Source organism: Macrotis lagotis, chromosome 2, assembly GCF_037893015.1.
Source record: "Macrotis lagotis isolate mMagLag1 chromosome 2, bilby.v1.9.chrom.fasta, whole genome shotgun sequence".
NCBI classification, from domain to species: Eukaryota; Metazoa; Chordata; class Mammalia; order Peramelemorphia; family Peramelidae; genus Macrotis; species Macrotis lagotis.
The window spans coordinates 99,995,920-100,068,008 of NC_133659.1; the positions used below are offsets into that span (position 1 = coordinate 99,995,920).

A 72,089-nucleotide genomic window follows, 5' to 3' on the forward strand; every position below is an offset into this window, starting at 1 on the left:
AATAGGTTTAGATGCCAAGGAAAATCTGAATTTTAATTGTTGTTGTTCAGTTGTTTTCAGCCTTTCCAACTCTTCATGACCTTATTTAAGATTTTCTTGGCAAAGATATTGGACTGATTTGCCATTTCCTTCTTCAGCTTATTTTACAGAGGAGGAAACTGAGGCAAACTGGGTTAAATGATTTGCTCTGGGTCACACAGCTGGATTTGAACTTATGAAGATGAATCTTCCTGATTCCAAACTTATTGCTCTATAACTTTGTCAATTAACTGCCTTGAAATTCTATTAGGATTCTCATAAGACCTCTTATAAACAAAATTATTCAGAGAAACAGAAATAATCATTTACATACTATAATTTTGTACAATGCCTTTAGTCCATAATAGTTAAAAAGAAGATAGATTTATAATTTCATATTTCTTTTATGTCATGAAAATTGAACAAACTTATGTAAACAGTCACTCTCATACATCTCCTAAGGAAACAAATTTCTCAAACAAAAGTCTGATTACAGATTAATTATACTTAGAGAAATCATAAATATGCTAATGGAGAAGGAGGATTTACATGTTACCAAGGAATCAGGGGCAGTTGAGATTCTCCTCTGATTTCTTACCTAAGGGATGTTCTAGACTTTAAGTAAATTTCTCATCCTCAGGTGAGGTTAATATTAACAGGAAACAGGCTCTTAGCTAACCAAAATTTGCAAAAGGAGTAACCATGAGTCCTGAATAATAAAAGTAAATAAAAATGTCCACAACAGAAACAAAACAGACCCTATCTGTATAATAATAATTCTCAATTTAATAGCTATTTTCTCAAAACAACTGAGACTGGATAGAGTAAATCCTCATTTAAAAGTAAGGAAACTAAGACTCAGAGGTAAGAAGTCACTTACTATTTGCATCCATTAGGAGTCTGTATTCAATTTAATATTGTATTTCTAAAAATATAAATACCTTCTTTCATTTTTCTTTGCTTATATCTTTGTTTTACCCATGTTGTGACCACCTGTTGCCCTCTCTGTCTTTACTCTGTGTATCTTCCTTATTCCTTGGTACAAACTCCCCAGAGACATAGGTTCCTAAACTTCTATCTCACTTGAATAGATTATCATCAAGATTATGATGATGATGATGATGAAGATGATGAATATGTTAGCTTTTATATAAGGTTTTAAGGTTTGCAAAGCACTTCACATATATTAACTAAACAGAGTTGCCACTTGAAATTGAGAACAGTAATCAGAAGACACATTAAGAGGATCCTCTTAACTTCTTTATTTCCTAGTGTCTTAGGAGCTAGGTATTGGTGGGCATGAAAGGAACCTGGGGAGCCTGCCTGTAATTCTCTTCTACTTCCTTTAGGGCTCCCACCAAGCCCAGACATTAGAATCTTCCTGCCATCTTCTCAGAGACCTCTGCATGGACAGAGACTGGAACTCATTGCTTCTTTCCCCCTTGACCAAATATCCTAGGGAAAAGGAATCCTACGTTAGATATTCAGACCCATTGTATTGTTTTACAAGGATCTCAAGAATCAATCAATAAACATTTATTAAGCAACTACCCTATGCCAGACTTTATGCTAAATACTTGGGATACAGTAGGAGACAGAAGAGAGTCCCTGCCCTCAATGAGCTTACACTCTAATGGGAATATAGGAAAAATTCTGCTACATGTACCTTTTTTTTGGTGTTCAATATGGGTTGAATTACTTTCTAATAGTTTCTATTATAGTTTCTATCAGGCAGCTAGATTACGAATGGATAGAACACTGAGTCTAGAATCAGGAAAATCTGAGTTCAAATTCAAACACAGACACTTTATTACTTATTCAACTCTGGCGAGTCACTTCACCTCTATTTACCTCAGTTTCCTCAACTGTGAAATGGGGATCAGTAGCACAACCTCTGAAACTTGTTATTGAGTATCAAATTAGATAATATTTGTGAAATACCATAGTGTCTGGTACTTAGTAGGAACTAAATAAATACTTGATATCTTTTCTTCCCTTAATATAATTATTTTTATCACTTTCTCCTCTAGTTGCCTTGTTACACAATTCTTCATGAGTCAGTGACAGAGTTCAGAGATCCTGACTGCTGGATCAGCTTTAGTGATGATTATAGTTCTGACACCTCAAGTATCCCTTTAAACCAGCCTCTTAGAGGAAAAGCCTAGACATTTGGCTCCATTAAATTCTTTACCCAAGTCTGTCAGCTCCTGTTTTCACTCTCTCAATTCAAATCAACAGATGTTGATTTTTAGATTAAACTTTATTTATTATTTTCACAAGGATCTATGTTCTTTTCCTTCCACTTCCACTGTGAAACCAAGTAAAATAAAATCCTTGCTAAACACTCGAATATTCAAGCAAAACAAATTTCTGCATTGGCCATATAGTTTTTGTTTATTTGTTATTATCTTTAAAAATAACTTTTTACATTTTAAATATTTTTTAAAAAGTCTTAATCTTCTCTCTGAATTAATCAACTTTCTATCAGGAGATGGACAGCATGATAAGTTCTCAGGAATTGTGACTGTCAACAAACATTCATTAAGAGCCCATAGTAAGACATAAGGCTAAGTGATGGGAAATACAAAGACAAACAATTTAAAGTTTCTTCCCTCAGAAATAACTGATTCAAAATTTTCCTTTTATTTATTTTTAAATGCAGGCATGTATATACATGCACACATATATAATTGTTCCCCTCCTCCACCATCAGTATTTAAGTTTCTTTTGAGTAATGATTATTATATTCATTGTATTTTTATCTATCCTTAGCACTCAGAGCCTGCCACACAGTAGGCTCTTAATAAATGTTTGTTGAATGTGACATACATGTTTTCCCCTTTACTAGAATGTAAACTTTCTGAGGGCAGGGACCAGTTCATTTTTGTCACTGTACCCCCAGATTCTAGTACAGTGATGTACAGACACTCAGTTGCTTTTCAATTTGTTCTGGAGTTTGAGGGAAAATAGCACCTGAATACAATGTAATACATGATGGTCAGGAAGGACAAGGAGCTCTAGGAAGATTTGAGGAGGGAAGAATATTTAAAAACTTCTGGAAATCAATGAAGGCTTCAAAAAAGTAGTCGAATCTGAGCTGAACTTTGAAGGAAAAGCATTCTTACATATGTATGAGTGAGGAAGGACTGTATTCCAGGAATATGTAGAAGTGAGGAACAATCTTGGAGTATGGAGAATAAATAGCTGCCCAATATGACTGGAACATAGAGTTTGTGAAGGAAGATAATATAAAACTGGTTGGAACCAAGTTGGAACCAAGGGAAAACTTATGTATGTTAAATCACAGAGCAAAAGGGACTCATTGAGGGATTTAGAGTAAAGGACTAATGATCATAAATGACAAAATAGAATTTTGATGCTATATACTTTGAGATGATTGGAAATTAGGTAGAATGAAAGATCTGGTCAACTATAGGGGAGTGCTTTGGGTGTTTTAGATCCCTCTCCTGAAGTCTGCTGGGGCAGGGGGTGGGAATGCTAGACTAACATTTTTTCCCTATGAACCTCGATGGGATTTACCCATAGCATTTATGTTTAGGACATCAAGAAGATCAAGGTTCTGAAGCAGAGCACAGTGGACATGAGGGACATGGTTTGACAATAGGGCTGATTATTAGAGCCTAGGGATTGAGAGATAGTATCTTCAATGAATCCTCAATATTTGGTAACTGGCCTCAGTCTTGCATGAACCAGGCCTTCTACTTCTCATGAGGGATAATGATGATTAATGATGATGATGGTGGTGGTGGTGGTGGTGGTATATTTCTATATATTTTTGAGTTTTTACTGCACAACTTTTACTGTACAACTTTGAGGTATCATTATGCTCCTTTAATAGATCAGGAAAATGAGATATAGAGGGGTTAAATAAGTTCATGGCCTCACAGCTAGTGAGGATTAACCCACATCTCCTAACACTCAGTCTAGGAAGGCCCTAGGGACTGAGTCTCAGCACAGGAATTCTTAGAACAAAACATGTGGGATGATAGTTGGTTTGATATCCTCAGGGGATGGGGGTGGGTTTAGCAACATGGCTTAAATGCTAACTGTGTTCTCTCTTTTGCTCATAATAGAATGAGCAAACTCCCTCAAAGACTTTTGGTCCAATACCCTTAGATGTTGTCCCTCCCTCTTTCTCAGGGGCTAATACCCTGAAAAGGCCAGGAACAGAGAGACCCCTTGGAAAGCTAAGAAAGAGAGAGTCTTTGTCTCCAATCCTTCCCTTAGGGCTGACTTATCATAGCAGTGTGACCCCTTCATCTCCTCCTGGATGACCAGACACAGAGCACATGGTGCTTCGCACTGGCCAGCTGACCCCTTAAGTCTGCTTGCCTGGGACCTTTTTAGGTTTATAGCATTGATTCCAGACTCAAGTTTCCCTCTGGTGCTGAGAGCCAACTTTACAAGTGTGAAATTATCTCCTTAGTTTTACAAGGTCTCTTTCTACCTCTTAAACCTCTGTGGGATCCAGGTTGCTGTCAATTTGTTCTACTACAGATGGGGTGAGAAAGACAAGAGCCTGGTGCTCCCTGCTGGGTTGGACCCAGAGAATCTGAGCCATCTGATTAATACAGTCTCACAAGATGAAGGTCTGGAAAAACATATCTGTAGACAGACTTGCTGCTCAAGCAACCATCAAGAAGAGTGATGTGATGCAGGAAGGGAAAAGGTTATTTTTCAGAAGCAAAGCCTGTGAATCTTAGGAACAAAGTAAAAAAAAACCCATCAATAAAAGTCACTGAAGCTACTATCAAAAGACAGTTCTTGTATAAGCTTAAGGAGGAAGAATGGAGAACCATGAATTAGTCTTGTCAGAAAAAAGAAGTCACATCTTGTAATAAAAGGAAAAAACCCATGGTCTGGGGAAGGTGACCTTTCCAGAGAAGATCTCATTGCCATGAGATCTGGCCACTAGGAAGTGAGTGTGGTCAAAATTAGAGTATTCTTAACCTTTTTTGTGTCATGGACCCCTTGGGAAGTTGGGTGAAACATCTGGATACCTTCTCATAATAAGGTTTTTAAATGTATAAAATGAAATATATAAAATCACATAAGGTTATGAGGGAAACCAATAATATTAATTTTAAAATTTGACTTAATTTTTTCAATGAACAAAAACCCACTTTCTCTCCCTCTCTTCCCCACTGAAAAAGAAAGAAAAATAAAACCTGTGCTGTTCTGTAGTTGTTCAAGTTGCTTCAAGTCATGTACATGTGACTCTATTTGGAAAGCAAAACAAAAGAACTTCTAGCTTTGACCATGTCCAATACAATTTATGTCTTAATCTGTATTCTGAGTTCATCATCTCACTATTAGCTGGTGAATAACACTAGAGAATAATTAAACTGAACTACAATGATCAAATTATATTAAAAAAAACCAACTTCATGAACCACAGGTGTTTTCGAGCCTCAATGATCCATTACCCCATAGTATATATTGTATTATATACAGAGAAGGTTTCCCCTCTTTCTGAGACCCATGTCCTTGAATTTTGGGGAATTATAATAGCTCAGAGTTGGAAGGGACATCAGAATTCATCTGGTTGGATCAGTTAGTCTGGATCATTTTTGAGGTTCTTCCAAATCAAATTCTATAAAAAGGAACTCCATCCTCCTCAATGTCCCTAACAAGGGACTGTCCAACGTCCATTTGAAGATGCAAGGAATAGCATCAAATACATGCATTTGTTTAGGTAAAAGAGAACCAGCAAGGTGTTAGTAAATGTTTAGTAAATAGACCTCCTTCCCCCCAAAAAATGAACATTTGAGACAACTTTAAACTTAACTTACTTTATTGATATTTTCTCCTTCACCTTTTTTTAGACTTTTTTTTCCCAAGGAAATGGGGTTAAAGTGGCTTGCCCAAGGCCACACAGCTAGGTAATTATTAAGTGTGTGAGGTCGGATTTGAACCCAGGTACTCCTGACTCCAAGGCCGGTGCTCTATTCACTGTGCCACCTAGCCGCCCCTTCTCCTTCACTTTTTAAAGTTAAGACAATCAATAAAACAAATCCACAAACTAAGTCCTAATTTGTAATGTTTGCCTGTTTCTGAAGTGTAAAATTGAATCACTGTGTAAAGTGTAAAACCGGCTCACTGGTGCAAACTGAGACCAAAAGGAGGAGGGAGGGAGCTCACCTTCTCTAGATGGAGACCAGACTACTTCTAGACAGCTCTGATTGTGAGATTTTCCTCCCTAATCCTAAATCTACCTTGCTACAAGTACTGACATATAGATAAGAGATAATAGTTCTGTCCTTTCCAACCAAGCTGAACAAGTCTCGTCTCTTATCCACAACCCATTGCTGCTAGTTCTGCCATTGTGGGTCAAGCTTAACAAGTCCCATCTCTTATTCATATGTCAGTCCATGAACTATCTGAGGCCACTAACATGTCCCTCTGAGTCTTCCATAGCTAAGTAATGGCCCTAGTTTGGTACTGTCTTTAATCTTCAAACCATTTTATTTACTCTTCCCTGAATGGGCTCCAATTCATCAATGTTGCTCCTGAAGTGTGGTAACCAAACTGAACACAATAACCTGGGTGTGACATAACTAAAGCATGCATGGCTGAGCAGGACTATAAAGTTGCTAGTTTGAGATTCCATTCCTGTGTTATTGTAGCCTGATCACCATTGTGTGAGGCAATGGTTCTCAAATCATTTGATATCGGTACTTCTTCCTCTTAGAAATGATTGAGCACTTCTCAGAGACCTTTTATTTTATGTGAGTTATATCCAACTTTATTAATATTTACCATATTAGGGACTAAAACTGATAATTTAAAATATAAATTTATTAATCCTTTTACAAAATAAATCTATTAGAAAACATAAATCACATATTTAAAATGAAGAATAACTTTATTTTCCAAAGCAAAACAATTTAGTGAGAAGAACAAAGCACCTATACTTTTTTTGTTTCTATTGATCCTTATAATTTTATGGTTGGCAGGACAGTCATTTTTATGCCCATTTACTAAAGAAACTGAGGCCCAGAAAAATAAAGTGCTAGTAAGCAGCAGATCTGATACTAGAATTCAGTTTTTGGCTTCTTTGTCTAGGCCTGTTTTTTTTTTTTGTTGTTTTTTTTTTTAGATTTTTGCAAGGCAAATGGGGTTAAGTGGCTTGGCCAAGGCCACACAGCTAGGTAATTATTAAGTGTCTGAGGCTGGATTTGAACTCAGGTACTCCTGCTTCCACGGCCAGTGCTCTATCCATTGTGCCACCTAGCTGCCCCTAGGCCTGTTTTTGAGATAGCAGTCTCATATAACTGAATCAACAACAGAACCCAGATGCCTTGATTAAAGCATCTACTACACAAGAAATACTTAATGACCAAATCTTCAGCAGAAACTCCTAGAGAATTAATTCAATAGTTCTGTTTATTGACTTTCTCCAAGTCAAATGGAAACACATACATTCTTTAGTATGTGGAGGAGAAATGGCAGGGTTGCTAAGGATCCCTTTGTGGAGGGAATTCTTTCCCTCTTGGGAAGCTCATCATAATGGTTATATTCCCAAAGGTATCCTGGGATCTTTCTGAGGGTATAAACTTTGGAATTTTCTTTCTCTTGCTTTCCTAAATCAGCTGAATTCTAACCTCATTTGCTGGTCCAGATCACTGTCCAAATGTTCCTACCAAATTGTTGTCACCAATTTCTTGCCTGAAAATCATATACTGGTGCTTTTCTTGGCATGGCTGGAGCACCATGATACCTTGTTGATAGAAAGGAACCCAAATCCAAGAAAAGCCAAGGACTCCCTTGGGTTCCAGGTTATCACTAGAAGACCCATTTCTTATTAAATAAAGTCATGGCAGGATAATTGTTCTGGAAAAGGCAATGAGAAGGATGTTTTTGCACATCATTCCCCTAATTATAGTAAATATAATGTTCAAGTCATGCCATCATGTAAATGATGACAGGGCCTTTTTTGATTATGAAGGACAACTACTAACTAACACAAAAAATAGTAAGCCCAACTTTAGAAGACTATTCTCAAGAATTCTCATTATTCTCAAGAATCTTCAGTGGCTCCCTAAAGCCTTTAAAACTGAACACAGATGCCTTTCACTCTTATCTTTCTAAGCTGATGAAACATTACTCTCTACTCCCCTCAGACACTCATCCCTTTAACCTATTTAATTGACATTTCCATCTATCATCTACATGCCTTTGCCAGGATTTCTGCCTTGCCTAGAGTATTCCTTCTTTTTCAGCTCTGTCACTTCCCTTTAAGGCTCAACTCAAGAATGGCCTCCTTCAAAAATCATTTCTCTATTCCTTTGGGTGTTACTATTCTTTTGTTAAGTATACCTCAGAGATATTGCAGGTTCAGTACTAGACTATCACAATAAAGAAAGTCACATGAATTTTTTGTTTTCCAGTATATATAAAATGTTTACACTATACTGTAATTTATTTAGTGCATAATAATATTTTTTAAATAAAATTTTATTTTTAACTTTGAATTCTTAAAGAGCAAAAAAGAACATTTCTATACCAAAACAGAACATTAAAAGAGGAATCTGTAAGAGCTGTGAATCTACATTTCATGCAACTTGCTTTGTTTTTTTAGAAAGATTTTATTTATTTTGAGTTTTACAATCCCCCCTCCATTCTTTCTCCCCGCCCCCTGAAAGCATTCTGTTAGTCTTTACATTGTTTCCATGGCATACATTGATCTCAGTTGAATGTGATGAGAGAGAAATCATATCCTTAAGGAAGAAAAATAAAGTATGAGATAGCAAAATTACAAGATAACAGATTTTTTTTTCTAATTTGAAGGTAATTGTCTTTGGTCTTTGTTCAAACGCCACAATTCTTTCTCTGGATACAGATGGTATTGTCCATCGCAGACAGCCCCAAATTGTCCCTGATTGTTGCACTGATGGAATGAGCAAGTCCATAAAGGTTGATCATCACCACCATGTTGCTGTTAGGGTGTACAAAGTTTTTCTGATTCTGCTCATCTCGCTTAGCATCAGTTCGTGCAAATCCTTCCAGGCTTCCTTGAATTCCCATCCCTCCTGGGTTCTAATAGAATAATAGTATTCCTTCACAGACATATACCACAGTTTGTTAAGCCATTCCCCAATTGAAGGACATTCACTTAATTTCCAATTCTTTGCCACCACAAACAGGGCTGCTATGGATATTTTTGTACAAGTGATGTTTTTACCCTTTTTCATAATCTTTTCGGGGTATAGACCCAGTAGTGGTATTGCTGGATCAAAAGGTATGGACATTTTGCCTTTTGGGCATAATTCCCAATTTCTCTCCAGAAAGGTTGGATGAGTTCACAATTCCACCAACAATCTATTAGTGTCCCAGATTTCTCACAACCCTTCCAACATTGATCATTGTCCTTTCTGGTCATATTGGCCAGTTTGAGAGGTGTGAGGTGGTATTTCAGAGATGCTTCAATTTGCATTTCTCTAATAAGTAATGATTTGGAGCAATTTTTCATATGACTATGGATTGCTTTGATTGTAATAATATTTTCAAAAAATATACAAATCTTAATTGAAAAATGCTTTATTCCTAAAAAAAATACTTACCATTATGTGAACTTTAAGCAAGTTGTATCTTGTGATTGGTGCATGATCTTGCTTCATTGTTGATGATTGCTGACCCAGTGGTGTTTGCTGAAGTTTAGGCAACTTGACAATTTCTTGAGATAAGACACTGAAGTTTGTCCCAACAATTGACTCTTCTTTTCACCTGAACAATTAGAGGTCATTGTAGGGTTGGTTATTAATTGACCAAATTTTAATATTACTGTTTCTCAGGGATTGGGGGTGAAAAGAGAGAGAAAGAAGGGGGAATGGTCCATTGGTGGAACGATTAGAACATATACAACATTTATAAATTAAATTTGTGATCTTAAATGGATGTGGTTCATGGTGCCCCAAAATAATTACAGTAGTAACATCAAAGATCACTATAACAGATATAATAATAATAATGAAAAAGATTTAAGTATTGCAAGAATGACCAAAATGTGACCCAAAGACATGATGTCAGGAAATGCTGTTGGAAAATGGCATCAATAGACTTGCTCACTGCAGGGTTGCCACAAATATTCAATTTGTAAAAAATGTATTATCTTTGAAGTGTAATAAAATGAGGTGTGCCATTATAGATCTACATATTTACTTTATTGAAAACATCTTTGGCTCTCTCAGTGAATTTTAAGCCTATTGAGAGAAGAATAGTTGAATCTGACTAGCAGGGTGCCTAGCATTTGGTGAAAACTTAATAAAACTTGTTGATTGATTGCTTGATTTAAGATCCATTCCAATTTTAAATCTATGATGCTATGACTTGGGAAGTTGCTTGTCTTGAGATCTCTATATTAGATGATCTCTTAAATTCTATAATTCTTATTATAGTTGTTTAAGTTTTGGGAAGCCTTGCAGAGGCAGGTAGGTAGCACAGTGGCTAGAGTGCTGGAAAGAAAGATCTGAGTTCAAATCTTGCTGTGTGACCCAGGGGAAGTTAGTTTAACTTCATCCAAACTCAGTTTCCCTGTATATAAAATGAAAAAAAATAGTCCTATTCCATAGTAACTAAATGAGACAATATTTATAAAGTATTTTACAAACCTTAATATTCTATGTAATGTTAGATATTGTTATTGTTATTATTATTATTGTTATTATTATTTGATCTCTGTCTTCTGGAAATTTCCAATACAGGATGGACTTACTTCATTTCTCTTATACCTCAGTTTGTCTCTTCTACTCTTCCAGAGGGGAAAAAATATACAGAAGCTCAATCATTCTACTCCCAATTTCTACCTCCTACTCATGCCTTCTTTTCAAACTATGGCACATATTTCAAATGCCATACTCTGACTCTGAGCTTGCTTGAAGTGAATATTTATCCATCATTCAAATAGCTTCCTCCTCCTCCAAGAAGTCTCCTTAGACTGAAACTCACTCAAATGGCCATGGGATGCCTCTCCCTCCCATTCTCCCTACACATTACCTCACCACTTTACTATAAAATCATACCTTTATTGATTATGTATTGACTATATTTCTTTCTATATATCTGACCATGAAATTGATTCACCTTTTGAATCTATTTCTGTTTGGTTTCTCCATGTTTATCCACTTGAGTTTATCCACGTGTTTGGGAGTCTCTAGAGAAGGAATTCCTAACCTTTTTTACGTCATGGATCCTTTTGACAGTCTGTTGAAATTTAAGGACCATTTCTCAGAATGTCTTTAAATGCCTAAAATAATTCAAAAATGTCTACAAAAGAAATCAATTATATTGAGATACATTTATTAAACCCCTCATCTAGAGGGTTGTGACTGAATCTCTTGGTACAATTCCCACCCCTTCCAACCCAGTGCCAGCCAAGAGAAGAATCAAGGCTTCCAGGAAGCAGACAATATGCCATTGCACCACCCAAAGGATAACTAGGATGAACATTGAACTAATTCACATTTCATAAATAAAATATTTTAATCAAAGTCTGAAACGACTAGGAGAAAATAGGAGAATGATTCAGTAGAGTGTTGTACGTATGTGATGTGTGTGATGTGTGTGGTGTATATTTGGTGGTGGTAGTGGCATATGTGTATGTTGTGTGTGTATGTGTATGTGTTGTGTGCGTACACATGTGTGTATGTGTGAGTGTGTGTGTATGTGTGTATGGGGGGGACGGGCATAGTCAGCCTTTCCCCTGCCTGGGAGAAGGGGAGGGGTGGGGAAGAAGATGAAGGGCAGAGCAGGAGTAAGTGAGAGGGGTGGAGGAGGGGGGGGAATTCTGTGACCTACATCTCCTACCCCTCTCTGTTAGTCAGCAGTCTAGCCCTGAGCCTCCTGCAAGAAACAGCAGCTGGGGTTAAGGAAGAGAGCACTAACAGCAGGCAGGCAGGAAGCCTGTTGAGCAGTCAGTCAATCACGGGCACAGGTAAGCTGGGCATACCTTGTCTCTTGATTCTTTAACCAAATACTTAGGCTAAAGACAGGAGAGCTGTAAGAAGTAGCTCTTTTCCCCCTTGTTGCCCCTACATCCCCAATTTTCCACTCTGAAAAAGGCACTGCTACTCTGGGATAAGTTGCTAGTGTTGCGTCCCCACCATCCTATCAAAACCAGTAGCGAACGCCCTTGCTAGTCAGCTTTTTGATACGGCACATTTTTGTCCACTTTGGTAATTTTGAGATTCTTGAAGAAACATTTCCAGTGAGAGACCTTCAGTGCAATATATGCAACTTCGGAGTGACCAGAGTAGCTCACTCCAAGCTTGTTTCTTTTTGGTGATATGCATACCCTCTTGGGGAGAGGGTAAAAACTATCTTCAAAAAGAAATTTTGAGGGAAGGAGACCAATGGCAAAGTAGGTATTTGTACACAGAAGATGTCTCCTTGTCTGACCTAAGAGTCGACTCAGAAATTTAAAAATTCCATATAGAAAAATAGGGAAATAGGCAATCTTCCTACTCTGGATTGTTATTTTCGTCCACTAGTACCTGGTTGAAAGGAATGGTATATCTTCTGTGGATCAGTCAGAAACCCTCAAGAGACTCTTGCCTATAACAGGAAACCATAGAGTCTCCCTTCCACAACTTATGGGTCCACTAGGCTTTAAAAATTTCCTTCACTTTCCCCAGGCAAGTGATTTCAAGGAAGGGGAAGAAGCCTTGACTCACTGTCAAGATTTAATTACTTGTATAGCTGATCTGAGGGGAGAAGTATCTGTTTGATTCTTCTTCCCTGTCTCTCATCAGTGTCAGTCATAGCCCTAGCTGGAATGGAAGGACAAGTGAGACTTCAGGATGGAGTGGAGATGGGGTTGGAATGACCTCAGAGGTGCTTGTGTGCACCCCAAACATGAGTGCTCTCCTGTACTGAATCCTGGAGGAAAACTGAGCAGATTCTGTATACTTTATCCAATTAGGAAGAGTCTGGATGGGATAGAATCAGAAGATATGTGTGGGACCAGGTAAAATTATCCTTCAGGAATGGGGTGGATTGAGTCTTTCCCCTAAATTTGGGACCAAGCATTTGAGGAGAAAATTCAATTATTTCTCTTCCTTACTCATATCTTTTTTTCTGGTCTCAGTTGCCCCGTTTACCAGAAGAATTAAGTGAATATTTTACTCTGAAGCTCTCAAAATATCTTCTTCATCATTTCCCCTGATTCATAGCCCTAGCTATACTCCTTGGGAATGTAAATCCAGAATAAACAGGAGCATGATCTAGTTCCTAAAGGAGGTGAAAACAGAAACAGTGGATCTAGGATAGTATATTCACCCTCTTCCCTTCTCCTCTCCCCCCATTTCCATTTAAGGAGATCCTTGTATTAATAGTTGTAAGGGGGGGAGATGGAAGAGAATTTGATCTTTTTATATATTATATTGTACATCACTATGTTCAGTTTAGTTTAGGAATTTAGTAATTCTCTTTTGATGGTGATGATGATGCTAATGGCATCATGCTTCTTTCACTTGTAGTTCTCAGGCACCTATCAAAATTGTTTCTTTCACCAGGATGGTTAGAATGGGAATGGTTTGCTGCAGGGGTAATATCAGAGTGAGAGCCAGCAGGATTAGTTCTCCCCCACCCATTCTACCCTAGCCCAGAACCAAATGGACTTTTCCTTAATTGGTTGCTGTCCTTTTCACTATCCCACCATTCACTCCCCCCTCCCACTCTATTCCTAGTGGTGATGGGCAGTGAGCCAGAACAACTGGCACATTTTGGAATTCCAGGGATGGCAGTGGGACAACGACCATTTTGTGGGAGATGGCCGACCTTGCTTGGGGTGCTGTTGGGGAAGACAAAAGGGAAAAATGCACAGGGATAGGAAAAGTGAGTTGGGGGAGATAGCAAATTCCTCTGGTGGAGGAATTAGCTCTGACACAGGAAATTTTGAATTTTGATCTGATGTTAGACTCTTGGGTTGCAAATGGAGTCTCAAAACAATCTGTCAGGTGCTCCAACTGGGATTCATTGACATTAGGTCAATCACAATGGAAATTTGGTTTATGTGAGGGTTCTTATTCTAAATCCCCTAAAGCAATGCTCATCCTGTATTTCCCCAAAAAGGAAAATTTCAAAGGAAGTTAGTGAATCTCATTCCAAAATCATTCCTTTTGAAGATTCAGTTTAGGAGATTCATTTGGGTTTCAGAAAGTGGAATTATCTGTTATTTTACTCTTCCGATGGATGTGACCACCCCTGGCAAGTGAGACAAGAGGCAGGAGGATGGTGATGGTAGGAAATGCTCTTATTCACACCTGACACTATAATTCACAGATCACAGGTTGGGAGTAGATGGATTTATGGGGGTCAAACTGTCCCTGAGCCAAAAGTCAGTTCAAATCTGCCAAGAATCAGAGACTCCCACAGGGTAGTGGATTTGGAAGATTCCAGGCTGGGGTGGGGAGAAGATTTGCATTCTATCCGAGGGGAGTCTCATAGTGGGGGAGGAATCAAGAGGTCCATGAAAAAAATCACTTTCCCAGTCAAGAGAGGACTTGACTGTGAAACAGCTGGAGAAATTCTGAATGTCTAGAGTTTGTATTCTCCCACTTTTTTAGGTTTTTGCAAGGCAATGCCCAAGGTCACAAAACTAGGTAATTATTAGTGTCTGAGGCTGGATTTGAACTCAGGTCCTCCTGACTCCAGGGCCGGTGCTCTATCCACTGCACTACCTAGCCAGCTCATATTCTCCCATTTCTAATAAGCACTCCATTCAGAGAAAGTCAGGTCCCCCTCTAAAAGGCCAGACCACTGAGCTAAGGCAGCAGTGGGGTTCAGTAAACTCATTTTTAAAAAAATATTTTAGGGGCAGTTAGGTGGTGCAGTGGATAGGGCACCAGCCCTGGGCTCAAGAGTACATGAGTTCAAATGTGGCCTCAGACACTTAATAATTACCTAGCAGTGTGGCCTTAGACAAGCCACTTAACTCCATTTGCCTTGCAAAAACCTAAAAAATTTTTTAATAATTATGTTTCAGTATGATTGTTTCCATTGTAATACCATGTATTTAATTTTATGCATTAGAAAACGTTTTTCCAAGAAGGCATCCATGAACTTCACCAGACCCAAAGGGGTCCATGACGTAAAACTCTGAGAACCTCTTCTCATAGTCTACTTGCCTCCACCCCTCCCAAATAAAGATTGATGTTTCACAGCAAACCTTCTGGGATCCTATGTAAATGTTAGAGACATGGAACTTTAGAACTTCGGAACTGGAAAGGAATTCAGAGATACCTAGAACCAACACTGTATCTGAAGCATGAATTTTCTTTACAGTATCTCAGACAAACAATAGTCTATCCTTGTTTTACACAGGTGATGCCCCTTAGAAGATAAACTAGGCAGAGCAGTGGAAGAAGTAGCACCATGGCAGGTAAGAGAAAACTCTTCACTACTTTATCTCTTTCCATAGTGGAGGAAGAGAAGGGAAGAACGCCTGGACTGGTGGTAGGAAGAAACATTCTGAGAACACATGCCAAGAAGAGAACAGAATTCATGAGTCTAGGTTAGCAGTTGAAACCAAGGTGGAGCCTGAGAGATATAAGTAGAAATTAGCAATTCTAAAAAGTTGCCACGTGTTTCACATTTGGGATGAGGAGATCTCTCCTCAAATCAATCCTATAGAATGAATCCCTTTTTTAAAGGTTGGGCAGAGGGGATTGGTCATGATTTCATCCTCTTTGAGAGGGACTCTCCAATCTTGCAAAGAGGAAGCTCATCTTTAATTCATAGTCTTAGAGCTGATAGGATCCTTATCTGTCAACCATGAACCTAATTCTTTCAGACTTCAAAGTTGACCCTCTTTCCACTATGCTGATCTGCTTCTTGAGATGGATACTACAGGTGTCAGGGCTAGGGCCTGGATCTGAGATGACATTAGTGCAAGGAATTCTCGGATGAGTAAACCCCGACTTCCAATGCAGATGGACATCTTTTCTGTGATTTATAGTCTTAGAGAATTTTCTAGAGTCCCAAGTAAATGACTTCCCCAGGGTCACACAACCAATAGCTGTCAAAGGTTGAACTTGGACCCAGGTCCAGGAAAGTTCTTTATCTACAGCCATCCCCAGCAGAATATAAGCTTTTTGAGGGGGAAGTTAGTAGTTCTAGACCACCACTCCAGCCTTATTTCACACCAATCACCTTCAGATATTCTGTATTTCAGGCCAATCAGACTTCGTTATTCCCCCAGCTCATCTAGCTTTCTCATACATCTGTATCTTTGCACATATTGCCTCCAGTGCCCAGAATGAACTTCATTGATATTCATGCAGTACTTTGTAGGGGATCACCTGATTCATGAAAACTTATTCATAATCTCTCCTTGCTCAAATCTTTCCAGATGCTCTGAGTTCTCCTCTGTACTTAACATTTTGGTTATTTATATAGAAATAATATTGTATATAATGCATTAAAATAGAAAATGTAGAATATTATATATTCATGCTTTATCATCAAATAATAATCTAAATATTATATCTATTATACTAAATTGCATTATGTAATAATATATCATTTATATTATAGTATATCACATATTGTATATCCCATCCTGTTATATATATGGTCATCTCATATACATTTTGTATATTATATAATATTAAGAGCATATTATTTTATCATAAAATATATATTAGGAGTATATTATTTTATCATAAAAATGTATATTGTATTATAAGAGAATTATATAATATATAATAACATGCATTATAATATTATATGTTATAAAATGTACAATAATGTGCAATGAATTATAATATACATTATATGTAGTAGTAATAATGTTATTCTAATATATGCAGTCCAATATCTAATATAAACATATATTATGATTACATGCCTTTCTTGCTTCACTACCACTAGATGATAAGGTCCTTCAAATCAAAGACTTAGTTGTTTTTTCACCTTATATACTTAGCATCTAACCCATTGAGTTGCCTGTGCCCAGAGCTCAGAATCTGAAGGTAGCAAAGATTAAATGTTTGCTGAAATGAATGAGAAAGTGTCAGCAGATCCTCAACAGGAAAATCTCTTTAATAGCACATGAAGGACATGTTTTGAGTGGCAGTGTTGTGAATTCACAGTAGCAATTCACATTCACATAACTGGTTCCTTACTACACTATTGTGAAGGTAGGCAGTTCCAGTATCATTATCCCCATTTCACAGATGAGAAAATTGAGTTTAAGCAAAGTCAATGATCACTCAGCTAGTAAGTGATTGAGTTGCGATTCAAACCCAAGTTTTTGCTGTGGTAAGTCCACTGCCATCACGTGGCCTCTTCACAAATAGCATTATGATAATGGTCTGCATCTAACCCTCACATTTCTTTACTAGCAATTGTCTGGTGATCCCAAAATACTCTTTTGTAAGCTGCCTCTTAAGCTCATTCCTTAGTTACACTGAGTAGGCAGAAGAAAGGGGCTTCTCTCCCAAGGGACAATGAATCATAGTGAATATACGGTAATAAGAGAGAGAGAGATTGGTAGGAGGACAGGAATTCAGTTCTCTCTGGTCCAGACTATTTCAGAGAGTCTTAAGGAGATTGACTTAGAGATCAGTAAGTCATTTTTTTCAGTCGTGTCCAACTTTTCATGATTCCATTTAGGTTTTCTTGGCAAAGATTCTGAAGTGGTTCTCCAGTTCATTGTATAGATGAGGAATTGAAGCCAAAAAGATTAAGTGATTTGCCTAGGCTACACAGCTAGTAAGCATCTGAGGAAGGATTTGAACTCATGAAGATGAGTATTCCTGATTCCATACCCAGTGCTCAATCTACTGCATCACCTAGCTGCCCAACTTTAGAGATAATAGAGGAATAGGGGTGACTAGGTGGTGCAGTGGATAAAGCGCCGGCCCAGGAGTCAGGAGTACCTGTGTTCAAATCTGGTCTCAGACACTTAATAATTACCTAGCTGTGTGGCCTTGGGCAAGCCACTTAACCCCATTTGCCTTGCAAAAACCAAAAAAAAAAAAGATAATAGAGGAATAAAGTTCAATTTTTCTCAGGGCCTTTCTGAAGTGCTCCTTTCCCATGTCAGTTCTTTTTCCTGTGTGACTCTGGGCAAATCACTTGATCTTTCCAATTTTTTGTAAAAAAGAGGGCATTGGGGGCAACTAGGTGGCCCAGTGGATAGAGCACCACCCTGGAGTCAGGAATACCCCAGTTCAAATCCAGCCTCAGACACTTAATAATGACCTAGCTGTGTGGCCTCGAGCAAGTCACTTAACCCCATTGCCTTGCAAAAAAAAAGAGGGCATTGGATCAAATGATTCCTAAATTCCTTTCCAACTCTAAATCTATGATCCCATAAAATGATCTTAATGTGAGTATTGAACACTGTCATGTAGAGAAACCCAAACAATCCAGGACAGGGAAGAAGATGGAGTGAATTTATTTTCCTTTCCTCCTTCCCCAGGGAAACCTCTCAAGAAGACCTCCATTCCTGGGGTGACCATTAAACAGTTGGTGGATGAAATCCCAGAAGGATGCAGCACTCCTGATTTTGAGCGGAAGCCCATTACAATGGCTCTGCCAGAAGGTGAGACTCTCCAAAGGATGTCAGAGACCTGAGGTCATTCCCCAATCTCACCTCAACCTCTTAATCTACATTCTGGGGGCAGGGAGATAATAAAGTACTTGGTCTTGTATCCTGGCTTCTTGACTCCCTTCCCCAGGATCTAGAGTGTCTTTTAACTTGTCAGCACAACTGGTTAGTTCTATGCTTGGATACTGAGTTCCAGGAAGGGAGGGACTGAAAGCAAAGACTGGACTCCAGGCATTTTTTAGACATAAAAAATAGAATCAAACTGTTATTTCAGAAGACATTTTGGGTGGATACAATTGGAGTAATGTTAAAGAAAAGAATAAGCTGACAAAATGAAGATGGTTAGTGTATCTGGTTCCTTCATTATTGCAATGGGGTTAGTGTTAGAGAGCCATGTAAATAACTCCTTACACAGACACACACACACACACACACACACACACACACACACACACACACAAACGCCCCTCTCTTATCTCATCATTACACTGGAAAAAAAGAGAAGAAGATAATCTTTCTGCAAGAGAAACACAGATAAAGAGCTGAATTATGGGAGTATCTTTAAATCTTAATTATGGGATATCTTTAAAACAGTAGTATTGCTTACAAGTAGACTACACCTCTTGGCCTGCAGAGGCTGAATAGACAGAGCAGGCGAGAACAAGGTGCAGAGACTAAGGCAGAAGTTTACTTTCCATCAAGAGGGAAATATTTTGGAAGCAAGGAGGGGAACTAGACACTTGTGCTGCTCTCCCCTCCCCCCCAATGGGGGAACCCACTTCAGGGTGGGCAAAGCTCATTATTTTAACCTATGACTGTACAGTGATTTGTAGCCAGCAACAATGAGACAAGACTGACTTATTAGTAGGGCTTCATGATTGGATTGTAGGTATCTACCTGAGCTTAGAGAACACCTGGTTCTGGTCAAAGCAATACAACAGTTCTGTGAAACAATTCTGGGATTTTGCTGTGGTTGAGATCATCCAGAAAGTGAGGGCAAAGGATGCTATTATGTCAAACCCAGGGTATAAGTTGCTTGCTGGGCCTTAGCTCTGGAAAACAGGGTGCCTCTTAATAATATCTTGACATGCTATCTCTCCTTTCTTTCCCCCTTCTCTCTATACTTCTTTTTTCTCCACTCCCCTCCTTTCTCTCTCTCCTTTTTTTATCCATCCTTTTTCACCTCCTGTCCCTCTCCTCTATCTTTTCATTTATCTTCTTTTCTCCTTATTTTTCTCCTCTTCTGTCTTACTGCTCTGTCCCTTCCCTGTCTTCCTTTCTTCTCTCTCTTTCCTCTCTGTCTTCCCTTTCTCTCATTTCACTGTCTCCCTCCTTCCCTCCCCCTTTCTATCTTTCATCTCTCTATCTTATTTCTTCTTTTCCTCTTTTTAATTCCTAATTCTCCTTTTTTCATTCCCCTTTTCCCCTCATATTTCCCCTCCCTCTTTTCTCCCTTTTTCTCATCTTCTCTCTTTCTTGTTTCCCACTCCACCCCCTACTCCTCCTTCATCCATCTATCTTCCCTGAATCCTTATAAGTTTCTCTTCAAATCTCTCTCTTCCTAGGGAAAAATGCCATCTTCAGGGCTATGGTCTCTGGGGAACCCAGACCTGAGGTGCAATGGTATCGTACCAAGGGTGATCTCAGTGATCCCAACAAGTACAAAATCTCCCAAACAGGAGGTAAAGAACATGTGCTCCAGGTAAGGAGACTGCAGTGTCTCTTTCCCCCATCCAGTCTGTTTCCTCACAGCTCTCCTCATTCTACCCCCATCCCTCATATACACGCTCATCAAAGAACTCCTATCCTCAAGAAAAGCAAAAAAATTGTGGTAGAGAATGAGTCCTTTTTACCCCTTACTCAGGTTCCCCCAATATAAGAATAGGAGCCAAGTAGGCCACACTCCAGGGAAGGGACAGATTTTTCCCCTCGATTTTTTATTGACTCTCCAAGCTTCATTGGTTAAGAATGGAATGTCCACATTATAAGTAGCAAATACCCAAATTTCCCCAACAGGCTTTCCCAATCTAAGCTGACTCTGGGAAAAACATATATACCACATACAAATCATTTGCCACCTTTCTACTAAGCTGTCTTAGGCACCCACCTGAGTTAGCAGCTGGGGGCTTTTGGAAGAGAAATGTAGATGGTAGAATTTTGACTAAAGATGAAGGGATAGATTGCATGACCTTTAAAAATCCTGGATAGTTCTACCAGTCCTGTCTCTCACCTTTTCTCTTATAGATCAACAAGTTGACAGGAGATGACACAGATACATATCGGTGCTTGGCTGTGAATGAATATGGAGAAGCTATGTGCTCTGCAAGTCTCACAGTCATTGAAGGTGAGCTAGCTGTGACTAGACCCTGGCCAAAGAAAGTTTAGAATCTAGAGGTTCTCATTCAATCAAAATTCTCTGGTGATACCCTCCCCTTTTCAATAAGAATGGAAAGGAATATGGAAAGGAATAGGTTCTTTTTTTTTTTTTTTTTTTTTTTTTTTTTTTTTTTTTTTTAGTTTTTGCAAGGCAATGGGGTTAAGTGGCTTGCCCAAGGCCACACAGCTAGGTAATTATTAAGTGTCTGAGTCTGGATTTGAACTCAGGTACTCCTGACTCCAAGGCAAGTGTTTGATCCACTGTGCCACCTAGCCGCCCCGAATAGGTTCTTTTTAACTGAAGTCAAAATTGGAGTATCTATTCTGTATCTTCTCTCTTCACGTTATATACAAAGCACCAAATGGATGGGCAGAATAGAATGACCATCATCATAAAGTCACTTACCCTAGAATTTTCATTGATAAAACAAAGACCAAAATGAAAGAATCCTAGATTTCATGTCAGAGGACCTAGGCCCAATACCAACTTCACCTTTATTTTTGTGTGACCATTGGAAATTTTTTTTCCTTTTTTTAGGACTCCATTTCCTTAACTTTAAAATGAGGGCATCAATCCAGGTGACCCCTACAATTGCTTCCAACTCTGTGTATTAGATTTCATGATCTAGTATAAATGTCACAGAACTAAGATGTGAAAATTTAATTGAGGGGATAAGGACTTCTACTGCTATTATCCTACATCCCCCAAAATCATAGTTATTGACTTATATGCATTCATTTTGCAAATAATTTTCATGACACTTTGAAATACATAAATTTGAATGATGATCATGAGGTATCTAGAAAGAGCACTAGATCTGGGTGAGAAAACTTGGGTTTTAGACACTATCTGCTATTCATCTTGGACAACTCATTTCCCTTCTCTAGGCATCAGTTTCCTAATATGTATAGTGATAGGGTTCATCAAGGTCCCTTTTCTAAGGTCTCTTCCATTTCCAATATACTATGATTCCTTGGTATCAAAATATATTAATAACTTCTCTTCCCTACCTGTCCCTTCTCACAAATCTATTTTTCCTCTCTTAAATGCAAATATGTTCTGAAAAACAATAAGACTGAACTATACCTAGACATACCTAGGTAATTGAGTATCACTGTTGATAATTTCTCTAGTTCTTATGAAAAATAATAAAATATAGGGAAGGGAGGAATTAAGTTAGTTTCAGCATCATGGTATTAAGTTGATGCCTAAGAAAGACAATTAATGCCTTTTAACTTGTCTCTTCTAAAAATCTGGATACTTCTGCTCTCTTTGGATGGAACAGTTGGCTTCCGGAAGAATCGGAAGAGACCCAATGAGCCTCAGGAGGGTAGGTTGCTTTGTAGAAAAATTTTCCTGGGATTCTGTGATCTTGCTCCCCCCCCCCCCTTTTACGTACCATTATGTACCACTTTGAAACCTGGATCCCAAAAGCCTCTGCTTTCCTTTCCTCCTACCCCCAATCCTCCAGCTCTGCATAACCCTATACTAGATCAGATTGTATGGATCACCCCACCCCTTTATAATAGTTTCATCCCTTATTCTTCTCCAGATCACAGGAAGGAGATTATGGACTTTCGGAAGATCCTGAGGAAGCGGTGAGTTTGTGCCTCTCCAGGACTGGTGAGTGTTATTAGCTCACATCAGGGCACTGAACTGGAGATTTTTCTCTAATGATTTTCCTAGGGTGCAAATCAAATTGACAATTGATCCAAGAGGGAAAGTTGGGTCCCTTCCTCTTTTCCTCCTCATTTAAGTACTGAACAAACCAATACTCAGTATATCATAAAAGAATTTGGGGTAGGAAAAAATCTGGAGCAGTTTCTCACTCTGCAGATGAGAAATCTGAGACCTAGAATAGAAAAGTGAATTGTCTAAAGTCACACCTGTAGTCTTGGTGGCAGACTTGAGATTCAAACTCCAAATTCAAGGTTTCCCTTCACTCTCCAAATACCTACATACACATACAAACCTTCCTATCCACCCCTTTGCTACTATAGATCCGAAGAACTCCATAGAGGCAACTAGTGGTAGAGTGGATAGAGACACTGGCCTGGAGTCAGGAAGACCTGAGTCTAAATCCTGCCTCAGACCCTTACTCACTGTGTGATCCTAGGCAAGTCACTCTGCCTTAGTTTCCTCAACTGAGGGAATAAAAAAATGGGAATAATAAATGGGAATAATGCATTATCCACCTTGCAGGTTTGTTGAAAGGATCAAGTGAGATAATAGTTGTAAAAAGCATTTAGCTTAGAGTCTATGTAAATGCTTTCTCTTCCAAGTATCATTGTTTTTCCCTTCTCCCCACTGTCAACAGATTTTTCAGGGTTTCTTTTAGAAGTTAATTGAACAATAATAATTCAAAGGGTTACCAGGAGACAAAGTTCATTAGAGGGAATCTGAGTGGTTTTGAACTGAGCAACCCTACTCTGTTTCTGTCTACTCCCTTATTGTAGTCTCTCTTTCAACTTCTGGTTAGATTGAGAATATCCTTCCCAACATTCCCCCCATTCTCAGTGAACTTCCTTCGTATCCCCTAGAGTCTTAGCCCCATTTAAAAAATCCCAATAAACCTAAGCCAGTCATGCCTAGTTAAGTCTTGATATAGTGGAAAAATCTTCACTGACTGTCTCATTAATTTAAATGACAAATCTACCCTTCCATATTGGGGGTTGAGAGCTGTCTGTAGTAGAACAGGGAAAGGGAAAATTATTGTATCAAGATTATCACATTTTCCCATATCCAAATCCAATTCTCATATTCCCCCTTGGCAAAAATATGTAAAATACATATCATATACTGTATTATATATAATGACTATATTTATACATATCTCTGTCTATCTATATACATACATACTTTTGTGATAAGAATTTCTTCCAGAATATAACAACAATGGAGCAAGTAGTTTCTGGATTCTCTGCCTGGGCTACATGACTGGTCCAATCTAAGAAAGTGTTTGACTTTGCCTATATCTCTCATTAGGGCACCTCCCCCTCAGCCACAGAAGAAGATGGACCCTGAGCAAGTATGGCAACTGCTGGTGAATTCTGACCGGAAAGACTATGAGCGAATCTGCATGAAATATGGGATTGTAGACTTCAGGGGGATGCTTAGGAAGATTCAGCAGATGAAAAAGGAGCAAGAGAGCAAGATGTCACAGGTACCAGTTCCCTTACCTGCCAATTTAGACCCTCTAGAAAAAGCAACTGCTTACCAGAGTTGAGAGTGTCCAGGTGCACTTCTGCCTGTGACACCATCTCTGAAGCGTTCCTTGTGCAAGTCACCAAATGGATGGGCAGAATAGAATGACCATCATCATAAAGTCACTTACCCTAGAATTTTCATTGATAAAAGTGCAAGTCACTTAACAGTAGCAACAATAACTACAACAATAATAAGCACTCACATTTATACAGTGTTTTTAAGATTTGCACAGAATAAGACACAGCTGAAATGACTGAACATCAAAAGCCCTTCCATGTTCTATTATGGAGTAGGAATTTTCAAAATGATAGAAACCAACTTGTTTCCATTCTTATAAGAAATAATGATCTTAAATTCCAGTAGATATTTAAGTGGAAATTTTAGAAAATTTCTTTTGCAGTTGGTAATAACTTTTGGAATAGGGCAGTTAAGGTCCTTGTCTACCTAAGGTCTGCTTGAGATGAGCAAGCAAAATTCTGTTTTCTTGAAAGTTAGTAGCAAGACCATATTAACTAAAACTCTAGCATGGGACCCTCAGAAATCATATTTCTCTACCCTATGATCAGGAATATTTGTGCCCAACTTGTGTTAGAGCATTCTGAGCTCACATTGGTCTGATCAGCCATGGCATGACACTCTTTTATTTATCTTAAACATAGTGATGCTATTTTGGTCTTTTTTGATAATGAAGGACAAGAACCAACTAACTGATGTAATAGAGAGCATATTGAATTTGAAATCAGGTCTGTTGTTGTTGTTCAGTCATTTCAATTGTGTCTGAGTCTTTGTGATCCCATTCAGGGTCACAAAGATCCTGGAATGGTTTGTCATTTCCTTCTCCAACTCATTTAACATATGAGGAAACTGAGGCTAATAGGGTAAAGTGATTTGTTCAGGAACACACAACTATTAAGTGTCTGAGGCCAGATATGAACTTAGTTTTCTCTGATTCCAGGCCTGGGACTTTATGCACTATTCTTTGAATGAGTGTGGTCTCAGACACAGAGACCTGGGAAAGACCTTAATTTAGAAAGGCCAAGGTCACCCACTGTATTCTGAACCATCATAATTTGCTCCTGAACTTTGATGACTCTGGAGGAGAGATAGAATGCTGTCTTTATGAAGCTCTGCTCTATTCATATCCAATACATTTACAAGTAAAGACATCACCCTCATGTTGTTATTGGTTCTCTCCCAGAAGGAAGGATAAACAACAACAATCCATTTTGCCATCTAACTCAGAGGACTTGAGTTCAAATGGTGCCATTTAGCAAATCATTTAACCTGTGTGGGATTTAGTTTCCTTATCTGTGAAATGAAGGAATTGAAAAGTAGATGATCTCTAAGACCCCTTCCAGATCCAGATCTTTTTACCCAGTATCAATCCCAGGCAAACCATTAGTAGCGAAGGACATTCCAAAAGGTTACCAGTCATATAAGAATTTTTTCCAATTTCTACTTAATCATCCATTGAAGTTTAAGGTCATTTCTACTTGTGGAAATGGAAAGTAGCTGGTTTTTATCATCCTGAAAATAATGCTTTATGGACTTAAAGATAGTTATCAACCATCCATTTTTAGTCCTTGGATTTCTCATTGAGTAGAGCCTTCCACAAAACACCTTATCATGGTTTTAAATGTGTATTAGGTACACAGTTCGTATAGAATTGGATGGATGAATGGAAGGGTGAATGAATCAATGAGTGGTTGAATCAATAATGACATAAATTTTGATCACAATGGATCACCTACTCTAAAATTTTCTCAGGATTCAAATCAAATTAATCATCACTGATTTTTGAGGGAAAGTTGAACCCCATTCTATTTTCCTCCTTTGAACCATTTAAGCACTGAAAAGGTCAAAATTCAGTGTATCATAGGATCATAGAATTTTTAACAGGAAACAATCATAGTGATTTCTCATTTTACAGATAAGGAAACTGAATCCTAGAATAGAGAAGTGACCTGTCCAAAGTATCCCAGGTATTTCCAGAGGCAGAGTTGGGATTCAAACTGCAAATCCAGGGATCTTTCCTATCACTCTCCAAATTTCTGCACCTCAAATCTCCCTATCTAGTCTCATTTCTCCTTTGTTACCATAGTTTCAAAGAACTCCATAGAAGCATTCCATTTCTGAATTTCATTTCTGATTTGCTTGATGTCATACTTTGAAATCTTTAGCCAAGTCCTTTGATTATCTTCCATTTTCCCAGGAGTGAAATGGAAAGATTGAGTTCTCTGCCTTGTGTTTTGGGTGTTTAGCTAGCCAGGGCTAGCTATAAGGACTATTCTCCAGTTCACTGGAGAAAGGTCACAAGGAATTCTCCTGGAGTGGTGTGATTTCTATCCTTCACAGTATGTCAGTACCATTTCCAACCTGAGACACGTCAGGATCACCAAGGATGGACTTGCAACATTTGCCCTGGAACTTGATCTCAAGGATTTGGAAAGCAAAATTTATTTGTACAAGGTGAGGTTGGCCAAGGTAAGAGTGGTCTGAGTCATGGATCCTTCAGCCCCGTACTGAAGCATTACCTGATCAAACATTTCAAAGAGGATCTTCTTTACCTTTCACTAAATGGGAAATCGACAGATAATCAGCATTCACTGAAAAGCAGGGGCTACTTAGCTGATATTTATTTCTATAGTGAGATAAACAGGAGGCAGTTGATAGGAGTACCAATGAGATTTCCACCAGGTAGCCTATGGAAATAATTAACCTTCATTGACTGAATTGGCAAGATTTAGCTAAAATGAGTGTAATATATCACTGAAATATTTTGTGGAGTCTCAGGTCCTCTGGATACTTTACATATATCCTAGGTTGAATGAGAAGGTTCCTACAGTTGTTCTATTGTGATTGTTTTGGCTCTCATACTTTGTAGAAACTATTTAGACACTAATTCTGCTTTTGACCTGAACTGGTGATTCCAGAAGTAAATACTATTTTGTATATCATTTGCATAGCATTCATTCTTGTTAAAAGGTACAGAAACCCCTTTCCATCCTACTCTGCTCCATTTTCCCTGGACATCTACTCCCCATCCACCCCCCCCACCAGCCCCCACAACAAATAACATGGAACCTCTGTTCCTTTTTCTCTATTTTGCTCCAAGTCTGAATTTACCAGTATCATGTTTCTTGGGCAAAGGCCAACTTTTGGCAAGCAGTAGACACTGACTGGGGATTATAAGACTGATTGGGAGTTGGGAAAGAGGAGTTGAAGATCTTAACATTGAGTCATTCTCTGCTCTCCCTCTCTGCAAAGGATGGTGAGATGATTCCCTATGGCTTTGGAAATGAGACCAAGCACTGCTTGAGGCGTTTGGGAAGACACTATCATTTCTACATTCAAGACTTGCGACCAGAGGATGCTGGCATCTACCAAATCAAGGTGGAGGACGTGGAGGTTTTTTCCACTGAATTGGAGGCAGATGGTAAGATGTGGACCATATTATTCTTCAATTCAATGAGCACTTATTAAGTGACTTCTGTCTATCTGGCCCTATGGATTAGGACAATAAATATCTTCCAAAATACCTGCTCTTAGAGAATTATATGGGGAAAAGATGTATTACACATGAAACAGTTAAATTTTACCCACGAAACAGTTAAATTACACTCTAAAATCCTAAATGATGAGTTTCTCCACTCAGAGCTGAGTGGAAGCTTTCCTGTTATTCAGAAATATTCCTAGGTTCATAGACAATACAGGGTATATCCAATACCCTCATTTTTCAGGTGAAGAAACTGAGAACTAAGGTTATACCCTGGAAGTGGAAGGGCCAGCACTAGGACATAGGCAGTCTATTCCCAGTCTAATTCTTTTTTTGGGGGAGGGGTTAAGTGGCTTGCCCAAGGCCACACAGCTAGGTAATTATTAAGTGTCTGAGACTGGATTTGAACTCAGGTACTCCTGACTCCAAGGCCAGTGCTCTATCCACTGCACCACCTAGCCACCCCCCCCAGTCTAATTCTTTCCTACCAAACTCCTCCTCTCCAACCATTTGTCTGTTTGAAGAGTGCAAAAATTCTTTAAGTCAGCAAAGGCACTAGGTCCCCCCTGCTCAGTTGGTAAAAGAACTTAGTTTCTTCCCCTTTCAAACTTGCTCATCTGTTAATACTTGGGAGATTCTGAGTACTCAGACTGAATAATTCCATAATCAAAGGCAAGATAAGTTTATATGGTACTTCAGCAGGCATATAAGGCACTATTCTCAGAAAGTTTCAGGGGTTCTTAATTGTTTTTTGCTTCAAATCTAAACCCTTTAGCATGAATTCTATTCAAAATTCCTTTATTAGTTTGCTTCCTGTCCCCACCTCCATAGTGCTTATCTCATGACTTCCTGGTTTAACTTTAAGCACCAAACCTACTCCCTTATACCTTGGACACAGCTCACCTCTCCTATTGCCTTTCTTTACACAAGTCATTACTTGGTTTGGGATGACTTTCCTACTCATCTCATGAAATCACAGTTCCCTCTCTGATGTGCTTGAGTAGAGTACATCTTAGAAGGAGGGCTTGGGGTGGAATTGGAAGATCAGATGGTGGGGCAATTTGAACATCTTTGAGGATACTGAAAGTTGAGCAGGGGAGGAGGAAATTCAAGACCCCTGTGGAGACCCCTGAAATCCTGGGCATAGAATCATAGCACATCAGAGCTGGAAGGACTCTTCAAGTTCAATCCCCTTATTTTTCAGATGAGGAAACTGAGGTCTGGGTAACTTAAATTATTCATCCAAGGTCACAAGCCAGTTACATAGTCTCTCTGGCAAATGAAAAGTTTCTATAGGGTCAGAAGAATATATTGGAAGAGGAGAATAGAGTATTGGAGGTGAGGAAGCAGGAGTCTTGTTTTTGAAACATCTATATGATCTGAAGGTTTATCTCAAATTCCTACTTACTCTCTCTTTCTTTTTTGGCAGCCATCCCTGCAAGGGTTGTGAATCCTCTGACTGAAACTCGATGTGAGGTCCAGGAAGATGCTGTATTTGAATGTACACTCTCCAATTTCTGCCCACATGCCATCTGGCAGTTTCAACACCGGCCCCTCCGACCCAGTGACAAATATGTGATGTCAGTGTCTCCTGATGGCCTAACCCACCAACTGGTGGTGAGAGGGGCCCAGCCTTCAGACATGGGCCTTTACTCTCTTGTTACTGGTCTCCACTCTTCTAGTGCTTGGCTGGTGGTGGAAGGTGAGATTGTCAAAGCTGGATTGCACAGTCTCCTATTGACATCTTATTTTCCTCTAGAGAGATCTTTTAGGACTGAGGAAGACAGGACCATGGTCAGATAGGGTCTATTGACTGAGATCTCCCTCTATATCTAGATAGCCTTCTCAACTAGGGAAATAGAAACTTTTCAGTGTGATAAGCAAGGTTTGGCTTTTGTCCTTAAGTGGCAGTGCCACTGAGAACATTAGAATTAATCAATCCACAAGTATTTATAAATGCCAGCCATTATGTTAGTCACTGATGATCCTAAGCTGGGTCTCCTTACTCAAGATAAGACCCATTCTGCTTAGTGCCAGAGGGAAAAGAATGGATGGAAGTCTTAGAGAAACTTAAGTTTTTTATGTAAGGAAAAACATTTCCAATAGTAAGAATGATCTCCCTAATGGAATGGGCTAAATTGGAAACTAGTGATCTCTTTTTCATTGGAGGTCTTCAATGAAGATGAGATGATTGTCACAAACATTGTAGAAGGAATTCTTATCCAGATTTGGTTTGGACAAGATGAACCTCAGAGGTCCTTTCTAATTCCAACATTATGTGATCTCTCTATTGCAGTAGGATGGGTGGCTTGTTGGAGGTGGGAAACTTATGTATCTGTATAATGGGGATTTGGGTCTTTTTTTTTTCCCTGTACAAATATGGCTTTGATGTTCTACCCAACAACTACCTCCTGAAAGGTGAGAAGGACAAAGATAACCTGCCTTCAAGAGAGGGAAAGAGAGATGATGATGGCAACAATGGAAGAAATAGGCTTCAAGCTGAAGAAACCCAGTTTTCAGACATAAAGGATTCAGGGAAACTCATAAAGGAAGCAAAACCAGGGGATTGGAGTTATCTTGAGGGATCTGTCAAGGATGGTGGACTCCCCTATGATCACATCTCAGGTGGTCTCAGAGGACGTAATGATTCCCCCATGGACAAAGAAGGAATTTCTGACATAGTTGGGGACTTGGATAAGGGGATAAAGAGTCAGGAGGAATATTACAAAGGAGAGGAAAGTAGAGATAACTCCATTGAGGGAAATCAACTCTCTAGAGTTGGTGGTCAGGGGAAAAGTTTTTCAGGGAAATATGGGCTACAGGGAGAAGGCTGGCAAAGTGGAATGGATATTATGATAGGACAACAGCAAGACAATGGGCATGATAACAGTGAAGTCAGAAAGTGGGAGACAGGAGAGAATTGGGAGGCAGATTCTGGAGGTCTAAAGAGCAGAGGATGGGGAAGTAACTTGGGTGGAAAGGAAGATAGGGAGGATAGAGGAGAACAGCTGGGAAATTACAGCCAGGGAAAGATAGAAAATACTCAGTGGGGGCTTAGGACAGGAGAGAGGAGCTTGTCTTCTTCTCAGACTAGTCCAGCAGAGGCTAGGAAAAAAGGAAGGAAACTGGGAGTGAATTCAGAGGCTGATGATATTTTGGAGTCGGAGAAACAGGATCAAGGGACTGGCCAAAGTGGTGATGGTGGTGGGACTAGAGATACTGAGGCATGGGAGTCTCTAGGTTGGGGTAAAGGGAATGGAGATCAATTAAAGGATTTCCAGTCTCAGAGATTGTCTCATGGCAAGAAATCTTTCTTAGGACAAATGGGTTTGGGAGATGAAATAGGCTATGAGTCTAGCTCAGGTGAGCAAGAGTCTCTTGGGGAGGAATCCACTGTTAGAAGAGGATTTAAAGCTGGACCTTGGAGCTCAGGGTCTGATGGAGATGAGGGACCTGGAGATAGTTCAAGAAGCTTGCAGGGATTTAAAGGAAGAGGATTGGGTTCTAGAGATAGTCAAGGTATAGCAAAGTCCCTGGTTGGGGGGCCATTGGGGGAAAGCTCCAAAGAATTGGGACATCTTCAGGATTGGCCAGCAAGTCAAAGGGAAGCAGGGTATGGAACTGATGAAGTAGAGTATGAAAGAATGATGAGCTCCTTGGATGACCAAAGTTTCAACCTAGGAAAATATGGGTCTAAAGATGGCCTAGGGCCCTCGAGAATAATGGATTCTGGGCAAAAGAGAGGGGTTAGGAGAATAGGACCAGGGGGTGAAGGAAGTTTCAGGGGTGATTTAGAAGATTATGGGAATAACTTTGGGAGTTCTGTAAAAATAGGATCAGGGAAAGAGGGAGGTTATAAGGCTGACCTAAGGGGTCCTGGGGGAATAGGGTTGGTAGGTGAGGAGAATTCTAAGAGTGGTTTGGAAGGTCCTGGGGGTTTGGGGTCATGGAGTGAGGGAGGTTATGAAGGTAGCTCAGGGGGTCTGGGAGATATGGGGTCAGAAGGTAAAGGAGGCTATAGAAGTAGTTCAGGGGGTTCTGGGGGAATGGGATCAAGGGAGGAGGGAGGTTTAAAGGTAGGCCCCAGGGATCCTGAGGAAATGTGGTCAAGAGGTAAGGGAAGTTATGGACATGGTTTAGGGCATTGTGGAGGAATGGGGTCAGAGGGTGAGGGAGATTACCAGGGTGGTTTAGAAAGTTCTAAGGGAATAGGGTCAGGGGGGAAGGGAAGCTATAGTTTAAGAGATCCTAGAGGAATTGGGCCAGGGCTTGAGGGAGGGTATAAGGGTAGCTTAGAGGATCCTAGGAAAATGGGATCAGAGGGTAATAGAGGTTATGGAAGTGGTTTAGGAGATTCTGGAAGAATAAGGCCAAAGGTTGAGGGAGATTATGGAGGTGGTTCAGTGCATTCTGGGGGAATAGGGACAGGGAAGAAGGGAGGCTATGGGGATGGTTTAGGGGATCCTGAGGGAATAGGATCAAGAGTTGAAGGTAGAAATGAGAGTAATTTGGGGGATCCTATGAGAATGGGATCAAAGGGTAGAAGTTATGGAAGTAGTTTCGGGAATTCTGGAGGAATAAAGTCAGAGACTGAGGGAGATTATGTAGGTGGTTCAGAGCAACCTGGAGGAATAGGGGCATTTGGGAAGGGAGACTATGGAGATAGTTTAGGGGGTCCTGAGGGAATAAAGTCAGGGATTGAAGGTGGATATGATGGTAACTCAGGGAGTCCTAGGGGCAAAGGAGTTTATGGAAGTGGCTTACAGGATACTGGAGGAATACAGTCATATATTGGGAGAAGTTATGAAGGTGGCTCAGGGTGTCCTGAGGGAATGGGGAAAAGGGGTAAGGGAGGCTATATAGGTGATTTAGAGGATCCAAGGGGGATGGGATCTGGTTTGGGAGCAGGATACAAGAATGACTTAGGGGTGTCTCAGGGAATAATGTTTGGAAAGGGTGATAGTTTAAGGGGTCCAGGTGTAACAGGACTAGATGATGAAATAGGACATAGGGACAGATCCGGAAATCAAGGAGCAATGGGATCTTGGGAAAAGAGTGGTTTGGGGGATGGTAGAGGAACCCTAGGAACTATGGGTCCTACTGGTGGATTTGATCCTGGAGTCCTTGGGACAACTGGGTCCAAAAGGGAAGGATGTGTTGGAGATGGGTCAGAAGTAATGAAGTCTTGGAATGAGGATGATTATGGTGAAGGATTTGGAGACTCAGAGGCCTTGAAAGCTGGTGGGAAAGCCGGTTATGGGCATAGCTCTGCCAGTCCAGGAGCAATGGATCTTGCTTCAGGAGCAGGGGCTAGGGACAGCTCAATGGGACTAAAGACACAGAGGACTGGGGGCAGTATGAATTGTGGGGATGGGCTTAGAGGCCCTCATACTCTGGATTCTGGGGTGGAAGTTAGTTATTGGGATGATTCCAGGAACTCCGAAGTAATGTCTTTTGAAGATGGCACTGGTCCTGAGAACTTAAGAAGGAGGAGTAGGAGTAGACAGGAAGCAAGTTATGGGGATAGGTCAGGAATTTCAGGACTTCTTGGAGATAGAGGCAAAGAAGGGTTTGGTGAGGGGTCAAGAGATTTCATGACTCAAGGATCAAAGTATGAAGGAGGCTATAGAGAAGGTTTAGGAGGTCCTGGGAAAATGGGGTTGAAAGGTGAGACAGATAATAGAGGTAGTTTAAGGGGTCTTGGAGAAAAGGAGTCAAGGGGTGAAGCAGGTAATAAGGGTATTTTAGGGGATTCTTGGGGAATAGGAACAGGACTTCAAGAAGATTGTAGAGATGACTTAGGTGATCATGGGAGAATGGGGTTAACAGGGAAGGAAAGTCATAGAAATGACTTAAAAGATTCCAGAAGAATGGCATCTGGTACTGAGAAGAATTATGAAGGTAACCTAGGGAGTTCTGGAGCATTGGGGTCATTGGATAAAAAAGGATATGGGCAAAAGTCCAGAGGCAAAGGGGAAATAGAACCTTGTCAGGGTAGAGGTCCAGGGCAGTCTGGGGTTGGAGCAGATTATATGGAAGGCAAAGTAATGGGATCCATGAATGGGGAAGGTTTTGATTATGGGAATGGTCCCGGGATTTCTGGAAGAATAGGGTCTGGAGTCTCTGGGGTGATGGAATCTTGGGATGGGAGAGATTTCCTTCCTGGTCAACCAGGTTCCAGAGATGGTTCTGGAGGTCCAAGGGAATCAGGAGACCTATGTTATGTAGAAGGGAGATCAGGAACTGAAGAGTGGCAGGATGGTCGGGGGCAACAGGGGCATCCAGGAAACAGAGAATTCCTTGGTAGAGAGGGATTGCCCACAGATAGAGACACTGCTCTAGGTGCTAAGCTTGGGAAAGATGCCAGTCTGTATAATAGAGGAAGTTCAAGAGGAGAGCATGGGAACAGAGCTGATGGTCAAGGACAATTGGAATATCAGGGAAATGGGACATCACCGGGTGACTCCGGAACAGGAAAAGGATCAGGGAACTCAAATATTTCAGACTTGGGTCAGGATATACACGCCAGGCAGGGAGAAGAGAACATTTATTTTGGAGCAGGAAGCCAAGGGATAGGGGATGCTCAGACAGGTAGCAAGAAGAGCCTAGGGCCAGATCATGGTGGAGGAAGTGCCAAATACAGACATACAGACTCAGGGGTACAGGGTACCCTTGAGGCAAAAGATGCTCTGAATGGAACAGGGGGTTATGATTCTTGTGATGGCAGGAAGTTTGTGCCAGGTCAAGCAGGATTTGGCAGATGGGGTGAGGCAGGATCCCTGGATGACATAGGGAATGTCTCTGGAGGATCAAAGGACTCAGGTGTCCTGGAGGGAATGAATTCTAGACAATGGAGAGATAGTTTTGCTAATAGAGTTCAACAGTCAGGGATGGAGGGAGCTCTTAAAGGCCAAGATGGAAGGAAAAACTATGGAGACAAGTCAAGAGGAAGCAGAGACCCAGGATCTATGTTGGGCATAGGGGTAGGGTTGGATGACAAAGATCCATCAGGAGCCAGAGGGAATGTGCAGTCACTGGATGGCAAAAATATTAGATCTGAAGTTCCAGGGTCCCTGGAGAATTATGAGAGAAGGGAAGGGGAAGGAACCTCCACATCAAACTGGCAAGGGAAGACTAGGACAGGAATGAAGGATGCTGATGGATCAGAGGGGCAGGAGTCCCAGGTTCAAAATGGGTCACAGACTGTGTTAGGAGCTAGGAGAGGAATTTCAGACAGACAGAAATCTGGGGAAGGAAGGGTTTGGGGATCAAGATATGGAACTGAGAGCACAAAGCTCCTAGGAGAACCTCAGAAAGGAGACTGGAGCAGGGATTCCATGGGACATGAGGGCAACAGAAAAGCTGGTTTGGACAGAATTTCAACTTCCCAAAGGCCAAGATACAGAAACAAACAAGGCATAGGCAATTTCTTTGAGGATGCCCAAGGTAAGTATTTACCATCTGGCCACCCATATGGGTGGAGGTGGACTTCTGGGAGAGACTTTTTGGGTTGCTGGGAATCAGGATGTTGATCACAGTTCAGGTGGGGGCAGTTCTAGTCCATCTTTTTGATGACAGTGATCAAATAAATTGATTTTTCAAATAAAGGCGAGATCCTGTCTTTAAAGTGCCTGAAATTAATCTTTGACATGAATTTGTTCCAGTCATCTGGAACATCTATGTCATTTAATGACAATCTTCCCTTCCCCCACATCTGTGAATTATTCATCATTTCTTTGCCTTTTATTAATTTAGTTGAATGAGTACTCCAAAATTCCCTCCTTTTATCTCTATTGTTCCCTAGCCTAAGAAAAAGGCAACTTGGTTTCTGCCCTATGATCTCTGTTAGTGGTATTGCTATCAAAACTGTTCAAATGTTCCTAGCAGGGACTGTAGTCAGTCTTCCAAATGTTAGCCATGGAAACTGGGAAATGCATCTGGGCATGGGAAACTCTCCCCCTGCCCAGCTTTGTGCCTGGCTCTTGTTCTGTGACTCAGGACTTTCCCTTCGTCTATCTAGGACCATCAGGTCATTTTTCTCAGGAACTAGCTGACATGGAAGCCAAGAAAGGGGAAGAAGCTGTGCTCTCTTGTACTCTGTTCAATGACCTGGTCCCTGGTGCCTGGTTCAAAGATGGAGTGAAGGTACCATTCCCCTTCTCCCTTGATAGTACAACAAAGGCAGGTTGGGAGGGAAAGTAATTTCATCTTATGAAGACATTCTTACAAGAAGCAATGGTGTAGGAGTAGGAACCCTGGGTTCTAGTCTAAACTCTGCCATTAGTTGCAGGACCTCCAGCAAATGCCTTTTTTTCTTTTGGGACCTGGGGTTCCTTTCAGTAAAATGAGGGTATTAGAGTAGATGAGTTTTCAAGTTTCTTTGCCTTGTAATCAACTTCTTGAGTATATTTTTGGAATTTTATTTGTAGTATTTGATTTACATGTCAGACAATTGAAGGGAGCTTCTCTCCCTCCCATGTCTGGGACTGGGATAGTTGGTTAGCCAGAGCAGGGGAGGATGGTGGGAAGCAGATGCAGTATGATTTTCTCCTTTTGTGGTTCTTGCTACCAGCTCACTGCCCAAGATGGGGTCATCTTTGAGCAAGACGGCCCCAATTACAGGCTCCGAATACCCCAAGTGCAGGAGACCCAGGCTGGAAAATACATGTTTGTAGCTGGGGATCACATGAGTGAGGCCACTCTGACTATCCGAGGTGAGGCCCCCACTGAGCCCAGGCTGCTTTCAGACTAAAAAACAAAGACAAACAAAAAACCTGGCAGATCCCATTTTTGTTGACATTAACAATGGATCATCTTTGGCTGATGTTAAATTTTCTTTATTGGTCTTGGTGTACTGATCTGTAAAATGGGGCATGGGGGAAGTTGAGCTTTCAATGTGTGCTGATGCTTAACAACTGTCTCTCCAAAAGAAATAATCTACCCAAGACATAGTTTAAAGTTTAATCTGCAGCATTAACTTTTTCTCCATCAATTTATTACATCTAGACAACCACCACCAACAACAAATTAAGACTCAATCTGTGGAATTTGCAGATTATTGAGGTGTAAATACTTAACACTGAAAATTTAGCAGTCAGCTAGCTGGTAAAAGCAGGCCCCAACTCACCATCACTTGATAGCATCAAAGGTCTCTTAAGTCTATGTCTATAAACCCATACCAGATCTAGGCTTCTTTCATTCAAAGCTTTTGTGGTTGAGCTAGTTATCACAAATATATTCATGCCCATAAATCATCTTAAAATAGCATAAAATATTTGGGCCCCTTACCACAAATATTTTGGCCCATAGTCCATCTTAAATGGTCTAAATCTTTTTTTTTAGAATAGCACCAAACCCCAACTCAACTGGAAAAGATTTTGTTTTAGAAGGCAAGTCAGTGACTCAATTTCTCTATTTGTAAAATCCATGAGTTCCCCCTAGAGGGGACTCTAACTCCCCTTCCAGTTTTACCTCCTTTTATTTAATCATTTCATAACTTCCTCCATTCTATTTTCTTATGTCCTACCCATCTCCCTGCAATCTTTCATGCTGACGTCAAAGTCTATTTATCTCTTTTGTTTCTCAGGAGTCAGTGGGTCTTTGCTTGTTGTAATAGTCCTTACTAATGTCTTCTCTTAACCCCCATCCTGTGGCTCCTGCTCTCCCTTCTCTTTCATGACACAATAGCCCCACATTTACCTAGAGTTTTAGAATATGCAAAAGGCTTTACTCACAGCTACTCTCTGAGACAGAACATTGCCTCATTCCTCTTGTGGCTTATTTCCCTGCCCAGAGCTGTGCCCAGGGCCCAGGCTCATTTCTGAATTAATTCTTTGTTCCACTTTCTTTTAGAACCTCCAACCATTGCCCAGGATATGCTGGAGAAACTAAAGGAGCCATTGGTGGTCAAGGCAGGGAAGACTGTTGCAGTGAAGATACCATTTTCAGGAGAGTCCCCTGTTCAAGCTTCCTGGAGGAAGGATGGGGCAGAAGTGGAGGGAAGCCACAGGGGAGTCCAGCTGGACCAAGGAGATAACTTCACTCGCTTGTGCCTCCCCAGCACTAGTCGCAAGGACAGTGGGCAGTACAGCGTGAAACTGAGGAATGCAGGGGGCTCAGTGGAGGCTCAACTCACCTTGGAGGTCATAGGTGCCAGACCCAGCTCTCTCTTCTGGCCAGGGTCCTCAAGGGGTTATGTGGAAGGACTTGGTTTAGTCCAAGTCAGGGAGAAGTGATGCTAGATCATCTTGTGGGTCTTTGACCGATGTTGTTTGGCCTATAGATTTGAAATGACAAGATCTGGGTTCAAATCGCATCCTGTAAATCATTTCTAAAGTCCTTTCTTCCTATTCTATTAATTTGATTGTGCAAAATTTACCTTTCCCCCCTTCCAACTCTGGTTTCTGTTGTCTCCTTTCCAGGGGACTTTCTTGCTTTCTTCTGGTTAGGTTGGCTGAGCCTAGAGGAAGAATGGGTCAAGCATCACCTGGGAGGAGCCCTGGGTGATCTGTACCCAGTTTATATGAGTGTAATAGGTAGCAAGTAATGCAGTGGGCATTAAAGATAAGAGCAAACATGGCAGTCTCTAGACCAGATTAGGCAAATTCCCATGTCATTCATGGCAGAGAAGTTCCTGGGAAGGGCTAGAGGGGCTTTTGGCTTTGCTAGGGACTTGGAAGACTTCCATTTAGCACTTGTTGAACCCTGGAAACATGATATAATGAAAAGAATTCTGGATCTGTACTCAGAGTCCCTGGATTTGCATCAGAGAGCTCAGTCACTAACTACCTTTGTGACCTTGGGCAAGTTGTTTGAGCTTCTCCGAGTCTTAATTTCCTTACCTCTAAAGAAGGTTGAAATTAGATGACTGATAAAGTTCCTTCTAGTTCTAAAAATATATGCAAGATGCTTACTATTCCACTAGCTAATCTCCTCTGGGATAGTCTAATTCTGGGAGGAAAGTTGGGGTGAAGTCATTGTTAGCATGTTTATTGCCCCAACCCAAGCCCCCTCCAGATAAACATATAGATACAAATAGACATATTCCTTTAACCACTCCTGTTCCTTTGGCCCCCAGACAAACCTCAGCATCCACAGGGCCCTCTGAAGGTCCAGTACTGTCAGGGGGCGGGCATCAACCTCAACTGGCATCCTCCGAGGGATGATGGGGGCCGAGCTGTGTTGACCTATGTGGTAGAAAGGCAGCAGACTGGTAGGACCACCTGGCTGAAGCTTGGCGAGACTCCTGGAAATATCACCACCTTTTCTGATACCAAAGTGGAGCAAGGAAAGAAGTATACTTTCAGAGTACGGGCGGTAAACACGGAGGGTTCTGGAGAGGCACTAGTGTCAGAGGAGCTGCTCTTGGCTTCTGAAGGTGAGGCAAGGCGGAAAGCATTCTGAAATGCCAGCTGGGACAAAGCCTTGGATGTTGGGAACTGTAGCTTCTTCTTAGAGAAATTGTAGCCCTTGAGATTCTGAGACAAGGAATTTGACTTTGGATGATTTGGGGAGGTGTTTTCCATAGTAGGGGACCTGATAGTTTCTCATCTCAGTTTCTTTTATCTGTCAGTTTAGACTGCTTTTGGTATCAGAGCAACTCTAAGGTTCTTTTTAACTCTAAATTGATGATTTTTATGACCCTTTGAACTGAGTTTAGATTCTAACTCTATTACCTATGTGTCTCTAGTGAATTCATTTAAGCTCCTTCCCTGTGACCAAGCCACTTTCCATTCTAGTACCCTAGACAGAACAGTCACTAGGCTGCACTGGTAGGACTTCCATCATCAGGTACTTTCAGAGTGAATGAAATCATATGTAGGACAGGAGAGGTGATTGCTTGGTCTTTGACTCTGGGAGGTGAGAGAGACAGAGCAGGTTGCCTTCACTGTTGGCATTTCAGAGTTCTAGTTTGAAAAATGGCAGAATCCAACTTCCATCTGATCTCTACTGGTCTGGGGATTTTATTATGCAAAGATCAAGAAACCTTTCTGGAGGTTCAAAGGTATCAGGGAACCCATTAAGCTACCAGTCACTATCTTTATACAGGATAGTACTTCCTTGCATCAAATTGTCCACAAATATTCTGAATGGCAGGATGCTGGGCAATTTCCTCTCTATCCCAGAAAAAAAATACAAGCAATATAATTGCTCCCTATGTGCTTTCTAGAATTGTGTGACTCCTAATATACCTTTGCATTGCCCCTTGACTTTTCTCTTAGCTCGTCCCAGACCCCCTCCAGCTCCGACCATTACATCTGCTACCAGTCAAGGTATCACACTGACATGGACAGCACCCCAGGGCCCGGGGAGTGCTCACCTCTTGGGCTACTTGATTGAGAAGAGGAAGAAAGGAAGCAACACCTGGACAGCTGTCAATGACCAGCCTGTTTCTGGTGAGCAAGTTTGAGTAAGGAACAAGGGAATATGGGGAAGTGGGGAGTGGAGGTGGTGTTAGAGTGACAGATGCAGACAGTGAAGTATGGGAGACCACTGGACCCTGACATTAGAAAGCCTAGACCCTAGGCCCAGCCAAATTGCCAACAAGGAAGGCAATACTTTGCTTTCATTCGTATATTCAGCTCCAGATCAGGGGATTCAGGTCCAGGGCAATGCAATTCCTAAGAATTCAGCAAACTGCATTCCTTAAACCTCCCACTTTCTCAGTTTTTTTTCACTTAGGTCATCATGATTTAATAGAAAGATCCTATGGTATTTTAGTATGCAAATGGATCTTAGAGATCATCTACTTTTGCTTATTTATTTTTAGAGAAGAGGAAACTGAAGTCCAGAAATGGGAAGGAACTTGTTCACCCTCATATAACTAAATAGTGGAGGAGCTAGCTTCAATTCTAAATCATCTGACACCACAACGTGATTAATAGTTAGGACAACATGCTACCAATCTCAACCATCTTACTAACTTTTTGTGAGACCTTGAGGAAATTACTTATATTTTTTTGAACCTTAGTTTCCTCATTTAGAAAATGGAGGGAATTCCTCTTCCCCCACTATCCTTATAGAGATATGATAAAAAAGACCACACAAAGAGTTCAAAAGATAAAATACTTTTATATATATATATATGCTTAGACATAGATATCTAGTTTTATATATGTATATTATATATATAAAACATATTGTTGCTGTTCAATTGTTCAGTCATGTCTCACTCTTTGTTCACCACATTTCTTGGCAAAGATACTGAAATAATTTGCTGTTTTCTTCTCTAATATGTGCATATACATATGCCTATGTATGTATATATACATCTATATTCACATATACATACCTATACCTATACATTTTATTTTACATTTATATGCATTTAATTATAAATATATACTTTAAAATTCATATATCCATACTTAAATATGTATACATATTTTATATTCATATTTGCATATTTTATATGGACTTTATTATATACCCATAATTATATATTCATATAATACATATTTCTTAAAATATGGAGGGATTTAAAAAAATGGAGGTATTGAATTCAATGATCCCAACCCCTAGGAGGCCTTCTAGTTCCTGTTGCCATGATTTCTGTGGACCAAAGAACTACAGTCACCATAAGGGTCTTGCTATGGGCTTAGCCAAACATGATGAAATGAGTGGAAGACTTTCAAGGGAGCTGAGACTTAGTCTGGTTGCTGGAATAACTTGAATATGGGGTTTATTCACAGTGAGGAAATGGATGGTAACGGACATGCTGCAGGGCTGTCAATATGAATTTCGAGTGACTGCTGTGGGGGCCTCTGGCCCTGGGGAGCCTGGACCCCCATCAGATGCTGTTTTTGCTCGAGACCCTATGAGTAAGTAAATATGTCAACCCTGAGAAGGCAATTCTGAAGAATAAATGAGAAGTCATTGGTCAGGTAATATAGGAAAATTAAAGTTCAGGAAGAGACAGGTCATTCAAAGGTCAGTAGCACCATGTTCTTTGGAGTTCAGCATATGGATGGAGCAGAAAGAGTCTTAAATAGAATGAGAAAAGTGTAGAACTCTAATACTAGTTAGCACATTTGAATAAATCTATTAAGAGAATATGACAAAGACTTGCGATGGAAAATACTATCCATATCCAGAGAAGAAACTGTGGAGTTTAAATGTAGACCAAAGTTTACTATCTTTAATTTTTAAAAGTTGTCTTATATATTATGTCTTTTTTCCCTCTTTAATGTTTTCTTTTTCCTATTTGGATTTGATGCTTTTTTCACAACATGATCAATATGGATCTATATTTAGCATGGTTATACATGTAGAGTCTATATTAGATTACTTTCTTCCAGTAGGGAGGTGTGGAGAGAGGGAGGGAGAAAAATTTAAAACTCAAAACCTTGCAAAAATAATTATTGAAAATTACTGTTGTATGTAGTTGGAAAAATAAATGAAAAAAATATTTAATTAAAAAAGAGAATATGACAAAAACAAAAATAAAAAAATTTAAAAAGAGAGCATAACTCTGGAACAAGCATTTAGGATGCACAATACAGAACAAGGATGGATATGACACAGGGCTATCATTTTGAATTCTGAGTGACAGTGGTGAGGACCTTTGGATATGGGGACCCTGAACTCAGAACTTCATGAAGACTGTCTCTGTCTTCAGGAAGTTTATTTTTTAAAAGGCAAGAAATGTTATACTATTCTGCACTTGAAGTCATACAAAACATATTTCCACACTAGCCATGTATCAAGAAAAAAAGAACAAAATAGAGATAATAAAAACAAATCTGTACTCAGAGCTCATTAGTGCTCCCTCTGGAGGTGGATGGCTTTTTTTTTATCATGAGTCATTTTATTGATCAGAGCAGTCAAATATCTCACAAGCTTATTGTACTATTGCTGTTACTATGTACAATGTTCTCCCAGGAGTTTAGAATATGAGAAATCACTGAAATCTAGAATGACTAGAGAAGGACTCTAAGAGGAAAGTTTTGGGGTCAGAGGTTGTGCAGCCAACTTGGAGAAAGGGTAGACTAAGTTTGAAGGAATTTACCTTAAACAATGATGGAGCAAACTGTGGGATGGAGGAGAGAGGCTATTCTAGACCTGTGGTTCTATAGAACATAGAACAACCAATGGGGAAGAACTCCTAATTTCCTATAGGGGGGCTTAAAGTCATTGCACGTTATAAAACAAACTCCAGAAGGGGGCGACACCATTTCTTTCCCTAGGAGCTGACACTCCCATTGTATTCTTCTAGGACCCCCTGGCCCTGTTCGGGATCTCCAAGTGACTGACACATCCCACACCAGCATCACGTTGAACTGGGCCAAGCCAGACCCCCAGGATGGGGATGAAGTCCAGGGCTATATGGTAGAGCTGAGGAGTTCAGACAGTCTCCAGTGGAGCCGCTGCCACATGGGCACCATAGGTGGCACAAACTACACCGTCAAGGGGCTACGGCCACAGGAGACCTACTTCCTAAGGGTAATAGCTGTCAATGAGGGGGGTCAGAGTCAGCCCACCACTCTGGATACCTGCATCCAAGCCAAGCTTGCAACCGGTGAGTATCAGTTCTATTACTTCCATTTTCTATCCCTCAGCCATGTGTTATTCAAAGAGCATTCCTGCCTATATTCACTGGCCTTTGTTATATCTGATCTTCCAGACACTAGCTAATCCTCATGTCATTTCACACACACATAATTGACTTTGGAGAAACTGTTTCACTTTGGTAGACCTCAGTTTCTTCATCTGTAAAATGAAGGGGTTAGAGAAGCATATTTTTTGAGCCTTGGAACTTGGTGTTCCTGCAAGATGAATAGGGATTCCTTGAGAAAATATTGATATGTGGGAATCATCTAGAAGGCACTAGCCTTTCTCTGAACTCAAACTCAGGAACCTCTGACTTGCAGGGGCTTTACCAGGCCTCAAGAATTTTTTCCCTCTCCCATCTCTGCTCCAACTCTTAATTCATGTCATGTGGAACTGATGTTTACAAAGGGACATCACGGGGGAGAGGCAACACTGCCCCTAATATCCACTGTAGGAACCACAGAACTAATTCTCTTTCCCCATCCCTTATCCCTTAACATTATTCTTTCAACCTATTCCCTCTCTTTTCCTCTTCCTTCTTCCCCCTTTCTTAGTATTTTCCTATCAGTCCCTATACCTTTTCAGCAAATTCCTTCCAAGCTCCCAAACACCTGCAGTTCTCCAAGCTTTGGGAGTTTTTCTTTTGGCTTCTTGGTATCTCTGTGACTGAATTGATTGAGTCTGAAAAAAAATGTCAGAAGAGTCATATGGGTTGATATTCATTCACATCTCTGAGTTCTCTAGACCTGCTCCCCTTACCCTTAAAATAGAGGTTGAGGGAGTGGGGAAAGAGGAGAAATGACCAAGGCTGTCTGCTTTCCAGTTTGTCCCAAGTTTCTAATGGATACCAGCACCATAGACTGTGTGACTGTCAGATCTGGGGACACCGTCCGAGTTCCTGTTTCCTTTGAGGTAAGTGCTACCTTGGGTAAAGGGACAGGAGTAAGGACCCTATCATGGAAGCCTTGGATTTTTCAGTCTTCTTCCTTAGTATACAGGAGGTGGACAAGAAACCAGATTACATTTTGTTGAGGTGGTCATGAAAGAAATTTAACAAAAAGATAAACTGAGGCATCTGCTTTGAGCAAGATATCATTTCATTAATGACCACTACCTGCCAATAAAGGTGTCATGGTTTGCTTCCATGTATGCCAAAGACTGAGCAAAAGGATTACTGCCCTTTTATAGGTTTTTGGAAGCACAGAACAAAGAACAGAACAAGGTAAGTGCCCTCCTTGGGTCGAGGGCATCCTGATTGGGCACATAGTTGGAGACATAGGGAACAATCTGAAGGTTGGAAGTTGGGAATAAGGGAGTTCTCTTCTCTCCTTATGTTCATTATTTGAGTCTATCTGCAAGACAGTGGTCCAGATGTCTTTAGATAGCAAATCAGACATCCTGGAAGGGTATTAGACCCAACTACCTTATGTATACCTTCACACCTCAAAGTAAGCAGAATTCCTCTAGGCAAGTATAAAGCATTGATTGATTAGCAAGAGATCTGGAACTCTAAACTTAACCTATTACTGACGAGATGAATTCTGAACCTAGTTTGGAGTCAAACAACCATGACTTAAACAGTTACAGAATAAAAAGAATTGTAAATAGGATCAATAAAAATGATATAGAATCAATTAATTTAATCTTCTCAGGGACAAGGAGTATGATGTAATACAGAAGCAATTTGGGTTATGGTGATATAATGGGAAAGAATGCTAGACCCGGACTTAAGGAGACTTGGGTTCAAATTTTGCCTCTGATACTTATTGATTGTGTAATCATGAGCAAGTTACTTAACTTTGAGCCTGGTTATTCTCTCCTATAAATGGAGATAATGATACCTAGAGTACCTATTATATAGAAGTGTTGCCATGAGACCCTTTGCAAATTTTAGAATGCTATGTAAAATTGAACTGTCACTAATTCGGACTTGACTCTGATGCTAAGTTGCTATAGACTTTCCTATGAATATTCCCAAGTACTCTTTCTATTTCTGAGTTCTGTCCTTTGCAAAAGAAGGGGGTTGGACCAGGAGAGGAGGTACTTTTGAGCTCAGTGTTGTATAATGAAAATGGTATTGATTCTGGAGCCACAGGAACTGGGTTCCAATTCCATCTCTGACACTTCTATCTGTATGACTCAGGCAAGTCATTTTGAAAGGATGATAAATCTAGTGCTAAAAGGGATCTTTTATATCTCTGGACCTCAGTTTCTTCATTTGAAAAAAGGGGGTAGACTAAATACTTCTTAACCAGTAAGCATTTATAAAGCATCTACTATGTACTAAGTAAACATTGGGATTACAAAAAAAGGGAAATTAAGTCCCTTCCATCAAGAATAAATTTTGGAAGTAGGATTGATTTAGGCTGTTAGTGAAATGAATCTGTAATCCCTGAACCTATTTTATAGCATTGCAAGAACTTCTGATGTTAGGAGTTGGAAAAGTGGAAGAACGGTAAGATGAAGACAATAGATGGAGAATAAGTACTATGCCTGAATGTCTTTGGGGAGAGATGGATGCCCAGTTCTTCAAGTTTACTTGTAAATTTCCAGCATGTAAAATGAAGGGACTCTAAAACCCCTTCCCATTCTAAAATACCTGATCCTGAACTAGGCTTTAAGTCTGGAAGTGTGTGTGTGTGTATAATGTTATGGATGAGTACAATGATCAGTTTTTTGTAGAGAATTATCTTTCCCTTCTATGTTGGATACTTTAAAAGCTTGCCTCTAAATGATTTTCTTTGCCTCTTCCTTACCTCCCTGCTAAGGAGATTGTGATACTGTGCCTAAAATCACAGAAGGAGACACAGTGAACCCAGCTGAACACAATGATGGCAAAGGATCAGAGGAGGAGCTGTCCAGGGTAGCCAGGAAAAGTCAAGTTGAGATACTAATCAAAGGTTTGGGTTTGCGGGAACTGTCCACAGGGTTCTCCTATGCCAGAGGTGATTTGGCTGAAAGATGGGCTGCCCCTGTCCAAGAAGACAGTCACTACCATTAAAGATGGCCTCACTCAACTTCTAATTCCTGTGGCCAGCCTCTCAGATGGTGGCCTCTATACCGTAAAGCTGAGGAACCTACAGGGGAAAGAGGTGACCTACAGCTTTCTCATTCGAGTGTCAGGTAAAGCAAGATTCTCACACACACAAGCTCATTTATCATCTTGGGCAAGTGGGCTGAGGATTATACAAACCTCTGGAATTGATATCATCAAAAAAATTGTAAAGTGGGTAGCTGAATATGACCAAATGAGTCACAAAAATCCAGTCTTTGGTTTTTTAGGAGTTTAGGAGTCAGACCAGAAAGTTGACATGGAAAAAGCCAGCATGCTTACATAATGACATTACTAACTAGAAACAATCAGTAAATAATGGATATTTATTAATGCCTACCATTATATACCATTTATTAATTCCAGGTGTATGGGAGACAAGACAAAAACAGTTTCTATTCCCCTAGGGATAGTGTGTGGAGAAGTGGTGAACAGGGAAATAGATAAATATAATACTGGGAACAAGGTGATGGAGGAAAGGGGAGCTGGAGGAAAGGAAATTTGGGGAGCTCAAGAACATTTTCAGTGTAAGGAGTAAGGAGAAACCTTGGGAAAGCTTCATGGAGAAGATAGCACCTGAGCTGTTTCTGAAGGAAGAGAATGAAAATGCATTTTAGAATTGGAGGCAGCATCAAGTGAATTAAAAAAAATATTTTCAGCAGAGTGAAAATTTTAGTCATTTTCTTTGAGATAAATGATGGCTCCATGCTACCCCTATCCCATTTTTTCAGGGGCATCACACATTGAGTGTGGATTTGTAATCACTGGGTCTTAGTTGATATTAAAATGCACCTTTATTTCCTGGTCATAATTCCTTCTTTGAGGATCAGGCTTATTAGCAGAGCAAAAAATTATCTAAAGTTTCAAACGTGCCTCACAAAATAAATAACTAGAGTTGCTTACATCTGAATCGTCTCCTTCTACAGCATCCCCTGCTGCTCCAGGGCCCATACGGCTGGAGGAGAATGTTCCTGGGACAGTGACAGCAGTGTGGGAGCCACCTCCAGATGATGGTCAGGGCGGCTCACTTTATTACACTGTACTAACACGTTCCTCAGCCTACGTCACCTGGCGGGAGGCAGGGGATCATATCTACACCAATCGTTTCACTCTTGCTGGCATCCTCCCGGGCCATCAGTATTACTTCCGAGTTGTGGCTAAGAATGACCTGGGGGCCAGTGAGCCCTCTGACACCATGGAGCCTTGGAGTGTCCACCGGCAACGAGGTGAGAAGTCTATGCTTTGACCTTGGGGTGTCTTTCCAGAGAATTAATGGACAAGGAAAAGGGGGGGGGTTGGAACTATATGAGAGGACTCAGGCTTTAGGAGGTCTTGCCTATTGTTCTCAAAACTTGAAAATATAGTATGTAAGGACTGGAAAGGATCTCTGAAACCATCTAGCCCCATTCTCTCATTTTACAAAAGAGAAAACTAAGGCTCAAAGTGAAAAGGTGAACTTGTTATATTTTAAGTTAGTACCAAAGCAGAGACAAAAACCTGGGCTCCTGGATCTCTGGCCATTGCACTGTATAGTACTGGATGTTTAATTAACTCAAGAAATGTGGGAGAACTTGGAAGAAGGCGCCCAGGAGAAGGGAGGATGAGAGCAGAACTTGAGCCTGTGGTCTAAGTGGCAGGCTGAAGTTACTGAACACTTCTCTTCCTCCTATCCTGCTTACCTATTTTTCTTCTACTCACCTCATTTCCCTATGTATTCACTTGAGGGATATTGGGGTGGAGGATTTCTAAACCTCCTTCTAACATTAAATGTATTGTCTCTGACTGGAGACTTTAGAGTACTGGCTTTGGAGTCAGGAGGAAGGCGTTTGAATCTGGCCTCAGATACCTGATGCTTACTAGCTGTGTGTTCTTGAGCAAATCATTTAACCCTGATTACTTTGCATCCAGGGCCATCTATAGTTGTCCTAATTCATACCTGGCCACTGGACCCAGATGACCCAGAGGAGAATTTGAAAGTGGTGACTTAGCACAGCACCCCCCCCAATCCAATTCATATGTTTGTCAATGTATCACCTCTATGGTATCATGGCCTTCTTCAAGAATGAAGGATAAACATCATAGTCTCATTTAAATCCTCTTTACTTGCAAGTCATGACATCACCTTCCTGGTGTCTTTGACCCTCTTTGAGAACAAAGGACAAACAACAAACCACCTATGCTCTCTGACTCCATAGGGGGAAGTTAAAGAGGCAAATTTGAATGAATAGAACCAGGGATTGTTTGGGCATGGTAAGGGTTTGGGCTAGAAGACTTTGGGGGTCCCTTACAACTCTAAAGCTATAATCCTACTGTTTCCCATCATTCCTTCCTGAGTCAACCTCCTGTTCTATGACATCATTACAGACAAGTTTACGGTGAAGAAGCCCAACTTCAAGGAGCCTAATCTGAACCAGAAGCCATATTTCCTGGTCAATCTTCGGACCCATCTCCTGCCCCAAGGTTGTGAATGCTGCATGAGTTGTGCTGTGAAGGGAGAGCCTAAACCTAAAGTCACTTGGTTCAAGGATGATGAGAGCCTAGAAGGCAACCCCAATGTTTATTATACAGATGTCCTGGGAGTCTGCTCCTTGGTCATCCCCAATGTCACTCCCAAGGACAGTGGCAAGTACAAGGCTGTGGCTGAGAACAGACTGGGTCAGGCAGTCAGCAAAGCTTCTCTCATTGTTACAGGTAATCTGTTTTCATACATCTCTCCTGGGAGCTTGGCTGGAGAGGGAGGGACAGAGGAATCTAGAGGACAGAGGAAAGGAAGCCTTTGCCTTTGTAGAGCCCCTGATCTGATGGGGGAAATCCCCAAGTGATCTCTCAGTCTGATGGGGAGGATGTGGTATGTTAGGATTAGACTTAGGATTCAGGATATCCAGTAATAACTTTTCTAATATTAACTAATTATAGAACCATAGACAGAACCCTTCACCTCTGGACTGGTTTGAATTAGATCAGGGATTTTTATCTCTCTTCTCAGAATAATGTTTTTAAATGTACAAAATGAAATAAATGAGATTAAAAATAAATATATTATTCTAGACAGCTAAGTGGCATAGGGTGTAGGATACTTGATCTGGAGTCAGGTTTTGGCTTATTTACCTCTCAGTTTTGACCCTGCTAGGTTCTACTATGTGATTACCTAATTTCCTACATTACAACTCTGCATTAGGCAGGATATGACTCTGTGAGAGATCTTAGAAGTTTCTGTGAAGAGACTAATCTGTATATGCCTATTTTTCTAGGATTCTGCTAGTCAGAGAGGTCTTTACCATTTGAATAAACCTTTTACACATCTACTGGGCAATGAAAAGTGAGACTCTGCAAAATTCCAAACAGCTTTCTGAAGTATCAAAGAGATGGTACACTCAGAAAATGCTTTATGTCAAATTTATTATAATCCAATTCTTTGAAAATTGATCACATATATATATAATAACTCTATATTAACTAGAATATATTATTAAATTGAAGATTCTTTTCCTTTCCTTAGATACTTGCTAGCTGAGTGACTCTGGGCCAGTCACTTAACCCTATTTGTCTTGGTTTCTTCATCTGTAAAATGATTTGGAGAAGGAAATGGCAAACCACTCCAGTATCTTTGCCAAGAAAACCTCAAATGAGGTTTCTAAGAGTTTTACACAGTCAAAATGAATAAACGAGATAGCAACAAATAGATCAGGAGTTATTTTCCTTTTTTTGTCACAGGCCCCTTCTCAAAATAATGTTTTTAATATATAAAAATAAATAGGATTAAAAACAAACATATTGTTATATCCTATTATATTGTTAAAATATAATTGTTACTGTTATTGTTATGTTATATTATATCATATTGTATCATATTCATTGTATTCCATTATCTCACATTATATTATATCATGTCTCATATTACATTGAAATTTACCAAAATATTTTTTTAAAAACCAGTCTCACTGATGACAGTTTAAGAACCCTCAGACTAGATGATTTCTAATTTCCCTTCAAGGTTTAACATATTCTAGTTCTATGAGACAATGTTTGTAGATGGCCTAGTAGATAGAGAGCTAGGCTTGCAATCAATGAGATTTGAGTTCAGCTCTTTCCTTTATTGTGTGAACTTGGGAAAGGCACTTAACCTCTGTCTATCTCAGTTTTCTCCATCTATAAAATAGGAATAATAATAATAGTACCTATGGGAGGTGTTATGAGAATCATGAGCTGTGTTAGGTGCTTTGCAATATTATGGCCTTGTGCCAATACTGACTATTGTAAAGTCACATAACAGTAGAATAGCAAGCATAATATTGCTTTAGAAAACAGTCCTCCTAGGTGTCATGGACAGGCTGGCATATTTATGTGCTATTGATGGGATTAGAGAAGGAAGGTTTCCTGCAAGATGTAAAGGTTGAATTGGGTCTAGTGGAGATCTACAAGAAGGGTATCTCAAGCTGAGAGAATTGGATTTACTGGGGACGATCTTGTCTTTTAGCTTGTTCATCTAAGGGAGTTTATATAGAGATCTCAGGCATGTAAACCCTATTAACTATGGAAAGGTGACTGGGAATTTGGTGTTTTTTGTGGGCTCTACCTCAGCTTGCCTGTCCTTTTCTGAGGACATGTGCTTCAGTTCCTGTTTCTCTCTTCCTCTTTCTCCCAGAATCCTGCTTTTAGTATGATTGGCTCCATGATGTCTCTGCCCAACCCTGCAATGCAAATAATGGAGATTTTCCCAAGGATCATTTGCCCTCCATTATTATCCTGCTGACTGCCACAAGATTCCTGGGATCTCTCCTGCATGGAGACCCCATAGAAGATACAAATGGCATTAAGATACACAGGCAGAGCAATAGGGAACTTTCTCAGTCCATCAGGTCTATCATGAGGATGCCATCGAAAGTTGTACAGATGGACACTTGTGACACCAACCCTCCTCACCAAGGTCCTAGAAGAGCTCCTTGCCATTTTTCCATGGGAGCAGACTCTCCCAACCCTTTTGTTTCAGTTTTCATTCTTCATCTTCTGGGGAAAGCTTTGTTTTCTCAAGTGATTCATTTAGCCAGGAACAGAAAAAGTTGTGGTTGGTACATAAAGAAAGCTAGGGCCAATGGACAAAGAGAATTTAATATCTTGTTATTAAATTAGTAGAATGCAAATGGATATAAAGTAGATGCAAATCAATCTGGGATTGAGGTTGTGACTGGACAGAAATACACACACACACACACACACATCCACACACACACACACAAACAAGTGTATCAGGACAGGTTCTTTCTCATAACCCCAAATATTATGCCCATCTTTAGTTACTACAAAGATATTGAGTTTCTTACTTGACTAGAAGGGGAAAGAATAGACTTTAAAAAGTCAATAAACAGGTATTAGTTGATTATTTGCCATGTGCTAGATGTCCTGAAAACCACAAAGAAATATAATCTATGATCTCTGCTTTCCAGGATTTGATGGTATAGGTTTGAGAAACAAGATACGCACACAAACACAAAAAAGTTAAAAAGCAGCACCCAATAATTGGTAGGAAAAATACTTTGAGATTCAGAAAAAGGAGAGACTACTATGAATTCCAGTGGCCACGGAGAACTCCATTGACAACTTTGTGTAGGAAATGGAACTTAAACTGGACTTTGAAAGAGAGACAGGATTCAAATAAGAGGGAAGTGGGCAGGTCAGGGCTTCTTCTCTAGCAAGGAGAACTGAGCCTACCTAGTTCAGATCCTAGAAAAGGACAATCTAAAAGGTTCTGTGGGAAGAATTTTCTCCCTTGGCAGTCTTTGGGATAATACCACTGTCCCAAACATGGAGAGAGTTGACTTCTCCTTGGGAATGTCCCCAGGAAAGGTCATATCAAGGCCACTCAGGTTGTTTTTCCTTCGGTGCATATAGGGTTGGAGTTAAAGAAGGGAAGGTACTTCTTCATTCTCTAAGAGGACCAAAAAGATACTGTTAGAATCAAGTTACAGTAGGTCCTACTGTGACTGATCAGACTAACATAGCTTGGAATACTCTACCACAGGTTGGGTACAAAGAGACTATGTGATCCTTTGGGGTGGATGACCACAATGGGTAAAAAAAATCATTCAAAGAAGGCTCAGCTGATGGAACTGGGGACGTTTCATTGGGAGAAAAAACATTTGGGACAAATTTAAAGTGCTGTCTTATTGAGGAAGTATTATATTTGTTCTATAGACCCAGGAGTCATGGGCAGAAGACTAAAGGAGTAGAATTTAGACTTGAGGTGAGGAAAAACTGCATAGAAATGGAAGATAAGTTGCTTCAGGTTGTGGGGTGGTGATGTCCATATTACTAAAGGTTATTAAGTGCTAGTCATTGAAGATGTTGCAGAAAAGATTTCTAATCATCTCTAAGTTGGATTCAAAGTCTTTGATTTCTGTGGTTCTGGATATCAGAGCTCTTTAAACTGGGATGGTCCTATGTTTGGTGGAGTCCCAGTCTGGATTCTATGTAGGAGGTCTTATCAATTCTTTAGAGTACTTGAAGAGCCTCTTTTCAAGAGAGGAAAGGGAAGGTGGGAACATTGGAAGATGTCCAAGTCAGATATTACAAGCACTGTCCAGAATACTTCTGGCTCCTAATAGTTGGAATTAACACCTGCGTAATTTCTCTTCAACACAAAGGTACTCAAGTCTTTACACCTTCTATTTTCATCATACTATTTGCTATTGCCATTCTCCATCCTTAGGTTCCACACACCATTGCGTGACCTGTCCTTTCTTATTTTCAAATTCTAGATATCTGGGGCAAAACTTGGGTATGGTGAGAAACAGAAGAAGGGCAGGATGAGAAACAGATGGAAAGACAGGATACCTAACACAACAAGAAAGAGACTAGAATTATAAAAAATCATACAAGTTAATTATTAAAATTATTAAATTATTAAAAAATAATTTGTTTAGGGGCTGAAACATGTGACCAACAGAATTGAGAAAAATGACCTCTGGAAAGATTTTTGAATAGGAAAAATACCTGCCTGAATAAAATAGTTTAGATCCATCTCTGTGTATGAGGAGGAGACTGAACCAGATGACCTCTGTAGGCTGAATCACATGTAACCCCCAAGGAAATCTACCCACTGGAGGACATTACTTTTCTCATACAAAGTTGTCTGCTTTTTTCAGGCTTAACTTCATCTACTAGGAGTGTTTGAAGGAGAGATGGGGTAGTTCATTATCTCAATCCAATAAGATGCTGCTAAAACTACTACTACTACTACTGCTACAACTCCTACTGCTGTTGCTGCTACTGCTACTGTTCCTGCTGTTACAGTTGCTACTACTACTGCTGCTGTGACTTCTATACTGCTTATACTACTACTACTGTGAATGCTGCTATTACTGCTGCTGTTGCTATGATTAAAAAAAAATCTAGATACTATACTAAATCTCAAGAGATTATTAAAGAAATTTTAGAATAAGGGTAAAAGAGAAATAGAAAAAAAATCCACCAGGCATCATCAGAAAGAAATCTCAAAAATGAAAACTCACAGGAAAATTATAGCTAAGTTTTAAAGCTCTGGGTAAAGGAAAAAATGCTGCAAGAAAGTAGAAAAAAATTTAAATATTATGGAGCTACAGTAAGGATAATAGTAATTTCTACCTCAAAAAAATTGAAGGCCATGGAATAATATTTTCTGAAGGGCAAGGAAACTAGATTTGTGATGTATAAAAGCTTGAGAGACTTAGTTTCTGGATAATTGATCATTTTATTAATTATTGCTAGCAGATAATTAATGAAAGGATGATCATTTGATTGTTTCTTATAAACCAAAAGATCTTTAATGGAATCTACTCTACACTTAGAAAGATCTTGAAAGAATAGGTGTTCCTAAGGGTGAAAATGAAATGTGACTGGTTAATAAATAATGAAAGAATGAATTATAAGGAAAGGTGAGGGGCAGCTAGGTGGCGCAGTGAATAGAGCACTGCCCTTGGAGTCAGGAGTACCTGGGTTCAAATCCGACCTCAGACACTTAATAATTACCTAGCTGTGTGGCCTTGGGCAAGCCACTTAACCCCATTGCCTTGAAAAAGAAAAAAGAAAAAAAATAAGGAATGGTGAACTTATTCTAAAGAGGATCTTAGGAGCATGATTCCATCTTGGACAGAGACTTATTTATGCCCATACCAACTCATCAATCCAGACAAAGGGGGAATCCAATTCCATCTAGACTTGCCTAAAACATAGGGGGCCAGAATCCACCAATTCACCTAAACTAGAATTTCTGTACCGTTTGATCAGATTTGAGTTTTCCATTTCATTATCAGCCTTGCACTTCAAAGGCACCCTGAATTACCTAAAGAGGCTGATTCCTGAATGAGAAAATTGGAAAGGGGGAAAAAAACCTTAGTCCTAATTCAATAATTGGTTATTTCTGTGAGCTTGCAGACAAGAATAACTAACCCAGCAAGGTTGTGTGCTATATATACTGAATGAAGTAAATAGAATACTTAATGAACTAAAGGACTTTTAAATATTTGTGAAGAAAAGAAGAAAATTTGACTTACTAGAATCAGGAGAAACATAAGAAAGGAAATATTAAAAATAAAAATAAATAATTTTATAAATTATAAATTTATATATAATATAAGTAAAAATAAAAAATTTAGGTCTCAATAAGATAAAAATCTTGAATGGATTGAAAGAATATATACATATATATACATATACATATACATATACATATACATATATATATATATATATATACAAAAGACTTGGGATTGGGCATGACAGGATGAGCCTAAAAAATAAAATTGGATGGGGAGAAGTAAAATGGAATAATTATTTTTTATTTTTATTTTTGCAAGGCAATGGGGTTAAGTGACTTGCCCAAGGTCACATGGCTAGGCAATTATTAAATGACTGAGGCCAGATTTAAACTCATCTCTTCTTGACTCCAGTGCTCTATCCACTGTGCCACCTAGGTGCCCCAGAATAATTATTTCATATAAATAGTCAAAGGAAGAACTGCTTCAGTGGAGGCAGGAGGGGGTGAAGGACTGATAGTACTAAAACCTTATTCTCAAAAGAACTGGGTTAAAGAGGGAATAATATATCTAGCAGGGTATGAAAGTCTTAACTTGCAGAGAAATAGAGTGAGAGAGTAGGATAAAGGAGAGACCCCCTTTTTTTTTAGATTTTATTTCAAGGCAATGGGGTTAAGTGGCTTGCCCAAGGCCACACGGCTAGGTAATTATTAAGTGTCTGAGGTTGGATTTGAACCCAGGTACTCCTGACTCCAGGGCTGGTGCTCTATCCACTGCCCCACCTAGCTGCCCCAAAAGTAGAGTATATGTCTTAGTTTTTTGTTTTTTTTTTTTTGCAAGGCAATGGGGTTAAGTGGCTTGCCCAAGGCCACACAGTTAGGTAATTATTAAGTGTCTGAGGTCAAATTTGAACTCAGGTACTCCTGACTCCAGGGCCGGTGCTCTATCCACTGTGCCACCTAGCCACCCCAGGAGAGACTCTTAAAAGGATATGCAAATCAAGAAATAAGAAGATAAGGGGGAGCAAAAAGGGAAGGATTCTTAGAAGGGTGCATATTAGGAAGGCAGTGGTTAGAAGTCAGGTGTTTGAGGGGGGCTAGAATAGGAAGAGAGGGACAGGAGGATAAATAGTGACAAAAATAGAATGAGGGGAATGCAGAACTTTGAATGTGAATGGATAAAATAAAATAAAAACCCATAAAATAAAAATAACAGAGCAGATTAAAATCAGAATCCTATAATTTATTATTTACAAGAAATAATTTAAAAATGATATATATATATATATATATACATAAAGAGCTGGAGTGGAATTTATTATGCTTTAACTGATGCAAAAAAGTAGGGATACTAATGTTCTAAGATGAAGTTAAAATTAAAATAGATTTAATTAAAAGAGATAAACAGGAAAATTACATTATGATAAAAGATTACATTGATAATAAAGTAATATGAATACTAAATACATACATACCAAATGCTATAGCATCTAAATTTTTAAGGAAAAATTCTAAATGAATTACACGGGGAGACAGACAGTAGAACTATGATAGTGGGGGACTTCAATCTTTCCCTCTCAGAACTAGATAAATATGATTAAAAAATAAGAAAACAATCAAGGAGATGAATAGAATCTTAGATAAGTTAGATATTATAGTCATCTGGAGATGACTTAATGAGAATAGAAAGAAATACATCTTTTTGTTCTCAGTGATACCTTTACAATCTTTTATTTATAGTTAAAGACAGAAAAGCAGAAATGTTAAATGTAATATTTTCAGATCATAATGCAATAAAGTTATATTTAATGAGGAAGCATGGAAACACAGATTAAAATAATTGGCTTGATAAGTGGTCAAAGAATGTAATCAGGCAGTTGTCAAAGAAATCTAAACTATATATAGTCATAAGAAAAATTCTCTACGTCACTACTGATTAGAGAAATGTGAAGTAAAGCAACTCCGAGGTACTGCTTTACATCAATTTGAGAACCAGTTCTGTATCTCAAAGAGAGGAAAAAAAGGGAAAAGAACTTATTTGTGTAAACATATTTATAGTAACTCTTTTTGTGGTTGCTAAGAATTGGAAATTTAGGGAATGACTGGATAAATTTTAGTATATGATTGTGATGGAATGCTATGGTTCTATAAGAAATGATGAACAGGATGATTTCAGAAAATCTGGAGAGACTTACTTGAATTGATGCTATGTAAAGTCAGCAGAACCAGGAGAGCATTGTACATATTAACAGCAATATTGTTCAATGAAGAACTGTGAATGACAGCTATTCTCAGCAATATAAGGATTCAAGACAATCCCAAAGAACTAATGATGAAACATACTGTCACCAGAGAAAGAATCGATATTGATTGAATATAGACTGAAGCATGTTATTTTTCACTTTTCTTTTCTTTTATTCTTTTCTTTAATTCATTCTGTACAAAATTACTAATATGGAAATGTTTTAGATAATTGTATATGTGTAACCTGTATCTGATTGCTTACTGTCTCAAGAAGAAAGGAGAGATTGAATTTAGAACTCAAACCTCTAAATAAATAATTAATGTTTAAAAACTAGAAAAAATTAACTGGAGGCCAAATAATCCAATTTTAAAGAATGAATAAAGGACAGATCATAGGAATAGTAAATAATTTTGTTGAAGAGAATAAAAATGATGCAAGATATCAAAACCTATGAGATACAGTAAAAGTAGCAATCACAGGAAAATTATATCTCTAAAAACTTACATCAATAAAATAGAGAAAGCAGACTGGCAAATTAGGTACAAAATTTAAAAAAATTAAAAAAAAAGAAACAATGAAAAATCCCTAAACACCAAATTGGAAATCTTAAAAATTAAAGGTGAGAGTAATAAAATTGATTGTAAGAAAACCATTGAATTAGTAAATTAAACTAGAAAATGGTTTATGTCCCCAGAGCAACAATAGAAGTCTCTAGTGGATATTGCTAATTTCTCTGGACTTGGCTTTGAGTCCAATTTGTTTTATTAAGACATCAATAAAATTGTTCATATTTTGAAAACAAAAAAAAAGAAAATGGTTTGTGAAAAATCAATAACAAAGATAAACTATTGATTAATATGATCAAAAAGAGAAGAAAACCAATCTATTGTTATCTAAAATGAAAAGAGTGAATATATCACTAACAAAGATGAAATCAAAGCAATTATTAATAATAACTTTGCCCAATTATGTGGCAATAAATCTAACAATTTACATGAAATGGAAAAAATATTTACAAAAATATAAATTGTCTAGATTAATGGAAGAGGAAATAGAATATTTAATTATAACTATTTAGAACATAAATATGGATAAAAAGACATAAATGAGCTTTCTAAGGAAAAAAACATAAGAAGGATTTAAAAGTGAATTCTATCAAAATTTCAAAATCAACTAATTCCAATAGTAAAGAAATTATTTTGAATAGTAGGCAAAGGAGGAGTCCTATCGAACTCCTTTCATGAAATGAATATGGTACTGATACCTAAATCAGGAAGAGCAAGAACAGAGAAAGAAAATGATAGATCAATTTCTTTAATGAATGTATATGCAAAAATTCTAAATAAAATACTAACCAGGAGACTACACCAATATCTCATAAAGATTATAATGGTGATCAAGTGGGATTTATGCCAGGAATGCAGGGTTGATTTAACTTAAGGAAAACTATTAATATAATTAATATCAATCACAAAAATGACAAAAATCATATGATCATAGCAATAGATGCAGAAAAAGCTTTTGACTCATTTATTCCTATTAAGAACACACAAAAGCATAGGTATAAATGGACCTTTTCTTAAAATGGTAAGTAGTATCTACCTAAAACCATCAGTAAACATTATTTGTATAGAGGATTAGCTAGATATCTTCCCAGAAATATCAGAAATGAAACAAAAATGCCCATTATCACCAATATTATTCAATATTGAATTAGAATTGCTTAACAATAACAAGAGTAGAAAAAGAAATTGAAATAATCAGAATGAGCAATGAGGTATCTCTTGGTAGATGATGATATGCTTAGAAAATCCTATAGATTCAACTAAAATGTTAGTTGAAACAATAATTTTAGCAAAGTAGCAGGTTTTAAATAAAACTACATAAATCATCATCATTTTTATATAGCTCCAAAAAAAAACTTGCAAAAAAGGGAGAGTAAGAGATTCCCCATTTAAAATAACTGTAAAATTAAAGTAACTATTAAAATAACTGTAGACCACATCTCACACCCTATATCCAAATAAAGTCAAAATGGGTACAGGATTTATACATAAAGTGAGACACAGACCAAGAAATCTCTATCTGTCAGATCTATTGAAAAGGGAAATTTATGATCAAGTAAGAAATAGAGTACATTATAAATTGCTAAATGGATGATTTTGACTATATTGAATTTAAAAAGTTTTGCATGAATAAAACCAATGCTGCCAAAACTAGAAAGAAAACAGAAAGCTGGGAAAGAATTTTCACTGCTAGAGGTTCAGATAAAGGTCTCATTTCTAAAACATGTAGAGAATTGCATACATTTATAGGGTTACAAGCCATTCCCCAATTGATAAATGGTCAAAGAATATGAACAGTTTTCAAATGAAGAAATTGAAGCTATTTTTAGTCATATAAAAATGCTCCAAATCATTACTGATTAGAGAAATGCAAATTAAAACAATCATGAGGTTCTACCTCATACCTATCAGATTGTCTAAAATGACAAAAAAGGAAAACAATCAATGTTGGATAGGTTGAGGGAGGATTGGGACATTACTGCTGGTGGAGTTGTGAACTGATTCAACCATTCTGGAGAGCAATATGGAACTATGTCCAAAGATCATACCCTTTGACCCAACGATACCCAAACTAGGCCTATATACAGAAGAAATCATAAAAATGAGAAAAGTCCCACGTATTCCAAAATATTCATAGCAGCTTTTTGTAGTGGCAAAGAATTGAAAATTGAGGGGATGCCCATCAATTGGGGAATGGCTGAATGAGTTATGATGAACATGGTATATGAATGTTACGGAATACTATTGTTCTATAAGAAACCAAGAATAGTCAAACTCTGAGAAGCATGGAATGAATTACAGGAACTGATGCTGAGTGAAGGGAGGCAGAACCAAGAGACTATAGTACGCATTGCCAACAACATTATGAGTTGATCAGCCTTGATGGATGTAGCTCTTCTCAGCAGTTCAGAGAGCTAGGACAATCCTAGGAAACCTGCTCTGGACAATGTTATCCCCATTCAGAGGAAGACAAACCAAACCAACTGAACCAAAAAAATCCAACAAAAAAACCAAACCCTACAGAATCTGAATGAACACTTACGTATTTCTTTCCTATTTCATGGTTTTTTCGCCCTTTAATCCTAATTCCTCATACTGAAAATGACTAATCTGTAAACACATTCAAGACAAATGTCTATGTATAATATTCAGATGACTGTTCACCGCTGAGGGGTAGAGGGTGGGAAGGGAGGTGGAAGGAAATTATGTAACTTAAAAATGTGTATATGCATGTGGATGAATTTTGAAAATTTTTCATAATGTGTAATTAGAAAAATAAAATATCAATTGAAATAAAATGAAATAAAATAACTGTAAACTGTATAAAATGCCTGGAAATATACCTATCTGGACAAACCCAGGAACTATAAGAACATAATTATAAAACACTTTTTATAAACTAAAGTCAGACTTAAATAATTGGAGAAATATTAATTGTTCATGAATGGACAGAATCAATATAATAGAAATGACAACATTATGTCTAAATGGATCTATCCAATGCCATCCCAATTAAACTACCAAAAATATTTTATTTAAATAGAAAAAAAAATAATAAAATTAATTTAGAAGAACAATAGGTTGAGAATAACAAAGGAATTAATAAAAAATATAAAGGAAGAAAGTTTAGCAGTGACTACATATTCTACAGCTTCTTGGAGCTACCAACATGACTTTGAGCACACATCACTTCATCTAGGGGGCAGCTAGGGGATGTAGTTAATAGAGGAATGAGTCTTTGGAACAGGAAGACCTGTGTTCAAATTCCAGACTCAGACACTTACTGGCTATGTGATCTTGGGTAAATCACTAGTTTCCATATCTGTAAAATGAGCTGGAGAAATAAATGGCAAACCACTCTAGTATCACTACCAGAAAAACCTCAAATGAGGTCAAGAAGAATTAGACACTACTGAAATGACCAAACACCTCATCTCTAAATTCAGGTTTGAACTGGATCATCTCTAAGACCCTTAAAACTTCAAATCTATGATCATGTATTCTGTGATCTTATGATTGATTAGATTTATTGTTACCTTGGAAGGTCTCCAGAGGAGCACCCCAGGTTATCTGTGTGGGTCCTATGCTGCTAAACATTTTGATCAGTGACTTGGATAGAGGCATAAAAACCATACTCATCATGTATTAGATGACACAAAACTGGGAAATGATAACTAACACTGGATAAATGAGTTTCAAAAAAGATCTTGACAGGCTAAAACATTGAACTTGAAACCAGCAAGAAGAAATTCAAAAGAGATAAGTATAAAGTCTTCAAATTGCACTCAGAAAACAACTTCACAAATATAAGACTGTGGAGGCAGAATTAGATAGTAGTTTGTCTGGACAAGATCTAGGGGTTCATAGGATCTGGAAGGGATCTTAGAAATCATTTAGTTCAACTCATTTTATAATACAACAACAACAATAATAGTAATAAACTGGCATGTTTGTAATGCTTTAAGATTTGCAAAGTACTTCTCAAATATTATCTCATTTGATCCTCACTGCTGAAGTATGTGCAATTGTTCACTCAATTTTACAGATAAAGAAACTGAGGCAGACCTGGGCTAAGTCATTTACCGAGTCACCCAGCTAGTAACTGTCTGAAATCAAATGTGAATTCAGTTCTTTTTAGCTATCCCTACAGTTCGTTTTTTAAAAACTGGTGAAGAAACTGAAACCTGGATTGGAGAAGTAGTTTTGATGGTTTTCATAAACTGCATGTTCAGTATATATCAGACTACATGATCATAGATTTTCAGTCACATTCAAATAGGATCAACTTCCAAGAATAAGGAAGTAATAGTCTCTCTTTTGCAGTAGGCAGACCCTGAGTATTGCGTTCAATTCAGATTGTTATTATTTATGAAGGGAGTTAAGAGAGCATGCAGAGCAGGGCTTCTTTTCAAGCAGAGACCCCCCAAAAGGTGAATGAACTAAATTAAACTAACGACTTCTGAATGGAAGCTTAGAATATGTAGTAAGTAGAATACTGGACTTTGAGTTAGGAGGATCTGAATTTAAATTCCTCTTGAAACATATTTTAGTTTTGGAATCCTAGGCTACCAAATTACTTAACTCTCTCAATCTCAGTTTCCTCATCTGTGAAACGGAAATGATAATAGTCTCAACCTCTCAGGGCTATTGTGAGGGTAAAATGAGATAATATTTGTAAAGTTCATTACAAACCTTAAGGAACTATATAAATAATATTACTACTCTTGTTGTCACTTTTACTACTACTACTACTACTACTACTACTACTACTACTACTACTACTACTACTACTACAACTACCATTACCACTACCACTGCCATCATTACCACCACTACCATAAATAGTTAACTTTGAAAATCTGCAGTGTTTAAGTCCTTATTCCAGGGTTCTTTTCATCATACCATCTTGGAACTTTTGCCTTATACTGGAATTGTGGTTCTTTGGGACTGTAGAATATCTGTAGAACATCTGTAGAACATCATCATCATCTGTAGAACATCTTTAGAACATCATCATCATCTGTAGAACATCATCATCATCTGTAGAACATCTGTAGAACATCATCATCATCTGTAGAACATCAGCATCATCTGAAGAACATCTGTAGAACATATCATCATCTCTAGAACATCAACATCATCTGTAGAACATCTGTAGAACATCATTCCCTCCATCCTAGCATTCATCCCCACAGATGTAGGCTTTCACATGTCACTTTAAGGCCCCATCCCTCCTATCCGCCTTTCCTCTTCTCCCTCTTCCCCAGTTACAGCCTAGTGTAATCAGCTGTCAGTTTATAGAAAGCAGTTTCAGACCTTAAGGTTCAGGATGAATCAAATCAAAAGAAGCAAGTCTATTGAGATCGAGCAAAGTAAGGTTCCAAGCCTTCTGTTGTTTTGGGGGCCTGGGAAGAGTGAGGGTAGAAGGTTAAAGGGACCACATACACAGTAGGACATCAATTATCCTTCTGCCCCCAGTTGGGTACCCCGGAACCAAAAGGCTTTGCTATCCCAGAAGTAACCACCAGAGGGTAATGCAGGCTTTATTGTTTTACTGGTAATCCAGCCATTTAGGTTGATAGGCAATTATTGTCTCTGTTGCTCTTGGTTTAGCTATGGGGGAATGGGCAGCATACCTCTAAGATTCTATGGCCTGATATCAGATTTTTCTTCTAATTCTCCCTGAGGGATGATTACTGAATGAGAAAAGGCGAGAATAATGCTGAGCATCGACTTTGTCAAGTGGGCAAGAGGACCACATAGCCAAGTCCTGGAACCATGCTAGTTAGGCCACAGAAATAGCTGAGTGTGGGACTGGTTTGGTGAAGTATTCACCATTTCCCCTTTCTTTCTCCTGTATTTATCAGAAACAGTGAAGGCAGGTTGTGACAAACACTTCCTCTAATCCCTGGTGGAAGTGATCTTCTACTATCAACTTTTCATACCTCCTTTGGTGGGGATCAAGGTTCAGAGACTCCTGGTAATTAGGTTCTAAGCAGTAGGAATGACTTAGGCAAGCTTCAGGCTCAACATCAGTGGGGAGGGTGAGGTCAGGTCCTCAGAAATTATGATCTCCTGGAAGGTATATGGGTAAAGGGTGCTAGGAAATAGGACACTGGGTTAAAGATACTTTGAGAAGAGTAGAAGGGGCTGGAAAGGAGTAATTCAGGAAACTGAGATTGATCAATATCTCTAGAGAAACCAGAAAAAAATAGGATAAATGTTTTGAGGCAGTTATCTATATCTTTAGTACCCAGGACTTATTGGAATGGACCCCTACCTCCAAAATACTGGGGTTTAACACCACATATTTCTTCCTTCCTTTTGCCCTTCCCTCCTTCCTCCCTTCCTTTCTTTCATTTTATTCCTTCCTTCCTTCCTTCCTTCCTTCCTTCCTTCCTTCCTTCCTTCCTTCCTTCCTTCCTTCCTCTCTCTCTCACTTTCTTTCTTTCTTCCTAAAATAGTATTTTATTTTTTCTAATTGCAAAGACAAATTTTAATACTCATTTAAAAATTTGAATTCCAAATTTTCTCCCTTCCTCCCTTCCCCCTAAAACAGTAAGCAATTTGATTTAAATTATCCATCTTTAATCATGTAAAACATTTTCATATTAGTTATACTGAGAAAAAAGAAGCTGACCAAGAGAAAAAACACATACAAAAAAATGTGAAAACAGTATGCCTCAAACTGCATTCAGATTCCATCTATTCTTTCTCTGAATGTGAATAGAATTTTTTTCATGAGCCTTTTGGAATTGTCTTGGATAGCTATATTGCTGGGAATAGTTAAGTCAGTCATAGTTGACCATTGTGCGATGTTGCTGTTACTGTGTATAATGTTCTCCTGGTTCTGCTCATTTCACTTTGTATCAGTTTATCAATAAGTCTTTCCAGGTTTTTCTGACATCCACCGGACATCCACCATTCTTTATAGTATTCCATTAATGTATACCACATGGTTTGTTCAGTCATTGCCCAATTGAAGGACATTCCCTAAAGGTCCAATTTTTTGCCAATACAAAAAGAGCTGCTATAAAATATTTTTTGTAGAAGAAGACTCTTTTCCCTTAAAAACAAAAACAAAACTCTTTGGGATACAGATCTAGTGGTATTACTAGATCAGTTTGATCTAGTTTGTTCAGTTTGATAGTCCTTTAGATATAGTTCCAAATAATTCTCCATAATAATTAGATCAGCTCGCAATTTCACCAACAGTGTATTAGCATCCCAGTTTTCCCATATTCCCTCCAACATATCATTTACTTTTCTGTCAGATTAGCCAATCTGATAGGTTTGAGGTAGTAAAAACTTCAGAGTTGTTTTAATTTACATTTCTCTAATCAATAGTATTGTAGAACATTTTTATGTGATTTTAGATAGCTTTTATTTCTTCATCTGAGAACTGTCTGTTTGTATTCTTTGACCATTTAGTAACTGGAGATAATTCAAATTCTTATGAATTTTAGTCACTTCTCTAAACACTTGAGAAATGAGGTCTTCAATAGAGACATTTGCTGTAAAAATTGTTTCCTAGCTTTCTGATTTCTTCCTCATCTTGTTTGCACTGGTTTTGTTTTTTTTAATTTGAAATTTTCAAAATTATTCATTTTTTATTTTATAATTTGCTCTTTCTTTTGTTTGGTCATAAATTTTTCCCTTTTCTATATATCTGACAGGTAAACTATTCTTTGTTCTCTTAATTTACTCATAGTTTCACCTTTTATGTCTAAATCCTACATCTTTCTTGGTCTAACTTATCAGAAAAGAAATAGTACCTGGATCCAGAGTCCTCATGTCTGCACTCATCTTTACCTTATCTCCCTTTGTCCTAAATTTCTGCCACTTCTTCCCTCTGCTTTCAAGGGTCTCAGATTTAGATATTCCCTTCCCCCAAAGGACCATTAGATGTGCTGTCCTCTGAAGAAGACGATATCTCTTCTAGGATATCAGATAGAAGAAATTTAAGAGGTCAACTCTCCACAGGATGGCAACCTTGCTCAGGCCCTGGGCTCAGAGCAGTTTGACCTGAAAATAAAAAGACTCATGGCCTGGAAGGGTCAAGGACTTGAACATCAGGGCTTTGAAGAGCTCTGGGAATAGGGATATGATATCAGGATAGCTAAGTCATTGAAGATTCCATCACTGAGGGGAGGAGGGAGGAGGGAATGCTTTGGATGAAAGGGTGAATTGACAATCCTGAAGATATCTTGCTGTTCAGAACAGGTCATCTCAGTGTGACATGATTTCTTTCCCATTTCCCATCCCTCCTCCCCATTCTTCTACCTTAATAAGTTTATCTCTAATACTCCCTGCCCCTTAAACCCTTTCTGTCATATCCCATTGGTGGAAGAGGAGAGATGGGGAAAGAGGGAGGTAGGAGGGCATGAGGAAGAATGCTTTCCAGTTCTCAACCATTATGAGTAAAAGTCAGAGTATAGTTGAGTAAGAAGAGAGAAATGGATTAGTTCATTCCCAGATTTTAAACATTAACTTGGACAGCTAGGTGGCCAGTGGATAGAGCACCGACCCTGGAGTAAAGAGTACCTCAGTTCAAATCTGACCTCAGACACTTAATAACTGCCTGGCTGTGTGACCTGGGGCAAGTCACTTAACCCCATTGTCTTAAATAATTTTTTTTAAAAAAAGTTTAAAAATATTAACTCAAGGGTGAGGGAAACTGAGGCAAAAACTCCTAAGACACCCATGTCTGGCCCCTGTCCCAGTAGGGGGAAATATAATCATGAGGTCTGGTTACCTTGACATCAGAGGCAGGTAAACAAAAGGTTTAGTTTGATGTTTGTGGTCTTTGCCCTCTATCAAAAATTCACCAAAAGTTCTTTATCTCCTCTAGTGGTTGTTAGCTGCTTTTTCATTAGGTAGGGGAAGGGGTAGAAGCAGCAGCTTGGAGATGGGGGAAGGGTGGCCCCATCCTGGGACACTGTGTCCTGGGTGAGGCTGGGATTTGGAGCATGAGAAGGGTGGAAACTCAGGAGAGGGTGGGGCCCCTCCTTGGGAAGTGGCAGGCCCATGACAGTGGAGGGGGAAAAGAGGAGGTGATGTAGCTGAGTTGCTTCACTTTCACACACCCCCTCCCACAATTTTCTTCTCATGGTTACCTTTGTTTGCTCCATGGAAATCTTCTTCCAAGGATGTAAATGCAATGACTTCCTGGTACTTTGGAACAACCTGCTTGACAAGCAGAGCCTCAGCCCCCTTGGCTCTGAGTGAACCCCCAAAACCCATAATGGGATCTTTCTCCCTCCCTCCATTTTCCCTCTTCTCCTCCTCTCTTTCCCTGCTCTAGCATTCTTGCAAAGGTGCAGACTGCTCTGTTTACCAAGAACCTAAGGAGCAAAGATGCCAGGAAAGCATTTGAATCTCTGGGGAAATGCAAAGTCAAACCACTAGTTGTTGACCAGGTATGTCCTATCCCTTCCTAGGAAGGACAAGAAGCCAAGGACCAATGAAGCATGACCTACCACCCCCACCAAACTCTCTCCACCCAAATTAAAGGCTTTAGATGAAAGAGTGAATTGACAGTTCTGAAGATATCTTGCTATTCAAAACAAGTCATCTCAATGTGGCATGATTTCTCTCCCATTTCCCCTCCCCACTCCCCATTCTTCTACCTTAATAAGTTTATCTCTAACACTTCCTGCCCATTACACCCTTTCTGCATACCCCAGGTTTCTACTCTCCAGAAAATCAAATTCCAACTACAAACAGGAACAAATTTATTTGGAATCATAGAATAGAATGGGATTTTTAGGTGTGTATGTTGTGTGTGTCTGTATGTCTGTGTATCAATGATTGTATCTCTGGATCTTGGTCTCTTGAGAGAAAACCAAGGCTGCCATGTGTCCATGTGTCTGCCCAAAGGTCAGCATGAAGTTGATGGCCAAGATGACCTGTGGCAGGCCAGTCTTGGACATCCCAGAGGTGTTAGACCTCAGAACTCTGGGGAGGCAGCTCCCAACTTGTAGCTCTTCCCAGGAATGAGCAAGAGGCAGATACCCTGCTTCTGCTGAGCTCACACTTTTCCAACCTTCATCCTGAGTAGTTGCTAACAAGCAGCTTTCCCAGGGAGTTGCCTCTACCCGATTAATCCTGGCCCTCCCCAAGTGTCCTTTGAGCCTGGAGGGACCCAGACTACAGTAAAAGTCCCTTCTTTAACAGGGTGTCTGGCACACAGTAGTCATTTAATAAATGTGCACTGATTGATTGATTAAGTCCATAGGAAGAGATGCAACACAGCTCAGAAGCCTGAGATCGGGACTCAGAACTCCAGAAACAAAGCTGAGGACCTTGCTCTGAATATATCATCTCAAGGTAGTCAACCTCTCTGCATATGGATGCCAACATCTCCTTGGTACAGCTAGAAAAGAGCAAAGCTAGTTAGAAGGCCGACTCTACTCAAGGATCCTATTCTTGGACCTACCAAAAGGCCATGCTGTATGGGAATGTCTTTGCTCTATGGCAGGGGTATTTATCTTTTAATAGCTGGGCAGACCATGGCTTTTTCTTCCACTGTGAACCTGCCCCTTCCTTACTAGTCCCTGCCAAATATTACAGCATTGGAGAAGGAGAGGGAGGATTCTAGACTCTGCCATAAACATGCCCATTTCCAAGGCTCATCTCAGACCCCTTTCCTTATGCCTTTTGTAGGTCTTTGGGAAGACCCACAAATATACAATTAAAAAGCAGCATGGTAAAGTGGCTCATCTCATCCCTCCCACCTTGGAGTACAAAGAGCTGGGTTCAAGTCCTGTGTCATTCTGGTCTGGGTCACCCATGGGCAAGTGTCTGAACCCATCCAGGGCCCCGGAAAAGTTTTTGAGATTGTAAATTGCTAAGGAGTAACTGATTCTTCATTAATGGAGGGGGTTTTCATTCTGGGAGTTGTCTATATTAATGGTATCGATGAATAAAAAAATCTACCTTCATTTTTACTACTTTTTAAGGTTTACAAAGCAATTAGGATGGTAGTTCTAGAGCCAGAAGCTGAATGATCCTCAAAAGCTAGATGATCCAGGTTCCTTTGACAGATGAGGAAAGAGAGGCCTAGGGAAGTTAAAGTGATTTACCTAAGCTGGTTAAGGTAGCAAGTGTCCAAAAAGAGCCGGTACATAATAGGAAATTAATCAATTTTTATTGATTATTAAAAATAAGATTTGGACCCAAGTCCTCTGACTCCAGAGTCACTTTCTCTCTAGCACCTCTATATGATATAGGTCGTGTGGATATTATTATCCACATCTTATGTATATTAGGGAAAGGGACACTGGGAAATAAAGTGACAGGCCCACACCCAAGGTTCCAGTATCCTTACAACCCTTTTATAGTATTATCCTCTTTGACAACTGAGGAAACTGAGGTACAGAGACATCAAAGCCCCATTCAAATTGTGTCCTTTCTTGTCCATCTAGTACATTGAAACAAATATCTGATGGCCCCAAAGGATTCTTATCCTGGGTGGGGGCTGGGGTGGGAGCCATGCTCTTCCAAGCCCAAGGAGCCCTGAGGTTGCTCTGGCAGCACCCTCCCAGCCTGCGTCAAGGGGAGCTGTCTGTGCTTGTGCCCAGCTTCCCAAGCGATGAGACACGGCTCCCAGCCTCCCTCCCCAAGCCAGTTGTTGGCTCACGCCCTGTCATCAGTAGCAGTTTCAGCTCTTTTCTGGCGTCTGTTCCAAGAGACCCCAGTTCCAGATGCTCCTCCCTCCTTTCTCTCCATTCCCACCACCTTCCCACATCTCCCTTCTTAATCTGGTTTAGTGCTTAGCCATGAAGGGCTCCTTTCTTTTCTAGAAATCTGACTCCTTGGTCTGTGTAAAAGCCTCTTTCCATCTGAGATGGGAATAAACCCCTAGAAGAAGGGAGATTATTAGTCAGTGGATCCAAGGGAAGTAAGGTGGTGTTGATTGGGAACTGAGATTTTCTCTGTTCTCTCACCTCCAGCAAGACCAAGAGTTCCACAAATATGAATTAGTTAGTGACTCCTGGGACACTGAGTGACCCCTTGGTATCTGTTTCAGATTAACAATGACTGATGTAGAGAAGATATATCTTTAGAAATAAGCACATTCTCACCATGGATACTAAGATAGGCGTGTCCTGGATTAGGTTCCAGTCAGAGAATACACGTATAGTCACTCTAGGATGGTTCCCACCACAAACTCGAAACCCACACCCACATCTCTCTCTCCTGTCCTGCCTTCTCATCATACTTTTGTGTATGTGGCACATACCATTCTCCTGACCCCAATTTCTGATCCTCACTTCCTTTTTTCCTTACTTCTCTATTTCCTATCTCCTCTGAATCGACTATCCCTTTTCCATTAGACCCTTCCCATGCCATTCTATGCAAGTGCTTGGGGAGAGGGGATTAGATTTCCACCCAAATCATATCAGGAATGGATTCAATGGACGCTCTCCCTCACCTTGGCTGTCACTGAGGCCAGTGGCACTAAACTGGGGGGGGGGGTTCATTTCAATTTATATCTTAAGGTCCTCCTCTCTCTTACCTCATTGGGGTCACATAAGGAATCACCAAACCCAATTATACCCAGAAATTGCCTTTGGCAAGTATGGTGGTATGGTGGAAGGGATACTGAATTTGGGGTCAAGAGACCAGGGTTTTCAATCTCTGTGCCTTGATTTCCTTATCTGTAAAATAATAGCATTAGATCAGCTAATCTTTAAGATCACTTCCAACCTTAAATCCTAATAACTCAGGAATAGGAGTTGGGCTTGGGTTTTTATTGGTTTGAGGAAATCCCAGTGAAGAACTTTACCAAAACTTTTTGGCACTTTTCCTCTAACCTGCAGTTTTAGAGAGCTACATGCATAAAACTCTGAGAGAGTTTAAGTGACTTCCCCAGGGTCAAGCAGATAGTCTATGCCAGAGGCAGAGAACTTGAACCCAGATCCTCCTATTTATGAGGCAGGTTGCCTCTCACTCTATTGAGTCTCATATCTAAGATCAAATATTTAATTTACATTTATTATCTTATTCACCCCTCATAATATCCCTGTAAGAGCTGAAATTTTATAAGCAGCCTGGAACCTTGGGGGTTTGCCTAATGGGATAGATGGATGGACTGTCTTCTTCATTCCTTTTACTATGGGTGATGAAGGGAGGTTAGCCTAAGGCACTATTTAGCAGTAATTAAGAGACTTTAAAAGGCAGCAAAGAAAATTTATGCAGTTGATGTTTTTAGGGGGAAATGAGGGAGGGAAGCAGTGACTTGGTTCTCTATATGCTCATGGAGCAGGTAGGATTATCCTACTCTGACAGTGAAGTATTTGAATTAAGAAAAACTTTGAACTCAATATCTTCCTAGCTGTTGGTTGCAGAAGACTGGCAATCAGAAGGTTGGAGCTCTGGTTTCTACTTTGCCTTCTATTCATTGGATGACCTTGGGCAAGTGCATTCCACTCACTGGGCCTTAGTTTCATCATCTGCACATGGTGGGGTGGGGTTTGGATTAGATGATCTCTAATATCCCTTCCAGATCTAACATCCCTTGATTCTCTGAGAGGAGAAGTATAGGAGGCTGATTTTCAAGAATCAATATGCACTTTGATAATCCAAATCTGCCATACACAAGGGGGCAAGGTCAGCAGCCTTGGTACTGTGGGACCACCAGGATGGCAGAGAGGCTTTCAGCCTGTGCATTTGGGAGAATACTCATCAGGGAAGGTTGCAACAGAAAAGATCTACAATGATGAAACTTGGGTAGCCAGGAGGAGCCTCAGCTACTTTGGAGATCTATCAAAATAGGAGGGTCTCCTGTGACTGGGAATTTAAGTCATATTAGGAAATCACTGATATAAGATTAAGATGCTAACTCTTGCCTGAAGACTTGTTGTCCAAAAGGAATTATGACTTCATTAATTAGTCCCTCCTCAAAGTCTGATATGCCTCATTCCCAGACTTGCCTTTTTGCTGCTGTTGTTGTTGTTTAGCACTTTATTCACTTCTTTAAAAATGATGCCATAGTATCTTGGAGATCTCCAGGAGTCATGCAACATGATGGATAGACAACTGCATTTAAAGTCAAATCCTGTTTCAGATACTTAACTAACTATGCTACCCTGGACTAGTCACTTAACATCTCTTTACCTCAGTTTCCTTATACATAAAATGGAGTTAATAGTAGTACCTATCTCAGAGAAGCAACTGAGATAATGTATGTAAAATGCCCTGCAAACCTTAAAGTCTTATATGAATGTTAACTATTATTATTAATACAGATCATTTACAAGCACCATGTCTTCAGGAATAAGGTTTGTCATTTTGTCTGTTTACAATTTGCAAAAGTTATAGAAGTTCTGAATGCTTTGAAGTAAAGTGCCAATTTAGATTATGGCCTATGCTTTCATGAAATGTTGCCAAAAGGACCATATGATGAGGAGTCTTTACTCTCATCAATAATATTTTATTTCTCATCAGTTTCTCATCAATATAGAGGTCTCCCTCTGCTGGCGCAAACTACCT

The 72,089-nt window shown here is 39.4% G+C and overlaps 1 protein-coding gene across 1 annotated transcript; it reads left to right on the top strand.

Moving 5' to 3' along the window:
* Positions 1-11,223: 11,223 nt before the first annotated feature.
* IGFN1 (immunoglobulin like and fibronectin type III domain containing 1) lies at positions 11,224-51,351 on the top strand. Its single transcript, XM_074220897.1, has 24 exons — positions 11,224-11,239; positions 11,858-11,971; positions 18,464-18,586; positions 20,158-20,294; positions 20,837-20,936; positions 22,255-22,299; positions 22,522-22,567; positions 23,955-24,132; positions 26,532-26,645; positions 27,444-27,612; positions 29,102-29,374; positions 30,091-30,297; positions 35,693-35,817; positions 36,245-36,386; positions 37,525-37,821; positions 38,750-39,049; positions 39,894-40,067; positions 41,364-41,492; positions 42,887-43,189; positions 44,045-44,133; positions 46,149-46,344; positions 47,200-47,499; positions 48,638-48,964; positions 50,919-51,351. Exons 1-24 carry the CDS (start codon positions 11,224-11,226, stop codon positions 50,930-50,932), a joined length of 3,918 nt encoding a protein of 1,305 aa, XP_074076998.1. The 3' UTR covers positions 50,933-51,351.
* Positions 51,352-72,089: the final 20,738 nt, after the last annotated feature.

Bases quoted from the DNA above. Each gene is read 5' to 3' on its own strand.
- IGFN1 (XM_074220897.1), top strand. The intron at 22,568-23,954 runs GTGAGTTTGTGC...ATCTCTCATTAG, and splicing joins CGGAAGATCCTGAGGAAGCG to GGCACCTCCCCCTCAGCCAC. The intron at 27,613-29,101 runs GTAAGATGTGGA...CTTTTTTGGCAG, and splicing joins CACTGAATTGGAGGCAGATG to CCATCCCTGCAAGGGTTGTG.